Source organism: Vicia villosa, linkage group LG2, assembly GCF_029867415.1.
Source record: "Vicia villosa cultivar HV-30 ecotype Madison, WI linkage group LG2, Vvil1.0, whole genome shotgun sequence".
Lineage (NCBI taxonomy): Eukaryota > Viridiplantae > Streptophyta > Magnoliopsida > Fabales > Fabaceae > Vicia > Vicia villosa.
In genome coordinates, this window is record NC_081181.1 from 180604811 (window position 1) to 180665758 (window position 60948).

General features: G+C 34.2%; 4 protein-coding genes across 6 annotated transcripts in view; all 4 read right to left on the reverse strand.

Annotated features, from left to right (window-relative positions):
* LOC131653152 (protein IQ-DOMAIN 23-like) overlaps positions 1–912 on the reverse strand; it is a 3030-nt gene extending 2118 nt beyond the window's left edge. Inside the window, exon 1 of the mRNA XM_058923231.1 lies at positions 280–912. Within this exon, the coding sequence (XP_058779214.1) occupies positions 280–684 (405 nt within the window). The 5' untranslated portion in view covers positions 685–912. The remainder of the gene's footprint in view (positions 1–279) is intronic.
* A 17449-nt stretch (positions 913–18361) lies between these two features.
* LOC131653153 (probable methyltransferase PMT16) lies at positions 18362–27008 on the reverse strand. Its single transcript, XM_058923232.1, has 6 exons — positions 26096–27008; positions 20914–21124; positions 20497–20779; positions 19924–20316; positions 19764–19841; positions 18362–18747 (listed from the first exon to the last, which is right to left on the reverse strand). Exons 1-6 carry the CDS (start codon positions 26810–26812, stop codon positions 18516–18518), a joined length of 1914 nt encoding a protein of 637 aa, XP_058779215.1. The 5' UTR covers positions 26813–27008; the 3' UTR covers positions 18362–18515.
* Positions 27009–34300: 7292 nt separating this feature from the next.
* On the reverse strand, positions 34301–37567 carry LOC131653154 (disease resistance protein Roq1-like). 3 transcript variants are annotated; one of them, XM_058923235.1, is made up of 4 exons: positions 36970–37567; positions 35776–36880; positions 35430–35660; positions 34301–34966 (listed from the first exon to the last, which is right to left on the reverse strand). In XM_058923235.1, exons 1-4 carry the CDS (start codon positions 37443–37445, stop codon positions 34391–34393), a joined length of 2388 nt encoding a protein of 795 aa, XP_058779218.1. In that variant the 5' UTR covers positions 37446–37567; the 3' UTR covers positions 34301–34390. The 3 variants fall into 3 exon arrangements, with proteins under 3 accessions (XP_058779218.1, XP_058779216.1, XP_058779217.1); XM_058923233.1 differs by having other exon boundaries at positions 34861–34996; positions 35371–35660; XM_058923234.1 differs by having other exon boundaries at positions 34867–35003; positions 35371–35660.
* Positions 37568–38105: 538 nt separating this feature from the next.
* Positions 38106–60541, reverse strand: LOC131653155 (uncharacterized). Its single transcript, XM_058923236.1, has 4 exons — positions 59704–60541; positions 58039–58067; positions 57803–57960; positions 38106–38463 (listed from the first exon to the last, which is right to left on the reverse strand). The coding sequence occupies exons 1-4, from the start codon at positions 60539–60541 to the stop codon at positions 38106–38108; spliced, it is 1383 nt and encodes a 460-aa protein (XP_058779219.1).
* Positions 60542–60948: the final 407 nt, after the last annotated feature.

Here is a 60948-nt window from a genome sequence, read left to right on the forward strand (position 1 = left end):
TTTTTGTGTTGTTTTTTTTGGTACAAATAGACATAACTCTCTGGTCCCGGAAAGGAAACTATCATAATTCACCAAACACGTGAACCATTATATTTTTACACAAAATTAAATTACCCGTTTTCACGTTCTTTAATATTTTTGGTACTTTTCGATATTATACTTTCTTTTTTTTTGACTATTTTACAATATTATAAATTTATATTTAAATATTTTTTTAGATTAATATATAATTATAAACAAATTTTAAAATGAAAATATAATAAAAATTGTTTTACTTACCAAGTAACCTCGGAACGCCGACTGTAACTTCACGGCGGCATCAACTTCCGCCGGCGAGCGTCTCCGGCCAGTCTTCGGAGTTTTTGGTGTAACCGCAGAATGTTCGGAATCGGTGTTACTCGTCAGTCTGACAACCTCGGCGGCAGCATGAGCGGCGGCGAGTGCAGCTTCGGCTACGGCGGCGGTAGCGGCGGCTACAGCAATTGCATGTTTATTGGCATCATAGTTTTCGGAAAGAGAAGCGGAAGAGTCAGTATTTTTGTGGTTATTCAACGAGAGTGAGTTGGTTTTGTCTCTTCTGGAGTTTTTGGCTAAGGTCCAGGTTTTCTTGTCTTTTTTTGCGGTGGTTTCCGGCGGAGGATTGTGGTGTTTTTTGCCGCCGAAAAGTCGCCGGAGGAAACCCATTGTGATGTTCAAATCATTGGGAGAGAGAAGGGTGGAAAAAAGAATGGAATGGAAGATTGAAGAAGTTTGAAACACTTAAATTGAGGAGTTTGGAGTTTGTGAGTAATTCCTTGGAATATGTTCCTTTATTATTTATTGTCACGATGCACTATTCAATGTCTCTCTTCACCACTCGCTCTTGCTAAAATAAATAGAATGAATGAGTAGCTAAAGTTTTCATTTTCTCAATAAATTTTATTACGATTTCCGTTTTAAAATCATAATAAACAAAGCTTAGATTAGGTTATATAAGGTCCGGGTGTAGCTTATGATAAACTTGAAAGACATGCGGCCTATAATAGATTCTTTTTTTTTTTGTCTGGCCTGACATTTTTAAAAGTATGGCCAGACCTAAAAGTCTATTTAAAAATCGATTTTTCGTTATGGTTTTCAATTAATCTATATTATTAATAAACCTTATAAGTCGTCCTATATATGTATATATATGCCGACCTATTTAACATTTGTTCTAATATATATGCGTATATATAGGCTTGTTTATTAAGCCTTTTTCCTAATATACATGTAAATATAGGCCGATTTATTTAGCCTATATTTAATATACATGAAAATATAGGCCGACCTATAAGATTTCATATATTTTTTTTAATAACTTAAGTCTGATCTATTTTATTAAATAGACTTTTAAAAAAACCTAAGTCTGACCTTTTTGTTAAATAAGTCTGATCTGGCCTAACCTTATATAGGCTAGGCCATTGGCCTCTGTAGGTCGGCTTGGCCTATTCTCACCCCTAATCATAATGGATCATTTCATACTAATTAAGTGATTATAAAAATAAAATTCATAAAAGAAAGAGTATAATATTTTTACTAAATTATTTTGATTTATTATTAATGTATTTAAGTTATCATAAATTTAAAATGATTTTTATTTTACGTTCTAATTTTTATTTAGCATGTTTTGATAAACCAATTTAAATACTTTATAATTTTTTGATAAACCAATGAGATTAATCTATAATGATTTATTATGTCATCGAATTACATCAAAATTAATGTTATATAAAAGTCTATTTTGACGTTAATCTTTGTGTATCTTGATGACATAGTAAATTATTATAGACTAATTTCAAACTTTATACGTATGATCTCTATGATAATATGTTTCAATTCAACGGTTGATTTTAGAAAAGAATTATCCGATGTGAAGTTATTGAACGAGTGTAACTCATGGTGTAAATCTTTGATGAGAGATTAATTTCAAACTTTATACGTATGATATGTATATAATGTATGTGTGTGTATGAGAAATTAATGTTGTAAGTTTGACAAAAACAAAACATTGCTAAGTTACAAGAAGCATTCTTTTTGCGACTTAGAAATGTTACGTTCTTGTAACAATAACAACACAACAACATGACAATATAACAACAACATAACAACAATAACAACATAACAACATACGGCAAAAACACAACAATAACAACGACATACAATATGTATGAATATTTATGAAAAAAATATCAACATATGTGTATACAAGGCGGATGAAGATTACACAATAGCTTTATACTTCTTGTACGGTTTCTCCTTAGCAACATAGTATACATTTTGGAAGAATAAACCGCAAGTAAAAACATAAAAGATAATCAGATTCGAAAACAACAACTTTAACATGTGGAAGAGAGAAAAACCCTAAGATTTAGTTTGAATAAAATACAGAAACAATTTTCATAATGTAAAAATCATTACCTTTTAATTTGAAGAAGCATTTGAGGACGAGTTACCCATAAGCTTGAATAAGAATGGAATAACGTACAACAAATGATTACGAATTCGCTCCAAGTGGAACAAAAGATGTTAGGGTTTCTATTTGAGAGTGAGGACTCTGAAGCTTGATGACTTCACTTTTATATAAGTAAAACCTATCATTACAATTTCTAAGACAAACCGTTAACATATCTTTTTAAATTTTTTTTAAAAAATTAAACTTAATAAATATGTCACGACAGTTGAGTAAACCAACTGTAGTGCTATCCAATTTACTTTTTATTTAAAAGTAAATAAAAAAGAAAAAGGTGCGCCTAAACCTTAAAAAAATAAAATATTTGAAGGCCCTGAGGTTCTAACCAATGAAAGGGTGATTATATTATTAGGGTTTTGTTTTTCAAACGTGATTATATTCAAGCAATTTTTATTTAAAAAATAAAAACAAAATGTCAACGCCTAAGTTTAGTGATCTTACCACGGTACTTTGAACGATCGTGGTGACTTTGGCATTGTTGCATTCACGTTTTGTAGTGGTGAATCTTAATCAAGATGATAAAATTATATGGCCTTTATCTCTTACTAGTGACCTGTCTCTTAAGGAGGCTTAGATTTTTAAAACCATTTCTGTCTCAATTTTGGGCCAAGTCAATATGGACCAAAGACATTCCTCCTTCCAAGTCTTTGGTAACCTGGAAGCTTGTGATGGTTAAAATGCCTATTGACGAGAAGTTGAAGCTTATGTGCTTGATTTACCCTTCCACGTGTAGCCTTGCAAAAATCAGGAAGAAACCACCACACACTTATTTTTTTAGTGTCAATTTATATATTCATCCATCCTACATCTCTATATGACTGGTGGACTTTCTGCTCCTTTAACAGGTCCGCTCAATGTACATTGGTACTTAGATTTATCATCATCTACATCATATACTTTCTTCGGAAAGCTAGAAATTGAGCAAGATTTAAGAACCATGAACCTAATACAGTTTTCACCATCAACAAAATCAAAAGTCATGTCTACCTTACATGAAATAACATAACTACACTCTCTTCTTCTTCTTCTTCTTCTTCTTCTTCTTCTTCTTCTTCTTCTTCTTCTTCTTCTTCTTCTTCTTCTTCTTCCATATATGAGTTCCAGATCCTTAAAGTTTTCAACATCAAAGTCTACCCCCTAATGCACCTCAAATTCTTGAATTCTTTTGGTAACTTGATCCTCTCAGGTGGGTGAAATGTAATTGTGATGGGGCTTTCATCAAGAGCTCCATTATAACTGGTTGTGGTGGGATTTTTTTTACAGGATATCATGGAAATTTGTTGTTGGCTTTTGCTACTCCAGTTCAGCGGCGATCGTCTACTCTTGCAGAATTCGAAGCAGTTATTTTGGCCATGGAAATCACAATGCAAAGAGGTTGGGAATACTTATGGATTGAATATGATTCAAAGCTCGTTATTCAAGCCTACACCAAGCATTCTCTTGTTCCATGACAAGTAAGGAGCTGATGGAACATTGGTATCAATTTTGTTGCTCTTAAGCATCATTATTTTTCTCACATCTTCAAGGAAGAGAATACTTATGCATACACTTTGGCTAATCTAGGTTTAAATGTGACATCTCTAACCATTTTTGAATCCACGCGTCTAATTTTGAGAAAAGATTTTGTAAATAATAGAACGGATTTATCTTGTTTCAGATTCATTTTCTACTTATGGCTTGGGGTTTACTTACGGTTTGGGGTCTGTCCATCTATCATTTTTACGGTTTGGGGTCTGTCCATCTATATTTTTTGAAAATTTGATTCCTATCTTATATTGGTTTTCTTTTTATTATATGGGCTTTTATTATAAAAAAAAAAAAAACATTTTTCGCACATATAAAAAACAAGGTCTTTTTATTGAAGCAAATGATTTTTTTTTTTTTTTGACAAAGATTGAAACAAATGAATTAAAATACTGCCAATATAAGAAAAAGAGCTGCCACACATAGGTGGGCATTCAATGCAAACTAATAGACGGAAATTAAAATCGGTTACCATATTTAAAATACTTTTATAATTTGTGATTTATGAAGTAAAAATGTTATTTTTATGTAGCTTTTTTGTTTTTTCTAACTTTACATTTACTGAACTGAAATTCTAGGCCATTTCGTAAATAAATTTGAGAAATACAAAAATTTCAAATTTCCTTCAAAAAATTTCTCAAAACCCACCAAAATAAAGGAGGTTATTACAAATAAAATAAACATAGTTAATGCTTATGGTTTTTTAGTTAGGATTTTTTTTAGCACCATTATTAAAAACAAAATAAACATAGTTAATGTTCATGGTTTTTTATTCAATAACGTACTATACTATAATTCTTCAATATTTTATATTGGACAATATAATTTTATGACAATTTTACATACAGCACATTTATTTATATTTAAAGAAATTTTATATTTTAATTTGCATATTTATTTTTATTAATTATTGTTCAAAAATCCTTTTTTTTAAAACAAAAGTTGTGTACATTAATCATTAATATGGTAGTTATTAGGGCCGGTCTTAGGCCGGGACAAACAAGTCCATAACCCAGAGTTTCATAAAAATTAGGCCTCATATTTTTGAATTGGACTTTCAAAGTTATAAAATAAATTTGACAATTTCTTTATCCACCCCAACCTTCTTAGAGACCCGCGCGAAATTCCTAAAATGCCCCTATATTTAGGAGATGCATCTCCGAAGTCATAAAAAAAGGGTGATTTCGGAGATGCATCTCCGAAATTATTTTTTTTAGTAAAAAAACGTGTTTTCGGAGATGCAATTCCAAAAACGTGATTTCGGAGATGCATCTCCGAAAACACATGTGTTTTACAGTTTAAACAAAACATCCTCCCCCATTTTCATTTTACCCTAAAAACTCAAAAAGTTTCAAAAATCTCCTCATTTCTAGTTCCTACTACACAAACTTGACTCTCTAAAGTTGCTCTACAACCTTCAAAGACTACTCAAAGGCTACATTCAAAGCTTCCAATTTGTAAGTTCTCACAAACTTAAATTGTAGCATTGAAATTCATATTAGGGTTGTTAGAAATTAAGAAAATGATATAGGGTTAAGATATTATTAGTCTCTGAGGTTGTTTAGATAGGAAAAATCTGATTTTGAAGCATTTAGGGGAAGAAATGGAGTTTCTGCAAAAATGGAGACGCATGTGTTTTCGGAAGTGCATTTGCAAAAACACCTCTCAGACCAGTTTCGGAAATGTACTTCCGAACTGGACTTATAATTGTTTTTTTTTATTTTCTTGATTGTTTCGCCTTCTAACCTGTTTCAATTTTATTAAGAAAATGTCAGGAAATTCCGCACGACTCCGATAGGGTAGGGACACCCAGACCGCATCGCCTCGACGCGAGCGGGCCTCACAGTTGGCATCAACAAGGGGACGGGGTCGAGTACCCGTCCAGATGGATGAGGCTGGTTCCTCATCTGGATCGAGGAGTCGGCTGGCTCGGGTGTCTTTTTTCCATCAAGAGGATGTACAGGAGGATGAGGAGGAGGTGAGACACGAGGATGAGGAGATACCTGATGCTGACCCTCCGCATGGGAGGAGGAGGGCTACCCGGGAGGGCCTAGGGACACTTCCTTGCTGATTTATTACCACAACCACGTCGCTCGACGTGTCTGGGAGGGAGAGGTATTTTTCTTAATTACACTTTATAATTTAACCGTATTTTATTTAGTTTTTTATTCCACTTTCTCCTAACGGTCTAACTAACAACCTTTTTTGTTTTTGTTTTTGTTGTTACAAGAAAGACCGACGATAAAATCCGTGAACCACACGCAGAATATTTTTGATCTGTTTAAACCAGAGGCCTAGTGGTTTAATGATGTGGTAGCTGGTTCAGGGCTCGGCGGGTTGTGCATGACCGGATATACCACTATCAGCCACCACATGCAGGGGGCTTTCATGGAGCGGTGGCACAAGGAGACGTCTCCTTTCCACTTTCTTGTTAGGGAGTTGACGATCATCTTGCACGATGTCCAGTGTCTGCTCCACCTGCTGATCAGAGGGAGGCTGCTGCACCATTCCCGGATACAGAGGGTTGAGGCGATTGAGTGGATGATCGACTTTCTGGGTATGACCCAAACATGGCTGATTATGAGTGCGAGACGACGAGTGAGGCCCATATCCAGTTCTCCAGCTTGAGAGAGTTGTATGATAACCACTTGGTGGCGGCGGCGGAGTCCGAGCAGGAGGGTGACAGGCTTTTTACAGAGTATCACCGTGCCTGAGGAGTATCGGCGTATGCAGGCCACCCAGGAGTGGCATTGTGTAGAGGGGTACGTGACATGGTTCTATCGGGTGTCACATCCTCTGACGACACCCGACGCTCCCGGAGATCCACCTAGGCCAGCACACGAGGAGATCTTAGAGAACCAGCAGGCCGAGGATGACCATGCCACTGATCTCCTGCCGATATGCCAGCGGATAGAGATGCTTGGGCGGGACGCATTGGACCGAGGTATCATCGAGCACGGCGGTCCAGAGGCAGTTGCCATCATGGAGAGGATCGTCGGTGACGCGTCCGGTGCGGCGGCATATACGAGGCAGAGGAGGTCCCAGGGAGTTACGGTTAGACATACTCAGTAGCAGTTACTTATTTATTTTTCATTGTTGACTTTTTTATATTCGGGTTGTATTCTTTGACATTTACATAAATTATTAATTGTATATATAATGTTAGTATTTTATTCCAATTTGCGTGTTATATTTAGTTTATATCAAGCACTATTTAATGCAAGCATTGTCGTTTAATTTAAAATACGAGACTAACTATTGTTTAGAAAACAAAAAAAATATCTTGCTGCATATTTCGGAGATTCATCTCCGAAATCACCCAAAAATATGAAAATCGTATTTTCGGAGATGCATCTCCGAAAACACCCCGTAAATTAATGTTTTCGGAGATGTTTCTCCGAAATCTGAAAAAATCGAAAGAAACAAGTGACGCATCGGTGTTAGCTGTAAGTTGAACTAGTATGTTATGTGTTTGAGCCCATAACTAACGTATGTATTTTTTTTCAAAGCTGTCATATTTTATAATATTAATAGTAAACCATGGATTTAAACAACCATGGAATGGATAGTGTTACTTTATAATTATATTAAAATTTTATTAATATTAATATTGTTTTTAACTAAATTATTATGATTAAATATATATAACTAAATTAATAGATTTAAAATATTTTTGAACAAAAATTAAACTAAAAAATTTAATAAATATATATTATTAAACACGTACTTTTAAAATTAGAATACAGTTTCAAATTATTTGAGACGATCCTGCTACCGAATATTGGTGATTGTATACACAATATATATATATATATATATATATATATATATATATATATATATATATATATATATATATATATATATATATATATATATATATATATATATATATATATAAAGTAGGTTGGTTACTGATTAGATGGGAAAAAAATTGAAGATGGTTTCAACTGCTTAATTAATATTACACAATAGTATTGTAATTATTATAATTCTCTAATTAAATTAAAACTAAAAACAAAGGCATAAAAAATGCCAAATACATCAGGTGAATTCCACAATACATCTTACATGACACTACAATCCCCCACTCTAACAATTCACTTGCCAATGCCATAAGACATATAACTAAAACTGATATAAAATTGGACTTTGCAGAAGCTTCAAAATAGAAAAGAATATATCGCAAACCCAAAAAGATACATCGATTAACAACAACCTCGAACACCTTATTAACTCCAGACCATGGTATCGCCCGACTGCAGCCTAGGAATCTTAATACTGCAATACTTCCACGCCTAATCTAAGTCGATAAAACAAATAAAACTTAAGGAAATGAGTAACAATCCTAAGAATCAAATCATTTACAATCCACACCACTAGCTAACTCAATTCGATCACCAAACACAACCATAACCTGTTCAAGAAATGCCTAAACAAACAGCACAAAAACTCATCAGACACCGATAATCTCAATTCTCAAAATTTTCAAGCACGCCTTAGGATTCTTGCACCATATGACTATATCAACCTCACAAGACCAAAGAAAATAGATAAGCGGCCCCCTTTACAACAAAACACCTAGGACAACAACAAAACCACAACTTACTCAATTATTTGACACTATCAGCCAAAATTATGTCTAGGCATTAAGCCTCCATTACTACAATATCCAACTCCAATGCTATTGGCATCCGAATTAACACTTGGGACTAACAAATTACGATCTGACAAGGAGAAATCCTCCACTGGTGCAATATCAAAATATCAAAATAGTTCAAATCAAAATTATCATTAAACCAAACTGATCCACCATCCGAAAACTTTAATAGGTATTTTGTGGTCCAAGAAGTTTCTGATTTGAAAGAGACAAAAGATACAAATTTAACCAAAAAATAAGAGGTGAAAGAATCATATAATAGCAATACAAATAATTTAACTTGACACCAGAATAAATTTGACACAACTATCACTACAATTCAAAGTTAGGCACAAATTTAATCCTACACAAAAGGCTTCATTAATATCATACAAATAAATTTCTAAAACATCCAACATAGCATTGGAAATAGCTTTAGGAATGGGAAAGCTTGGTACTGTTGGAAATAAGTTTGTTTATAAACATCAATCTCTAACATAAGAGCATCAGCATAACAGTAAAAATGTCCATGATTAATTACTTGGAATTATCTAATAAAAACTTACACTATAACATAGCTTTTTTTCCTTTTTTTATTACTCTTAGTCCTATATATATATATATATATATATATATATATATATATATATATATATATATATATATATATATATATATATATATATATATATATATATAAAAGTTTGAAAGTACTGGAGCAGCATCAGCATATCCCCTGATTTTCACAATAACTTTTAGACCAAGATTCAATGTTATCTCTCCACTCACTAAAACTAATGCAGTAGCACTGTCACAATATAAAATAAGAATCTTCAATCTTTTTCTAGACTTTACCCTTGAAATAGCCCCATAGAATTAACCATGAGTGAATACAAGGCGTTGTAAATACAAACCGACTTGAGAAAGAGATTGAACTTGGCTCTTATTTATGGTCATTGCAAAACACATGGCAATTGGAAATTGTCAACAGTCACTCTCTTGAATTTCCTTCTAAATGTGCAGGATCAAAAGAAACAGACCTTAATTTATGTATCCAATCTTCATCTAATTCAATAACCTTTACACCTATCTGAAGTACACCTTTTTTTCTGTTGTTCAATAAAATCTGAAAGTGGTGCAATGCTTCTTGTTGAGTTTTATTATGATCAAAGGTAGCCAAGGCTTTAAAAAAATTTTCCCCTTAAAAGTGAATTAGAATGGTCTTCTCTGGATATAGAATGCCAACATTATCATCTGAACTGACAATAACTACGCCATTTTCATGCAAGAGAAGCAACTGACATTATGGTGAACCATTTGAGTGAATAATGTAACACCCTTACTCTACAAAATACATGAGAAGGTTGACAAAATATTGTTTCAATTAATTCACTGAACCTCAAAACAGCATCAAAGGCGATATTCATAACGTCGTAACAAACCTGTCATTAAAAAAAAATTACGATAGTATCACTATAGATAAATGTTGATGTTATTAGAGAAAGTATAGTCGAGAATATTTATAATACTTACTCCGATTAGTCTAGATACTATGTACCTAAATATATGTAAATAATACTATAAAGAAGTACATAAAATCAACTGCTCTCTGTTATAGCAATAAGTGGTTATACCCACCATTTTTAATGAGATGTAGAGTTCAATTTGTTAAAAGGGAGAAGCAGTCGCGTCACTACACCATCATTAGCAATTGATATGCACTTGAAAATATGATTTGTACAAATGAAATTACATGCTAAACCAAATGGTATAAAAGTTAAACTACAATAGAGCCTTGAATATGAGAGCAATCCCAGGACAAAAACTACTACGATATTAGTAATATTCACAATAAGCTTCAATTACAATGAATCTAATTTAATAATTGAAATTTAATTACAGTATTTTTCGGTGCTTAATTCTAAATAACTCCTCTATCAGTGTCGGACACAAATGCCGAAACTTGGCATTATATTTTGTTTATCCATTTTTTCAAAATATTACTGGTGTCGATGTTTTAGTGTCGTGTCAATTATTATTGGTGTCAACATGTCAATGTCGTGGTGTCCATGTTTGTTTCTATATATGCGCTTCAAAGCATTTGATTTCTTATTATTCCGAAAGGTTTAATAGCTTGACATGCATAAAAGCTTTACCTTAATCTAAAAAGGCAACCGTCATTCTAGTTACAAATCATGAAATATACGCATACCAATGAGTATTAAAATTCAGTTATGACTGGAAATGCTTTTACCAAACACGTAAGCAAAGTCGTTGTTGACTTGAAGATGACGAAGAACCAATCATTCTCCTCATTTCCTTAAATCTCACTACGTACACCAAAATTCCAACGTCAACAGGAAATTCAAAAGCATGACGCCGAAACTAAGTATTATAACAACATCGCAATTAATCAATAATGATACCTTGTCTTAGAAATCTACAGCGAAGTACGTCATTGAATTTGGCGAAAGATTTATTTCTTTCAGATCTTTTCTAACCCGTAGAATCTCTTGCTTCCTCTACTTAGTCTGAGATACAAAACACAAAATACGAAGATCTTCTGAAAAACGATTTGAATTTTAGAAGAAAAGAAGGGAGCATGGTTTTGAACCTTTCATTTCCAACAAAGAATATTTTCTGATCGAGAGGTAGAAAAAGGTGTTTCCTTTCTGATTGAAGAGCTCCTTGTGTCATATGAAAAAGTGCAGGCAAGGAATAGGGATGCCTCATCTATTTACACAGTGGATAAAATTGCAGCTACTAATGTGTCTTACGAATTTAATGTCAATGGTCACACTTCAGATATCATGCAGGCAAGGAGAGGTCTTGACAAGGGGATCCAATCTCCCCCTTGCTATTTGTGCTCACAATGGAATATTTGGATAGGCTAATGAAATAGATGCAAGTGATCCGCTGTCGCGCGCGGATCAAAAACGAATGTTTTGTAAAAACTGTAGTAACGATAACGACAACTCGAATATCGTCTCTCAAGGATTCTTATTCTTATTAACTAATTACTGAAATGATTAATGGGGGTTTTTGTTTAGGATCAATTTAATAATAACAGAGTGAAAAAGTGATTAAAATAAGTGATTACGTAAATAAGCTAAAACGACAATTCTACTGATTCGGTTACCGACTTATCACTGGTTCAATTAACTTCAATCCCCTAAGCGGAATCTATTCCCCTACCGATTACAATACCAATTAACAAGCGAAATTGATATTATGAGATTTCATTCCTATTTTTCGAATAAACAAACGGATTAAGCACAATCACGAATTAAGCAAACGTGATTCTAACATACACACTTTAACGATTAAGCAACGATAAAGTACGATAAAAGTCAAGGAACATAAATCAATCGGTATAAATCAATAATATTCTATACAACTCGAATTAAGCAAACAAGACATATAGATTAATATCAAAAGGGAAAAGAAATTGAATTAAAGATTAAAAACCTCAAAGTATTGGAAACCGTAACCAGCAGAAATTGCCTTCGGGGATTAGTTCCTCATCATTCGTACAAAGCTTTCAAAATTATTTGGTGAAAAGTAAAAAGTGATATTAAACACGACGGCCAGACCTAGGTACTAGAGAGAAGCAAGAATTCGGGTCATAACCCAACTGGGTCAAACAGACATAACCCAGACCCAAAACTAACGATCCAAAACTAAATAAAAAACTATTGCTGCAACTTCAAACACAATTCTGGAAAATATGAGTTCCGAATCTGACTTCGACTCCAGCACGAGAATTGTAGATCTTTCTCTTAACTTTCCTACGATTATTAGAACGCGTTGATCTGATTCCTGGATCTCCAGTTATGATCATTTTAGTGCAGACTGCTAATGCTGAAAATAAAGTGCGAAAATCAAATAAAGGCACAAATAAACTAAATTATAAAAACATCATAAAATATAAAAATAAACAAAACAAACCATGGAAATGCCTAAGTAAAAACATAGAGGAATGTGCATCAAAATGCACTGATCAAATTCCCCCACACTTGAACTTTTGCACTCTGAGCAAAAAAATTTAAAAAGATAAAATAAAATCAAAACAAAGAAACACACAACAACATCTACTTATTCTAGGCTACAAACTTTCCTTCGGTTAAGGTTGCATCAATAGGTACTAATCTCGCACACTAAGGATATCGTAAGAACACTAATCCACAATTGTGCAGACATAAGTCTCCTAAATACACAAACCAATTCAAATCATATTATTATACCACAGCCTAACTTACTCATCCTTTTTGCTCTTTTTCATTCAAGCGCAATCACATTAAGCCCGTTATCTCCACACAATTATAGCAAGACGACCGATTAGTGACTCTGATCCTTTTCTGCATGGGGTTCTGGTACTTACGTGGCATAACCCATTGTTTACTCAGTACTAGTTGTGGGGGATCGGACCGTAATCCTCCCTACCAAGTTCAGCACCAGAAACCGTTGAACCAACTAACAAAGAGTCTTATTTTCAACTTTTGAAGGTTCCACAACCGTTGGGTTAAGTGACCGGGTGAGGGTCACCAAACTTAGAAGGTGCATTCCTTTTTTCTTTTTCTATTTTTTTTTTGAACACTCACTTATATTCATCGGCTTCCTTGCGTAAAGTGTGTGAGAAATGGTGCCGACTGCTGAAATAAATTACTCAAGAGCTGTCAGAGAATGAGAATTTAAGGCTAAAACATAATAAAAAATTCAAATCAATTTCCATATGCAGGAGACTTGCAGTGTTAGAATGATACCGATCTTGTGAATTTTTCCCAAGTGTCCGCAAACCAACCTCAAATTAATCTATAGTCTAAAACTTTCAACAAAAATGCAATTTTTTTTGAATGAAAACAAAACAAAGAACAAAAAGAAATAAAATAAATGATTCCCTCCCCCACACTTAAACTAAGCATTGCCCTCAATTAAAGGACATAAATATAAAATAAGAGTGAGAGAAAGGAAAGAACACGCCCGAGGGGTTAAAGTGGAATGTAGCTTTCATGTCTGGTGGTTTTGGTGGAGGCCTTTCTGCACTACGAACACATGAAATAGGAAAAAGTAAATAGCAAGTGAACTTGGATGTTAGTAAAAAATCTGGTGGCTTAGGAGGAATAGTCTGCACATATGGTAAACCTGCAATAACAAAAGTATGAAAAATAGAAAATCTACATTTAGCTTGTGAGTCAGATAAAATAGGTGGAAGAGATGCACAAATGGTGAAAGATAACTCCATGTTGTTTGGCTTAATTAGAGTTTCCACCAAAAAAAATTCTGCTATGGACAATGATTGCTTATGACAAAAATCCACATTTTTTTTGTCAAATTCAAGAGTTGTTGAATTTGCTAGAATTTCTGCACAAGTGGTTGTCAGCACCAAACTATCTTCACCTAAAATGGCTGCACTAATCTCAAGACAAACATTACAAACACCACATTCACAAGCAAAAATTTCAAGAGAGTTATCCACTTCAAGAGAAGTATATAATTCATCCAAATCAGATTTCAAGAAATTTTGTGGCATAATCTCTTTCATGCATTCACTTGAATTTTTGTTTCTTACTATGAGTTCATCATATGAAACAAACACGGTTTTAATGGGCTCACCTGGAAATTCATAAAGGCTGGTATCACATCGTGTTAACTCTAATGATGCAACAGGTTGTACATCATCATGAAACATCACGTTCTCTTGAATTTGATGGACACTTGAGATTATTTGTTCACCTTGGACTTTTTTAACTGGAAACATAGATTGCATATGTTGTTGAAATTGCAAATTATTTTCAGTCATTCGCTTATTATTTTCAGCCATTTGCTTGATAATTTCTTCCAAATATGATTGTGTGTCAGCTTTCAATGATGCATTTTGTTGAAATTGTTGATATGGCCAAATAGGGTGCTCTTCAATGTATGAGTATTGTCCTTGAAGATCACCTACCATTTGGGCCTCACCATAAAAATTAGTATCTAACAACATAGGACATGCATCATTACCATGAAAATTTAAAGAACAAATATTGCAAATCGCAAGTGGAATATGATTTTGATAGCACGATTGATGTTCTCTTGCTTCCATCAAATTAATAAGATAAGCCAACTGATCCAATGAGTCTCCCATTTTTTTTTGACACGAAAAAACAAATATGATTAAAATAAATTCAAAAAAATACAAAAGCACGAAATTTAATCTAATGAAGACAAATAAAAATTTTGAGAATTTTTTTGGAATTTTTCGACACTATGAAAACAGTAAATAATTCATAAAAAATAGAAAAACAACGAATTTGCGATTTTGAGGGTCAAATTCCTTTAGAATTTTATTCTAAAAGAGTACTCTTCATTGATTTATTTCTGGATTTGTGGAAAATATTCGGAACGATTCGAAATAGTAGCTTTCAAACTTACCTGATAGGCTGGAAAACTTATCACTGTACACCAACCAGAATTGCAACCCTGAAAATCAACAAACACAACACAAAAAAAATCCCTAGCAACAACACTATGCCTAATATTAGTTAATAACAACAAGAATCCCCGGCAACGGCGCCAATTTGATCCGCTGTCGCGCGCGGATCAAAAACGAGTGTTTTGTAAAAACTGTAGTAACGGTAACGACAACTCGGATATCGTCTCTCAAGGATTCTTATTCTTATTAACTAATTACTGAAACGATTAATGGGGGTTTTGGTTTAGGATCAATTTAATAATAACAGAGTGAAAAGTGATTAAAACAAGTGATTACGTAAATAAGCTAAAACGACAATTCTACTGATTCGGTTACCGACTTATCACTGGTTCAATTAACTTCAATCCCCTAAGCGGAATCTATTCCCCTACCGATTACAATACCAATTAACAAGCGAAATTGATATTATGAGATTTCATTCCTATTTTTCGAATAAAGCAAACGGATTAAGCACAATCACGAATTAAGCAAATGTGATTCTAACATACACACTTTAACGATTAAGCAACGATAAAGTACGATAAAAGTCAAGGAACATAAATCAATCGGTATAAATCAATAATATTCTATACAACTCGAATTAAGCAAACAAGACATATAGATTAATATCAAAAGGGAAAAGAAATTGAATTAAAGATTAAAAACCTCAAAGTATTGGAAACCGTAACCAGCAGAAATTGCCTTCGGGGATTAGTTCCTCATCATTCGTACAAAGCTTTCAAAATTATTTGGTGAAAAGTAAAAAGTGATATCGAACACTACGGCCAGACCTAGGTACTAGAGAGGAACAAGAATTCGGGTCATAACCCAACTGGGTCAAACAGACATAACCCAGACCCAAAACTAACGATCCAAAACTAAATAAAAAACTATTGCTGCAACTTCAAACACAATTCTAGAAAATATGAGTTCCGAATCTGACTTCGACTCCAACACGAGAATTGTAGCTCTTTCTCTTAGCTTTCCGACGATTATTAGAACGCGTTGATCTGATTTCTGGATCTCCAGTTATGATCATTTTAGTGCAGACTGCTAATGCTGAAAATAAAGTGCGAAAATCAAATAAAGGCACAAATAAACTAAATTATAAAAACATCATAAAATATAAAAATAAACAAAACAAACCATGGAAATGCCTAAGTAAAAACATAGAGGAATGTGCATCAAAATGCACTGATCAGCAAGCTAACCCTGATTTTAACTATCACTCAAAGTGTGAGAAAGGTGGTATAACCAACCTCACCTTTGCAGATGATATTATTTTATTTTGCAGAGGAGACACCATATCAGTGCAAATGATGCTCAAGACTGTGCAGGTTTTCTCTAAGTCAACAGGTCTGGTGATTAATCCAAATAAATGTAAAGTCTTCTGTGCAGGAATGGATAGAGAGACAAAAGATCTTATGATTCAGACTACTGGATTTGCAGAGGGTCAGCTACCTATGAAATATCTAGGGGTGCCAATCACAAGTAAGAGATTAAGTATTAATCATTATCTGCCTTTGATAGATAGGATTATGCATAGGATAACTCACTGGCCTACAAGATTACTCAGCTACTCAAGAAGGATCTTGCTAGTAAAGAGTGTTGTAATGGCAATCACCCAATACTGGATGCAATACCTTCCACTGCCTCAGTTTGTTATTAGTAAAATTGATAGTATGTGCAGAATGTTTGTGTAGACAGGAAATATTGAAGCAAGTAGGAAGAGCCCTGTGGCTTGGAGAACTGTGTGCAGACCTAAGGCACAGGGAGGTCAAGGAGTGATTAATCTCACCATGTGGAATAAAATCACAATGATAAAGTGCTTGTGGAACCTCTGCGGAAAATCAGATAACATGTGGGTCAAGTGGATCCATATGTATTACTTGAAAGGGCAATGTGATGGAGGCAAGAGTTACTCAAAGTAGCTCTTGGATGATGAAAAGAATTATGGACCTAAGGGAAGAAGTGCAACAGTATCAGCTGACTTGGGACAGATTGCTGAATCAGAATAAGTTCAAAATGAAAATGCTATATGAGGCTATGAATGAGGAGGGTAATCTAGTGGATTGGAGGAGAATATTCAAGAGAAATGCTGCCAGGCCTCGTGCACAATTCATAACATGGTTGTTCTTCCATGGGAAGCTTGCAACTAAGACTAGACTAAAAAGATTCAAAATGATCATTGATGGTGTTTGTAGCATATGCCATAATGCTGAAGAGAGTATTCCTCATCTGTTTTTTGAATGCAGGGATAATGCTGATGTGTGGAGACAATTCTGAAATGGCTTGATAGAGCTCATCAACCTCTTCCTTGGGGTGAAGAAATGGTATGGTTGATTCAGGAAGTATCAAGGAAAGGCTGGAAAGCGTGTATATTGAAGATGGCTTTCACTGAAACAGCGTATGGCATTTGGAACAGGAGAAATAGCATAGTGTTTACACATAGTACAAAAAGAAATATAGTGCAGAACATTATAGATACCATTGTCTATAGGGGATGGCATTATAGGAGAACTAGGAAATACATAGCCCAATTGATGTTATAGTCTGTCTTTTATGATTAGTTGGATCTAAGGATCACCTATTGTATAAACTATTTTTTGAGAGTAATATATTCTTATTTGCTTCGGAAAAAAAGGAATGGTTAAAATTGGGTTAATAAATAAAAACTGTATTATATAAAAAAAATCGTGTATATCCCAAATCCCATATAACATGATTAATAATTAACAATTAAAAATGGAGTAATTAGGAATTAACAAATTAAATAATTAAAAAATAATTAGAGATAGTTATAGAAATATTACTATTAATAGTCATTTTTAAAATAGTAAGCATTCTAATAAGATGGCAAATGACAAACTTGTTAAAGAACTCATCTTGCTTTAATATATTCTATGATTCTTTCAAATCATCATAATATTTTAAAATTAATTGTAAGACATGATTAATTGATGAATTTATCGTGTAAGTGCACTATCTTTAATCTTAGAAACATTTTTTAATTTCAAAATATTAAAAAAATACACTTTCAATAAAGCTACTTTCCCTATAAAAGGTTATAAAATTGAAAAAATTATTAATGACACTTGTGAGCAAATCATTTCGGAGATAAGCCCTTAGAATTCTGCATTGATGTCTACACAAATAAACTGAATTTCCATTCAATAAAGTTTGCTTCCATAATCCCCAAAAGGCAACAATTTTACAATTTAACAAAAACAAAGATAAGAAAAGAAAACTAATGAAATAAAAATGAATAAGGAACAAAATAAACTATAAAAAAATTCTCAATCTCCAACATGAGTTCAGATATACACACATCTGAAAAAATACAAATTTTATAATGTCTAAAAATATATTTTCAAACAACTTATGTCATTCAAAAATACAATTCTCACTTCTTAACTAGAATCATCATTAGAGACAGAAGAGGTCCAATACTTTTTGACAGCAAATAAAAGTTTCTCCCTTTCAAGAGGTCCATCTTCATGATCCACAATTTGACTCTCCCAATCTAAGCCATTGATTATGCTTTTTACTTTGACCAATATATCAACATCATCTCTAATTATTATACTTCCTTCTGGTCTAAGAATCCTATCCATCTCTAACAATATGTCTTCCAATTCACATCTAATAACCAGAAAGATAAATCATTACTCGGGTCAAAAGATTTTTTTCCAAAAGTTTTGAAAGTGTACAAGACAGGCTATGATACAGGTTTCAAAATTTATTAGAGTTTTTTTTAATAGGTAAAATTTATTAGAGTTAAACCGTATTTAAATAGGCATCATAAAATATTTGTTAATACACTGATAGTGTAAAATTTTTTATACTGTCAATTAATCACCACCATGTATCTAATTAAAACACAATTTTATTTTTAAAATAGTGAAATGACATGATAGATATTAGAATTTTGATTGATTGTATGTAATATTCATTTATACTGACAGTACACTACCATTACAATATATATATATATATATATATATATATATATATATATATATATATATATATATATATATATATATATATATATATATACACCCTCCGGTCACATTTATAAGCAAAAAAAATGGTTTTCACGATTATTAAGAAATTCAATAAAGTGTAGTTAACTTTTTAGATTTTGGAGAAAACATTGATTAAATTTACTATAATATCCTCTTTATTAAATTTAATGAAGTATTGGAAAATGAAATATAGGGGTATCTTAGGAATTACAGCATTAAATGATTTAGTAATAATTGATTTTTGCTTATAATAGTGACCAAGAATTAGACCATTAATTTTGCTTATAATAGTGACCGGAGGGTGTATATATATATATATATATATATATATATATATATATATATATATATATATATATATATATATATATATATATATATATATATATATATATATATATATATATATATATATATATATATATATATATATATATATATATATTATATATATATATATATATATATATATATATATATATATATATATATATATATATATATTATAGTTGTTCAATATATTCTTCTATTAGTCAATAATATAATATATATGATCTATATATAAACTATAGATGACTTATTCATTATATTTGAAAAATAAATCATATAAATAAATAAATAAATGCATACCTGTTATTATAAAGGCTAAACACAGAATCAGCATGAATTAAGTCATAAGTTCTAGGATAAGTAGACATAGCTTCACACCTGCAAATAAACAATTAACTTTCAATCTCTTTTAAAAATCCAAAAAAAAACATTAATTTAAAAAAACAAACACTTCACTAACCAATTATGATACAATCCAATCAACCCTCTTTCATAAACTGCTCCAAGAGTATCAACTTTAGCTTGAATTGGAACAACATTCATAACCCAAACTGGATATTTAACCAGTGAAGCTGCAAATCCACCCAAATAAGCATTCATGTCTAATAAATTGCGGTATCTACCAGGTTTTCCAAGTTGATTGTTAACTTTTTTGTAATATGATACTCTTTTGTTCCATAGTTGGTTGTCTTTTGAGAATGTTTGTGGTGTGACACTTTTTATGGTCCCTTTTGAAATCCTTGGTGGAGTTGATTTTAATCTTTGAGGCCAATTGTTTAATGCTCCACCTGATGTTTCTTCTTTGTTGGACACTTCAGGGAGTGGATTCAAACATGTTTGCATGTTTGTGTACCTAAAAAAACGCAATAAAAAAATAAATATTTTTCTCTGCAGATAGACGAAGTGATAATAACAATTAGAAAATAACAATCCTAAGTAACAGGATTCGAACCCTAATGATGATGTTCGAATTAACAATATCGTGGTGAATAAAATTTAAACACAAGATATGATAGAAAAATGAGGCACATACCAAGCTTTATCAGGGTTATTATCCTCTTGGCAAAAAGGCCTATTTTGTGTGCAATCAAAATGGTTTTTGGGCTTTTGCCAAATAGCAATATCATCTTTTTCAACTATTTTGTTCCAACAAAGGCTTTTAGCAACGTTCTCAATTTTGGTCTGTTCATCATTCAAATCTTCTTTTGTTCTTTCCCATCCTTTCCAATATTTCTTCCATCGAATTGGTGGTCCGGATAAAATCCAATACCCACCAGGGCGTAGGATTCTATCAATTTCATTTAGATAAAGTCCATCTGAAAAAATCAACACAAATTTGGTTCTGAATAAATTAAAATAATTCGATTCATTTCAAGTATTTTTTACTATAGTTCGATTCAATTCAGTTCCGTTATGCCTCAATCAGGAGAGTTGAGTGAGAGTAGCAAACCATATTCAGGCCATGGAATGAGGCATCTAGAACAATGTGCCATGTCAAAAGCTCTAGAAGGAAAAGGCAATCTCTTTGAGGCTAAGACACCAATAATAGCAGGAACACCTCTTTCAAGAGCAAACTGAACTTGAGCTTCATGAGTATCTCTTGGTGCAATTGAAACTGTTAATATGTCACGTGATAAAAGATATGCACCCCAACTAGCAACCTGAAATACATATTATTATTATTATTATTAAACTCAAATCTTATTATCAATAAATAATAATTATCTTAATAGTTATGTTTAGTTACATGTAGTTTTTGGTTAATGCTTTGTAATAAATTAGTTAAGATTGATTAAGTAATCATAATCTTATATAAAGTAGTAGGAGTATATATTTATTTTTGGGTTTTTCTAGGTTGAATTACAAAATAATTCAATCATGTTTTATTTTATTTTTCTCTATCTCATCATTATTTTTCTCCTTATTAATGACAAAGAATAAAGCTTATAACATGAACATCATTGTAGGGATGGATCGAATCTTTTATGGAACCCTTTAATCATATGACCAGCACGTGCATTTAATACAATTTTTTTTATAATTCATGAAATGTAATTTATGGACATCGAGACACTAAAATGTCTAAAGTTTTTTTTATCGATTTATATATAAGTATATCATAAGTTTAGAAAATGACCTAGATGTATAGTCAATGATCTAGATGCCCATATTTCCTGGAAAAACAGCTACCTAGCCCCGGTCCATTCCTATTGTAGTCACTTGCACGAGACAGGATTTTTTTATTTTAGTGATATTCTTGTCATTAAACTTAACATTAATTGTGGGGTTAAATTATGATACTAGGTATAGGAATAATGTTAAATTTATCATAGCGAATCTCTAGGCATTGCTGAAATGCAAAAATAGTGTCAGAAATCTTCCATTTTTATATCCTTTCATGAATGGCCCAATCTGATCAGCAAAGGGTAGGGGTGGCAAAGCGGGCGGCCCGCCCCGTTTAGGCCCACCCCATTTAAGCCCGTCCAAAAGTGGGGTGGGGCGGGGCGGGCCTACTTAGGTGACCGAGCTCAAAAGTCATGCCCGCCCCGTTTACTAACGAGTTGGCGGGTTGGCGGGCCGGCCCGCCAATTTTTATATATTTTTCTGTTTTACAATTTGATTTACCACATAATTTACAAAAAAAAATAATTATAACCAAAAAGGTCGATATATTTTTTTAGAAAACGCACAATATAACTTCAACATATCTTAAGTCCAAACAGTTCAAAAAAAATAAAACAAATAAAGATCAATTATAACAAAAAAAATGAAATAAACTCAACCACAATAAAAAAGCGTATCAAAATAAATAAATAAATAAATAAATAATACATATCACTTAATCCTATTTAAAAACTAACTACTAAAAAACCAAATTAAGAATTTACATAAAACAGACAGTGATAACAATTACACCGCATAATACATCACGGTGCATAAAATATCAACACCTAACTTTCTCACTAATGAGTAATTACTTCATATAAACTTTTATATTAAGCGATTCCTTAATAGTTAAATCCAAAATTTGTCACACTTATAGACTCATCAAATCCCTCTTTTTCTTAAAATCAACATCGATTTCTAAAGAAAACATGTGAGCTAATGTATTACCAACTTAATAATTATGCATGTTATACAACTGTTCTTTTATTTCAAGCTTTTCCAATCAACACATGTATTAGAAAGTTATAGAAAGAACGTTACAATTATAATTCAATTTGTATGTATAATAATTTAGAATACAATTCAATCAATATAATTCTAAGAGAAGAGTGATATTTTTATAGTTAAACTTATTTTAATTCTAAATAAAAAAATATTTTTTTTAACAAAAAGCCCGCGGGCAAAACCCGCCCCGCCCCGCCTCGGCCCGGTTTTTTAGGCGGGGCGGGCCAACTTAAGGTACCGAGCCGAAAACCTCAGCCCAGCCCGCCCAAAATGGCGGGTCAAACGGGCCGACCCGGCGGGCCTGACCCGTTTTGCCACCCCTAGCAAAGGGCACATACAGATACCATTATGCAAATGTATTGACTATTTTTATATCACAAAATAGTAATAATGTAACAAACAAACAAAAAAAAATCAACAATTTATAGCTTACATATAAGTCATCTAATATCAATTTTTTAAGGCTTAAATGCACCTTTGGTCCTTGTAAGTTAGCGAGTTTTTACTTTTCGTCCTGTAAGTTTTTTTTGTTGGTATGAGTCCTTATATCTTACTTTTTTGCTTGTGGTTTAGTCCCTAAAGCCAAAATCCGCAGGAAAATCTGCAGGTTTTCCTGCGGATTTTGATTTTAGGGACTAAAACAAACGCGAAAGTGACATATAGGGACTCATACCCAAAAAAAAACTTACAGAGACGAAAATCAAAAACTCGCTAACTTACAGGAACCAAGGGTGCATTTAAGCAATTTTTTAAACAATACTTTTACATGTAAATCATTCATCCCAGGAAATTTATTAAAGGATCGTGTTAACATGTGTATTAAGAATACTAATTATAAATTTCTTTAAAAGAATACTAAATGCAAAATCAGAAAAATATACAAAAAAAATATTACTCTATTATACTGAATTCTACCTATAAAATTATTGGTTTAGAGTGTGATAAAGAAAAATGATGAAATGGGATAATATCTATTTTAAAATAATATTAAATTAGAAATGATCTAAAAAATATTAGGTAAAAATATAATTGAAAAAAGTAATTAATATTATATTGAGAATAGTCAATCATTTTAAAATATTTTTATTAATTCAGATAGCTTTTTATAGTAAAAAACATTATTTTTTATTAATATATTACTTTTAACACTGTAAAATCAATATTTTTAATTTTACATGTATATAATTATAAAGAGAAAATGGATAGTGCACTGCCAATGTAAATGATTTTTACACTGTTAATTAATGAAAATTATGTATTACGTCAAGTCAGACAGTAAATTTTAAAATACTTATATAATTTAACATTTTAAAATATTTTAATTACATATCTGTGCAAAACTTCTTCACACTGAAAATACACTACCATTAAACTTAATTATAAATACAAAATACATTATGAAATAATTTATTGACAATAGAGTAAATAAAAAAGCAAATGAGTAATGAAAAAAAAAGTAAGACAGTGATTTACACTTATTTTGGGCCCATTGATTAAAAGCATGAATTGACTAGAAAATTGTTTGAGAGAAAAGAACAAATTACTACATACCCCATGACAATAATATCCCAAAAGCCTACCCCATACAAAGACAAAACACCCTATCAATTTCCATTTTTGGAACCTTACGCCAGCCATATGCCATGTTCATATTCCCTATTTCATAGGAAAGGAGATACTATATCATTCCTTAAGTTCATACTATAAACAAAATAAACCCTACTTTGGTTCATATAAAAAAAAAAACTTCCTTGGGTTCATATCAACCAAAAAAACCTTCCTCAGTTAGTACTACTACTAAAAATGTAAGGCTACTATTTACACACAAAAAATACTACTCGTTGTGGCTTTATTTATAAGTAAAAAAAATTTTTAGGTTTATTAAATAATAAATATATCTGATTTATTATATAAATCAGATACATTCATTACTCAATGAATATTAAAAATAAATCTTTACTTATAAATACGGCCGGAGGAAGTATTCTTTAAAAATCTTTTTTAAATGTAGATATAATAGAAAAACATTCATAATATGTGCAAAATTTTGTTATAAATGCAAAAATCATCTTTTTAGTCCTAGAAGTATGTGAAAGCGAATTGAAAGTTGTGGCTAAAAATAATATGAACAGATCATTCTTATCCTAAAAGTAAAATGTAGGGGTGTAATCGGATCGGTTTGGACCGGTTTTTGGTCGAAAAAAGGTCCAAACCGATGATATCTTCATTGGTTTGGTTTGGTCGGTTTTTAACAATTTTTAAATATAGAACCAAACCAAACTAACCGGTTTGGTTCGGTTTGGTTTGATTTGGTTGATCGGTTTACATTGTTTTTAAAAATTATATTCATCAGTGTATTCTCTACTATCATGTTTTTCAATGTATTTTATGCTATTTTTTTAAAATAATATATTTCATGCAATTTATTTTATGCTCTATTTTTCAAACAAATGACAAGTTTCTCTTAATTCATATGAAACAATGTTATGATTTGCGTTGCATCAATAAGTTCAATATCAATTGTTGAAATTGAAATTTGACAGCTTAACAAATAGAACACAATAAAACACATATCAATTAACATGTTTCACAACTCAAACACACATCAAAACTATTTTATCACAACGAACAAGACTAGAAGGAATTTTATTGAAGAGGAAACAAAAGGTAAATAAAATTATGTATGAAAATTAATGAAGATAACTTTAACACGAAAAAAGGCGACCATAACATATAAGAAAAACCGTAGAGAGCAGCAGTTGTGGCAGCCAGCGAGAGCAGCAATTTAGTGAAAAAAAGTTTTTGTGATTTATAGTGTCTACTTTCTATGTTTTGGAGTTTGGTTCTAGATTTGTGTTTTTTTGAAAGGAAATGTAAACAAAGATGGCGAATGATTGAACCGATACAAAATTTGGGCTTAATTATGGGTGGAATTAAAGATTAAAGCGTAATTATATTCATTGGTTCGGTTCATCGGTTTGGCGGTTCCTATAAACTAAAACTGAGAACCGAACCAAACTACATCAGTTTTCATTGGTTTGGTTCGGTTTTAGAACCGAACCAGAAGATTTCGGTTTTATTTCGGTTTGGTTTGGTTTGGATTGTCGGTTTAATTGGTTTTTTCCGATCCGCTTACACCCCTAAATGTACCACTAGATTAAAATCTTACGAAAAAAATATAAAGACAACGACAAAAGAAATAGATACGTTAACCTTCAAGACAAAAATGTCAACTTTCACTCCAATTTTGTTACTTAATAAAGTACTAGTTTCTTTCATCTAAAATACAAAAACAACACTATTGAACGTACTTATAATTAGCAGTAAAAATAAATTAATTTTAAATTAAATTAATTCTGATTAAAAATGAATTAAAGATAAATTAATTTATAATTGAATATGTATTTTTACAAAAATAAATTTAAAAATAAATGAAGGTTGAAAAAAAAGAAAATGCTTACCCCACAGCCAGTATCAACAGCGGTTCGAACAGAACCATCTTTAAGATTGATAAGCTTTCCAATATCATCGATATACTTATCAGCACCATCTGGGAACATGGTACCACCACCAGGAAAACGGAATCTGTCACCGTCAAAACGGATCCAGTTTTGAACTGCTTTCTCCACCGTTAAATGACGGTAAGGTACATTTGCATACCATGCCATGTCTCTACTTGTGGGCCATGGGAATGGGTTTTTGTAACCCTTGGGTGCTGGAACACGACATTTTAGTATTTCGTTTTTCTTTGGACAGTGTCGTTCGCGGTAAATCATTCTGTCGCGCGTGTGTTTTAGGGAGCGTGCGCGGTCTTCGCAGGGGGTGTAGTCTGTTAGGGAGGGGGTGCAGGATGGGTAATGGTTGGAGGAGGTGGAGGATGTGGTGGAGGAGGATATTGGGTCTGATAGGTTGTGGTGTGGGAAGAAATCTAGGTTGGTTGTTTTTTGGTTTTGGTTTTGGTTTTGGTTTGTTGTTGGGTTGTTTTGGAGACATTGAGGTTTGGTGATTTTTGTGGTTGTTGTTGTTGTGGTGGTGTTGTTTTGGTATGAACCTAAAAGGTAGGAAATGATGCAAAGAAGAGCTAGGAGAGAATAGAGATTTGTTTTTTTGCAGTTGAAAAAGGAGGTGGATTTGTTGGGTTTGAAGGGTTTGGGGGAGGTGCTGTTAGCACTTGGCATGGTGGAGTTTGAGGAAGTGCTTGTGGGAGTTTGAGGAAGATGAGTTTTGAGGAGTTTTATGATGATTATGTTATGTGTTTAAGGAAATGGTTGTGGGAGGAGAATCTAAGAAAGGATGGGATGGGACCTGATTTTGGGAGAAAGGGAAATGTGAGTGTTTCCCTAATGGGCCAATGAGTTTGCTTGTTACTATGGTATTGAATAATTTTAGTGTTGGTAGTATTTTATTGGCATGATAGAGTACATTGAAGAGGGGTAAAAACAGAGGGGAACTAGTAATTGCTTATTTACGTATTGTCTACCCTTTCCATACATTCTTCTTGTTTGGATATAAAGATGATAAGATGTTGGTTGTTTGTTGGTTGATATTTATTCAACCACAAAATTGCATTTACCAGTGCACTTCAAATAATTTGAGTACTTAAGTTAGTTTTAGATTAGGTCAATTTTAGATAAACAATTTAGAGTGTATTTGGTTTTATGATTATGAAATCGATTTTGAATGAATCTATTTTGCAAAAATTATTCGGATTAAAAGTGAGTTTAAAATAAAGTGATTTATGTTTTAATGTTTTTATATAAAAACGAGTTGAGCAATAAATCTAAGTTTAAGAATTACTTTAAAATCTAAAGCTTTAAATTTTAATGTGAAGTGAAATCAATTCTAGAGATGAAAGAAATGTATTTATATATAGAGTTATGGCAACAAAAAAAAAAAGTCTCTTCATCTCATAAAAATGTTGTAATTAGATTATGTACGATTCTTATTTCATACAACATCAAAGAAAGCGTGAGATGTAGAAAATAAACACCAGTAATCCTCACATGCTTATGATAGGAAGTGATGTGCTTAGGGCACTCGAATGCCGTCATAGAATTGTGGCTTCATCCTGACCTTTGGTTGTGACTTTTGATTTTCCATTGAATCCCCGTCGTTGATCTTGATGCCCTTATGCATATAAATAGGAAATTTAAAGATGGTTTTCACTTTTCTAACATTTTTTTGTCTTTGAGATTGATTCCCTTCTTCTACTTGTGATTCTCGTGATCATTGTTTAGACTTTTTGGATTTCAAGTTCTTTATTTTTACTCACCTTGATCCTCATATCTTCAAAACTTGTATTAAAACATAAGATACTTGCCTCTTAACCTTTTCTTTTCTCTGATTCACATTAGCTCTTATGTTATGGTCAACTTAGGAAACCCATAAACCCTTTTTATCGACCTTAGCAGTGATTTATAAATTAGTGATGTTTCTTCCCGAATTGAGACCAAGGTGATAAATCTATAAGTGATGGAACCAGATACGTCAAACCCAAGGGTGTTTATCTTATAAAATAGAGAGCTCTCTCATACTAAGCTACATATGAAGGAGGTTGACTTTGATGATTCTTTTAATTTTGACACAAAAGAGCTCGCATTATGTTGTTGTATGAGGTTGAATAAGCTCATCATGAGCCTTTTGGAGCCTATTATTCCTAGGCTTGGAGTTGTTGAATATTGTGTGACAATTTTAGTCTGGAGGGATAAATCGATGGTAGAAGAGAAAGTTAATAGTGATATGACGATGAAAAAAACTGACGTTGGAACAAAATAATCTGAAGAAAAGTTAGGATATGAGTTATGTTGCGATTGATTGAATGATTCTAGTTAAAACATGTGGATTTTAGTGCCAATGAGGTTCTTCAATTATTAGTGAGAATTCGATTTGTGTTGTCTTGAAGCATTTGAATTATTGACCGAACATCAGGAGCAGGAAAGATGTTTCAGTGAGCAGCTGATCAAGTTACCTTAGATCTTACAATTAGATAAGATAGTGGAAAGAGGATGCGAGAAGATTAACAGTCTTTAAAACGGTTAATTGTAACAATTATGGTGATCAGAGCTGTTAATAAAAACGGTTGCGGCAGCACAGCTAGGAATATAAGAGAAAATTGATGGAAAAAAAATCGTGAAATCAGAAAACAGTGCCTACAGTTGGCGCCGTTATTTTGTATTAGAATATATAATGTTTGAGATGTAGAAGATGACCATAATGGAAATGCTTATGGTTGGTGGTTGAGGTATTTAATGATCAAAAGGGAAGAATATATGTAAAGTTATCACTCCAATGTTCAAGTCAATGTTTATATGACGTTAAACTAAGCAATATGAATGAGAATAATACTCGAGGATAACTTAAATTTACGCTTATATAATGGCGATGGCTAAAATCGGCATGGTTAATCCAACTTGAATTGCTGAGGGTCGTTAGATATAATAAGTGGTAAAGATGAGGATGGTGGTGTGCTCTAATATTGTGCTTTAAAGTGGAAATACAAATGTTCATTAGTCAACGTAGTGTTGTGTAATTGATCAAATTTTATTGGGCAATTGATCAGACGAAACAATTCTTATATATATATATATATATATATATATATATATATATATATATATATATATATATATATATATGAGGAGGGATCAAATTACACCCGAAGAGTTACACCATGAGTTACACTCGTTCAATAACTACATCTCGAATTAATATTTTATAAATTCAACCGTTGGATTGAAACATAATATCATATAGATCATACCTATAAAGTTCTAATTAATTATAGTCAACGGAGTGGATAAGTAGAGAGAAAATAATAAATAAAAATATAATAATAAAAAATAAAAAATGTTGTATAAATATTTTAAATTGAAAATTATTTTAAAAAATAAGACACGGAAAAATCATGTTTTAGCGGGCGGATAGTTTGATAATTATCTACAAATATTTCTATTATTCATTAAGAGTATTGTTTGAAAATTTTATGGAAATAAGCTCAAACTAACTAATATTTACCGATAATTCTCAATATAACCATGTTTTATAAAATCAAGTAAAGTGGAGGTGCCAATTTTTTTAGTAACATGTGAATTTTTCTACAAATTTGAATTTACTTGTGAATAGATTTTTAAGTTTTTTGTATATAGATAATTTCGAAAATAATTCGCAAATAAATCTACATGTCCTATCAAATTTGCAAGTAATTGGAAAAAATATTGGAGGCGTCAATCTATTTTTTTATTAAAAAAACATGATTCTATTAAAAATTATGAAAACATATTGGTTAGTGTCATATTAAAACTTAGAAATTTGATTATTTGCATAAAATTTCCGAATTGCTATATTAAGAGTGTATCCCCTACATACTATACTATTAATGACATTCTTTTTCGTTACATATCACATCACACTTGCTATTCAAGTGTGTGTTTTTTTTTCTAACTTTCTTCATTCTATAAAGGAAAAATAAACCATTAGCATCAAGTTTCAAAAGTCTGATTCTCTCTATCCAAATGCATCTTCTCGGACCCATGATTTCCCCAAAATTGAACACACAAGGGATGGTCACTTTGACCCATCTCCATTCATACCAAATGAAGTTGTCGTTTTAAAAGGTGGAGGCCAGTATTATTAGGTTGAGGAGCTGGAACATCTTGCTATAAGGTCGGCAAGGCAGGAAGAAAACAAATAGAGTTTCTCATAATAGATTAATGATTAAAAAGGTGATTTGATGCATACATACATTAATAATTTACACAAATTATAGATTTTTTCGTGGAATATGATTTGATTGTATTTAGTTTCTATATAATGAGTAAAAATAGTAGTTGAAAAATTAGCATAAGTTGTTCAAATTATTGCCATACAAACACAATTAATAGCAATTTGGGTGTTAGTCAAAGGGGGTGAAGATAGCTACTTGTATATTATTGCATCATTTATAAAATATTTAGGTTTATTGCACTTTTTGTCATTCCATTTTAATTTTTTTATGTTTTAGTTCTTCTATTTTAAAACTTAATTTTTTGGTTTTCTATTTTAGAATTTTGCATTTTTTTTAGTCATTCCAACTGACGTTTTTATTTAATACGTGGCACTACTAATGTAAACAAAAATTGGCATGTCACAAAATTAAAATGAATAATTGGTTTTAAAATTAAATTTTATGAAACATAAGCATTTTTTTCATTATTGTGGTGTGAATCACACCTCTCAAAATTCAAAAGTGCTCTTAGAAATTTTCAGATATTCTTCTCTAAACACATCATAAATTATTTTTGCCAAAATTTGGTTCGAAGATGCATTTGCAAATATTTTTGAGGTGTATTTGAAGATGCATCTTTGAAAATATCTTTAATCCATTTTCCAAGCGTTTTTCAATGAGAATTATCATTTATTCATTCAGTGAAATTTTTGAAAACGCATCTACGAAAATGGTAAGTCTGAAATTAGATATATCACCACCTTGAATGATCATCTCTCACATACTTCGTTCATCCTCCATAACCCAAAATCCTTAAAAAAACTTTCATTCTCAATCAACTTTTCGACTCAATATCTTCATTCTTGTGTTTTTTTTCACATCAAATAGAGCAAAAGACGTTGCAATTTAAAGTAAACTTCACTCATTTCATCCCTCATTGTTTGCATTAATATTGTTTTTTAGCAGAAAAAATTTACATTGAATCCGGAGATGCATCTTTGAATTCACCTATTATACGTTTCGGAGATGCATCTCCAAATTTGTATGTTCCTGTAATTTTTTCAACCGTTTTTCTGTTTTGGTTCGAATTAGATATGGTACACCCGAATATGTTTCCTAAAGTTGTTGTAAGTGATGATGCAATACCTGATGAAGTGAAGGACGGTGTTAAATCAGATGAGGTGAAGGACAGTGTTAGACCAGTTGAAGTCGAGATAGATGTTGGTCAATAATTTACAAATGAAAAATTATTTATTTTTCGTGAACATATGCTTGAATGGTTCTGCATGATGGCCGGAAAATTGGGGTTTGGCATTGTAATCAGAAGGTCTGACAATGGTTCTAGCCGAAGAAAAACATTTGCAATCATGTTAGAACACAAATTCAAAGATAACACCCTCTATTCACAGTTGGTTGACAACATATCTCGGGCGGGATTTAATTTCAATTTTCATGAAGCGAAGCGAGCTGCGAAGATGAGTTCAGATAGTTCTAAATGTGGATGTACTCTTAGGAAGACTTACAATCTTCCATGTGCTTGTATCATTTAAAAAAATGAAGCTTGATTCCCGATACGTATGGATGAAATCTACAGTCACCGGAAAAAGCTCTGGTTTGATAAGGATGGTGTGACGAATGGGGGTAAAGCAGGTATAACTATCATGACCGATTGGGAAATAATCTAAAATAGATTTTCTAAAGCAGATGACACCATGAAATTGCACATCAAAGAGTAGTTGAGGAAGATTGTCTATTCAGAAATCACAAATTTGAAACCTCATTCGAAACCGGTTAAAACCAAAGGTGTCCTTAAAAAGGTTAAACCCACACAAGATGACAATTCAACGAAGCGATCTCCTTCATACTTTGAACATGTTGATTCACATTTCTTGGATTCTCCAACTCCAAAATCGCAAACCACCTCCTTCCTTCACCGCAGAAGCCAAAAATAATCTTTATTGAAGAAATGTCGTTGTTTATGCCCAAACACATTGAGCAGATTGTAAATGTTAAGGAGGATGGTACATCGTTGGAGTGGACGACACATTCAACAAAAGAAGCAGAAACTCGGGCAATCAATTTATGAAAGGATGGAAGAGTTCACCAAATTGAGCGAGCGTGAAAGAGAATCTAATAAGAAAAAGTCAAAGGCGGAATCAGTCGTAGATTTATGCGCTGATGCATTTTAGATTGTAATTATCACACTTTTTTGAATGTATTGTTGTCAACGATGTAATCTTGATACGATTTAATACCTAAGTAATATATATTCATAACTATGGTGTAAATGTCTACCGTTTTTGTTTACACATTTATGGTTTACAACTTCTATTTATATTTTCTAAGTTTCAAGATTAGTTTTGGTTCAGGGTTTATTCCGGATATGCATATTCGAATAAACCCCATTATAATTTTTTTTTAAAAAAATATAGGAAACTTTTCGGATGTGCATATCTGAATAAATCCTTTTTTTATAAAATAATAAGGTTTATCCGAATATGCATCTCCGAAAAATGCTCTGATGACATGATAAGGTTTCTAAGGTCCAATGCGATTCAATCCCTGTATAAATAGGGTGTCTCTCATCCCATTTTTTCTACAAAACACCTAATATCATAAAATAAAAGATATCCTCACCTTGCGTTTGTGTATTTCAATGGTGAGAAGCCGTCACTTCAATTTCGGGTTTGCGAGGAAATTGACTCGTTGTCAAGCTCAAGTATCTTTCACCCTCATTTGACAGTAACGAGAAGTTACAGTTCACCAACTTCGAACTGAAGACAGATGCAAATTTAGAGGTTATGTGAAGTATTTTTCGCCGATATGAAACAAAAGGTCCAATTAAAGTGGATGCGAAGATTGTAAGATCCGTCGAAGATATTATCAACATGTTGCAACGTCCAAAACTACCAGTTTATAACGATGTGCAATGTTAATTTTCCGATTATCAACTATCTATGTAATATTTGTTTTAGTTTAATGTCAAGTTGTTATGATTATCAATTATAAATTTTCCCTATTGTTTTTGTTTTTCATTTGAAGTATCAAACATATGTTCGGATAGACATCTCCGAAGCATATCAGAAATAAACTCAAAAATGCATCTCCGGTCTAAAATTAAGTAAAATGAAAAATGAATGCGTTCGAAAATGCATATCTGAACTCTAGTGACATTTGAGTTTTTTCACCAAAGGTTTGTGAAAATGCGAAAAGGTGGGAAAAGAAATTTCCATTACTAAACAAGATTCAACGGAAATTGGACTACTGCAATGCATAAGTTAAACAAGATTCAGCAAGTGTTGAACTATCGAAAGACGAAAAAGAGATGACTGAACTTGAAGCTAATCTTAAGGGTTTCTTGAAATTTATAAGGAAGAGAAGCTTTTGTCCATTAAATTGTGGTGGTTGATGGAAGAGATGAGTAAGCTTAAGGATGATCAAGAGAAAATCAATGACATAAAAACTGAGATTGAGACTTTGAAAGCTAGAAGAGCACGTGTTGTTAAGAGAAAGATGGAATTGTTTAACAAAGGAAAACTGGTGAAAGCTGAAAGGGATGATTTAAGGATGTGTGCCGATGTTGAAAGCTGATATGAAATGATCTAAGATAACAAGAGGGAGCATTGAATCAGAGTGAGGTAACATAGTCGTAGCAATTAAGGAATCGAAGGATCTTGTGACGATGAAGAGGAGCTACAAAGGTTGCTATGATATGAATACTGTGGCAGCCACGAATTTGAAAACAGAGTAACGAATCGGAATGTTTAATTACAATATAGTCTTACCAAAATAAAATAGCAAAAAAATGAAAATAAAATCACACACAGACTTCCTAGAAGCTTGTCTATGATCATATGGCCATAATATTTAATAAATAAAAACAGACAGGTTAATTACTGTTTTACTAAATACCTCTGCCATCATTCCACAGGTTATATATATCTGAAAAACAGAAAAACAAAAGGAAATTAATAGAACCGATTTATTGGTAGATTAACACGGTAACTATTATCAGAAACAGATCGAAATGGAGTATAATTCGAATAATTCAAACTCATAGAGGAACTCCAGTAGCTACCTCTGGTCGGGAATTCATAAAGGAATGCATAACAAAAAGCGGGCAGCCAAAGAATATTGCAACAAAAATCAACATCCAGTTGATGGTTAACAGTTGAACTGCAAAGCAACCTAAGAAATAAGAGAACATACCAATCTCAACCCCAAACTTAATCAGTTTGTGCAAGCTTAATGACACCAAAGCAAACGCAGCGTTTGAAACTATACTCAGTGTTTCAGGTTTTCCATCCACAGCTTTGTCGTAGAAGAATGAGTATACTGAGATGATCATCAAAACCGCAAAGCTCGTGTAAGATTTGAGTTGAAAATGTCTTGTGGAAAGTGATGAATGCTTTGCAAACAATATGCTTGTCAAAATAGCCAAGGACAAGAGCCCATAAAGAAAGAACTTGAAAGGTTTCCACCTTCCAATTAATCGATCGAAAGAAGGGCTTAGAGCATAACATGACAGGCCAACTACACTCGACATAAGGCCAACTAGTCTCCATGCCGTCTCGGTTTGAAAATCCCCATGTGAAATCTGCAACATAACTGTAGCAATTTTGTCTAAAGTCTGTGAAACATCAGGAACACCATGCGAAATCTGCAAGCTATCAAGAGCTTTTAACTTCAGTCAGGTTTAGAATTTGAATGATTTAACTAATTGTATTTGTGTAGAAGATGCTTTCAGAAGATTCCATAAAAAAGAGAAGAAAAGAAAAATGAAAATAAACTTCTACAGCATGTCTGCATCTAGAAAAGTGCTGAGAACACTTGAAACTAGTAATGTTTGTTCCAATTCATACATCAAACAATGCAAATTTAGAAGACCAAAATTTGGGACATCAGACACATCATGTCTGTAATAAACTGACTAGTCAAAATTTAAAGCTCTCAAACATATGAATTGAAAGAAATAAACAATAATCAAATGAATAATCTTGAACATAAAAAACTAAGGGAAAAATCTATACTTGCCTGTAAAAACTCAGTTAGATCGGATGACATGAAGCCATGTTTGGTAGCTTGCATATAACAAGTTTCTTTGAATCAAAATCAGATGGTAACTCCTCAGAAGGATATCTCCACCATTCCAATACCTTTAAACTGTTTGGAAGATACTTGGGAGCTTTGGAGAAATGACATTTTCTAATAATAAGTATTCTGAGGTTTGGCATCTCCTCAAAGGCCTCTCCATCCCATTCTATTGCTTCTTCATTTTCAATTAAGAGGGAATCTAGATGTATGATTTCAATATTACTAGTTCCCTACAGTACACATATATGTGTAAGACTTCAACAATTGTAACATGAGAATACATAAGAGTGAATAGAGATCAATAAAGGTTAGACATAAAACATGAACCACCTTTGACAGTCTTACCTTATTATTTTTTAGGACTTGAACTATATCTTCTCGGAACCATAATCTACTACGTCTCCCAGGATCGCTTGGTGATTCGTCATGGACAATTTCTTTACCTGTTCTCTCTATCAAGGGATGTGGTGTCACCTTACCATCCAAACTGATACGTATGAGAGACTTGTCAATCAACGCTTCAATATGATATTTCATGTCTTGACCATAACGAGCATGGAGAATATCTTCAACATCTGTCAATTCATATCCTTTGAAGCAACAAGTGATATCTAGAAAAACGTTCTTCTCCTCTTGATCCAAATCATCAAAGCTTATTCTAAGAATATTACGGATTTCGTTGGGAGGATTTCGTTCAAACCGATCTAATGTATGTTTCCATTGGTCAACACTTTTTCCAAACAAGTTGGAACCTATTACTTCCAAAGCCAATGGAATCCCGGAAGCGTAAGTTACTACTCGGCTTAAAAGTTCTGTGTAATTGGGATCAACGACGCCTTGTTTAAAAACCCTGTGGCTAAGCAACTCAAGAGCGTCTACATCATTCAACTCTTGTACCTCATATATTCTTTCAAACCCGTGAAATGCTAGCAAATGTTTGTCCCGTGTTGTAATGATAACTCTGCTACCAGGACCAAACCAATCAAGTCCTCCAACCAAGGTCTCTAGTTGCTCAAGTGTGTCAACATCATCAAGGATAAGAAGAACTTTTTTTCGACGGAGCCTATACTTTACTACTGAAACTCCTTTACTAGCACTTCCTGACTGAATATCATTCAATCCAACCATTTCTGAAAGAAGCCTATTCTGGAGGTGCACTAGTCCATGCAAATTTGAATTCTCACTAACATTGGCAAGAAAACATAAAGCTTCAAATTGGTCTCCGATCTTATTATAAACAGCTCGAGCAAGTACTGTTTTACCTATTCCGCCAACCCCATAGATCCCCACTGTAAGGACTTGTTTTGATCCCAACTCTAAAAGTGAACACACTTCTTCCAATTGAGACTCCAATCCGACCGTGTAATTAGCAATATGTACAGGAACAAGATCAAACTTACTGGAGACTTCTTCCACAATCCTCTCAATAAACTCAAATTCATATCCATCCCTGCTAAATCAAAGATATTAGGTCAAACTAAATGCAATTATAAGCTATGAAGCACAGACTCTAACACAGACGCCGGGAAAGTTACCTACCCATGTTTGAAATGAAATCCAGACAAGTTAGCTACTTGATATAAAGCTCTCCTCCATTTCTTAACTTTCTCTTTGTTATCTTTCAATTTCTTCTCATGCTTTGAAAAAGCTTCACCATAAGTTCCACTTTGATACCTTACAACAGCAGGATCGACATCGTAAAAAACAGGGAAAATAAACCGATGATTCAAGAGAAAACTGTCAAGGATATAGACAAGAAGTTCCAAGCAAAAGGATGAAAAAGCATAATTGTTAGAAAACACAATAATGGCAGTTCTTGACTCATTGATCACATTCAAAAGTGTTGATTCGATCCCATTTCCTTTGGAAAGGTCCTCTTCATGGTCATCGATGAATGTGTGGATTCCTCTGTTACTGAGAGATTTCCAGAGATTGCCGGCGAAACCGTAACGAGTATCGTCGCCGGAGAAGGTTATGAAAACGTCGTAGCTGAAGGAAGATCGTTGATTTGTCATGATATGTCGTCGTCGGGTGTAGTGGATTCATTCTTTTTATGGTTGAGTCAAGTCAAGCAACAAGTGAAAACGCGGTGAAGTGTTTCAGTCAGGACTTTGAATCGAAGTTTCTTATCGCAATACTAAACTGGTTTAGCTGATTTTTTATTCTCAATTTTCTCGTACTTACTATAATATTTTTTTTAGGGAAAATACTTTTTCCCTTTTACTTAGACCATTTACAATGGTTGAAAAACTCAACACCAACTTTTTCAACTCCCAACACTTCACATCATTTTCTCTTTCTTCCACCTAATAACTTAACACCCATTCAACTTTTACCCTCTCCAATGGTTTTTCATTCAACACCCTACCCCACCACTTTTTATTTTCATATTCTTATTTAAATTTTATTTTTATGATTACATAAAATTACAATTATCGATTAAAATTAAATTAAAATAATAAATACTTAATAATTTATTTTTTAATTTTTTGTAATAAAAACAAAATTTATTTAAATAATTGGATACGATACAAATCATCTTAAATTAATTTAAAATACAACACACAATTAACGTAATTAGTACGTTACAAATAATTTAAAATGCAATACAACACACAAGTAACGTAATTAGTACGATACAAATAATTTAAAATGCAATACAACACACAAATAATTCAATCACGGAACATTCCAAACTTTGTCCATATGTGCTTCACTAGATCGGCTTGCAATTCTTGATGAACATTTGGATCACGGAACTCTGATCTAGCACGCACATGATTTGCAAAAGCGGGTAACACCTCGGTCGAGTATGGTTGTGGTGCAGTAGATCCACTTTCCCCAGATTGCTCAAAATCGGTCCAACGTTGAGAATATGAATCTCGTTCATCCTCAACAATCATATTATGTAATATGATGCATGACCTCATGATGATACCCAAATCAGCTATGTCCCACAAGCGAGCTGGTTCACGGATGATTTTAAATCGAGCTTGGAGCATTCCAAATGCACGTTCGATGTCCTTCCTGTAAGTATCAGATATGCCTAAGAGGGGGGTGAATTAGGCACTTTATAACTTTTTCGGTTTTATGGTGTAAAGTGATTATTTTTCTGGTTTATGATGATGTTACTAAAAGATGTAAAGTGCAGAAAAATAAATGACACAAGGATATATCCTGGTTCCCCTCACAAACCGAGAGTACTCCAGTCCCCTTACGCAGTAAGAGATTTTAATATAGATGGTATCTTGTACAAGCCTAACCAAACACCAAGAACAATCCTCTTGGACCAAGAACAATCCTCTTGGATTTTCAACTAAGACCACTTATGAGAACAATCCTCTCAAAGTGTCTAACTTGTTTCCAACAATCCTGGATAACAAGAATACAACAAATATTTGATTTTGTATAAGAATTTGGATAGTAGAACAATGTATCAATCACTTGATTGATCTTCCCTTTCAAGCAATTATCAATGATAGTATAGTGCTCAATGTTTATGATCAATGATATGAATTTTTTCTGGACATGTATGAAACACTAATGCAAAAAAAAAAAAATATCAATGTGAAAGTTTGAATATTAAAGAGCACTTGGTGTGAAATTTGAGAGCATAAAAGTGTATAATTGCAAAGTGAAAGAGGTGAGTATGATATCTGAAAATGAGAGAATATATAGTGCCTTAAACACCTTTAAGAAAGGGTAAGATTATGTGAAAAGATGCAATGTTTGAATGAACAAAAATCTGATTCGTATGCACTGAAAAAGAATGAACAAATGCTACTGTTTCAGCCGTAACGGGTTACGAGAATGGTCGTAACCGGTTACGCTGTACCGTTATAAAGAAAAAATTTGAAAAAGCGTTTTCGTAACCGGTTACACCAAGAACCGTAACCGGTTACGCTGGAAAGAAAAACAAAACCAGTAGCAAAGGAAGTCTGGCTGCGTGACCGTAACCGGTTACGCCTATAACCGTAACCGGTTACACTGAAAGAAGATATAAAAAATTGTTTCTTAACACTTCTAAAATGTAACATTTTTCTAGAAAAAGACCTTAGTGATTTTATGCAATATTGTATGTATTTTGAGCACTATTTTATCAAGATAATAACATGTTTATACCTTAACTTCACAAGTCTTCGTTTTAACAATCTTGATGCTATATTGAGACTTGGATTTAATGCTCTTTGAATCTTTTTCTCATCCTTTCTTGATAATTAGATATCCATGTTGTCTTCATCAAAACCATTTGATTGAGAGGCTTGTGTTTACATTCTCCCCCTTTTTGATGATGACAACCAAGCTTTGTATGTTGTTTTTTGTTTGATCTTTGTTAAGTAATATGTAAGGCTCCCCCTATGTTGATGACTCCCCCTAAGTCCATGATTCTCTTGAAAATTGGGATTGAATCTATTTGTCATTTAACAAGGGCCTGCAAATTTTGAACAAACAACATACAACATACAAATCTCTTCTCCCCCTTTATTATTATCAAAAAGGATGGGGAAAAAGAGAGGTGAATTTTATACCATAGTAAATCATACACATATAAAGAATTACCAAGACATAGATGATTATCATTAAAAAATGACGAAGTAATAGATATTGTTAAACATTATAAGGAAACCAACGATTTTTGTCTAAAGAAGCAAAATACAACCAACAAAGAGACCACATTAAGCATAAAAAACATAGAAGGCTAAAGACTTAAAATAAGAACTAAGAAATAGCATAGATAAAACAAATATAGATCAAACATTTTGGTCATCATCTAGCATCTCCTCATCTCCTTCATCATCATCTTCTTCTTCTTCATTTTGGTTGGCATTGGAGATAGCGGCAAGAATTTCATCACGATGATTGTCAAGGCGTGTGTTGTAGCGAGCTTCCATTGCCACCATATAGTTGTAAAGGAACTCATTAGTGTAACCTTCGGGTGGAGGTGGAGTTGGGTTTGAAGGTGGAATTGGATTTGTAGATGGAATTGGGTTAGTAGGTGGAGGTGTGGCTTCATCAAGGTGTTTGTAGAGGCCATCACTATCTCGGAAAATTCCCATATTCTTGTCACAAATGGAGGATGTTATCATATGTTTCCTACCCATAGGTTTGACCGGTTCTCTCCCGATACGCATGGTGCAAGTTTCCAAAATTTTTGAAATGAGTCGAGCATATGGAAGGCCAGATGTGAGTTTCCTTTGATAATCCATATGATAAAGAAAGACATATGCCCAATTTACCTTGAGTCGGTTTTTGATTGCGAACATCAGTTGCATCTCAGTGTCACCAATTTGTGATTGATTGGAACTCTTTGGAACAAGCACGTATGCAAGAAAATAGTGAAGCATACGGTCACTGACAGAAAGTTGTTTGCTTGGTAGGATTATTCTTTGAGATGAACTGTACTGAGCACGACGAGCATAAAATTCTTCCTGTGAGATACGAGCTATACTGAAAAAATAATCCATTTTGGCATAATTTTCAAAAGCCTGAGAACCTGGAACAAAGCCTGGTAAAATTCTTTCACCAGTAGAAGGAACATTCAGAACGGTTCCTAATTCTTCTAATGTCAGCCTAAGAGTAGTGTCATGAACCTTAGATGTCAGGACACAACCAGGTTCAATATGAAAATTAGCATAAAATTCTTTCACTGCGTCCGGGTAAAATGGACCGGAATCAGCTATAAGTTCAGCAAGCCCCTGATATTGAAGAAGTTCTGGAAAATTAAAACTTGGAGGTTTAAAGGTTGAGAGATTACCACATTTTGGTTCAATAAGAGGACGCTGTCGGAACTTTGCGAGCAACCTGCGTTGTTTCAGTGAAGGATCTTTAGGAGCTGGAGGTTCCTCGGAGATTTCAACAACCTTTTCTTTTCCTCTAGCTCTCTTGGAAGATGCCATTGATGAAGCTTTGAGAAGTTAGGGTTTAAGGATGGTATTTTCGGATTTGGGTGTGTTGGTACCAAATAAGTGATTTTGGAGGAAGTGCTTATTTGGGTTTTGTAATATATAGAAGATATAGGATAGTGATTTTTTAATGAGATTTTGTTGGTAAATGGAAGAATTTAATTGGGTGGTCAAAGATAAGAATGAATTTTAAGAAGAATGAATGGAGGTAGGTGGATACAATGAATCATTTGACCAAAATAAACACAAAACATAGTATAAATAAAGCATTAAAAAAATATAAAGAATTAAAAATCTGAACAGTGTAACCGGTTACGTATAGGGGCGTAACCGGTTACGCATACGAAACAGAGACACACAGAAAAGCTGGAAGGCCAAAACACGAAACCGTAACCGGTTACGTATATAACCGTAACCGGTTACACTGAGTGAAAAATCAAAAAATATTTAAAGGAAGGTACATAAATCAAATATTATTTAGATATATTTCCAATATTGAAAGGAATATAAAAAAAAATGAACTATTTAAAGTAGAAGAAATGGATAGCATGCACCTTAAATGATGAACTTGATTTGAGTTGTTTTTAGTTTGTCATATATCATATTCATCCAAAATACCGAGTTCTCTTCGAATTTTGAAGAACGGTTCTTTGGCCAGCGGCTTTGTAAAAATATCTGCTAGTTGGTTGTGTGTGTCAACAAAAGTTACTTCGACATCTCCTTGAAGAACATGGTCTCGGAGAAAATGATGTCGAATGTCTATGTGTTTGGTTCTTGAGTGCATGACCGTATTTTTTGTGATATTAATTGCACTTGTGTTATCGCATCGAAGAGGAATGCATCCGAGATCAAGTCCGTAGTCACGAAGTTGTTGCTTAAGCCAAAGAATTTGTGCACAACAACTACCTGCTGCTATGTATTCTGCTTCGGCCGTGCTAAGAGCAACACATGCTTGCTTTTTACAAGCCCATGATACTAATGCATTTCCAAGAATGTGACAAGTGCCACTTGTGCTTTTACGATCAGTTTTACATCCTGCATAATCCGCGTCAGAATAACCAATTAAATTGCAAACACTACCCTTAGGATACCATAAGCCAACATTGGTCGTTCCTTTGAGATACTTCATGATCCTTTTAACCGCCATAAGATGTGATTCCTTTGGATTTGCTTGAAAGCGAGCACAAAGACAAACACTAAACATTATGTCAGGACGGCTTGCCGTCAAATATAATAAAGAACCAATCATACCTCGATACTTAGTAATATCAATTGGAGTACCGGATTCATCTTGATCAACATATGTACCGGAGCCCATTGGAGTATTCATTGCTTTGCAATTATCCATATCAAACTTCTTCAAAAGTTCTTTACAATATTTGGATTGATTGATAAAGATTCCATCTTTGAGTTGCTTAATTTGTAGTCCAAGAAAGTAGTTCATCTTTCCCATCATAGACATCTCGAATTCTCCTTGCATCATCAATGAGAATTCCTCACACATTTCTTTGTTAGTCGATCCAAAAATGATATCATCAACATAGACTTGAACCAATAAAGTGTTACTCTTGATTTTCTTAATGAACAAAGTTTTATCAACCTTACCCTTTTCGAAACCTTTTTCACACAAAAAATTGCTAAGTCTATCATACCATGCTCTAGGTGCTTGCTTTAATCCATAAAGAGCCTTTCTCAACTTAAAGACATGTGAAGGATTCTTGAAGTCTTCAAATCCGGGGGGTTGTTTGACATAGACTTCTTCATTGATGTAGCCATTCAAGAATGCGCTCTTGACGTCCATTTGATAAAGCTGAAAATTTAAAGAACATGCATAAGCAAGTAAAAGACGAATAGCTTCTAACCTTGCAACCGGAGCAAATGTTTCTTCAAAGTCGATTCCTTCTTCTTGATTGTAACCTTGGGCCACCAATCTTGCTTTGTTTCGAACAATTATACCATTCTCATCAAGTTTGTTCTTAAACACCCATCGAGTACCTATGATATGTTTATTACTTGGTCTAGGAACAAGTTCCCAAACTTGATTTCTCTCGAATTGATTTAATTCTTCTTGCATTGCATTTATCCATTGATCGTCTCCTAAGGCTTCATTAACTTTGGAAGGTTCAATTTGAGAAACAAAAGCCATGTGTAAGCAAGCATCTTTGAGATTTAATCTTGTTGCAACTCCTTGACTAATATCACCAATAACTTTATCAATAGGATGATCTCTATGAGTTCTCCATTCTTTTGGTAGATCATTGGTGTTTGATTCTTGTTGTACACTTTCTTGTTGAACACTTTCTTGTTGTACTTCCGGTGCCTTCACAATTATATCATTTGAAGGTTTTTCCGGTGCCTTCACAATTGTATCATTTGAAGGTTCTTCCGAGGGTAAATCTAAAGGATCATCATCATCACAAACAACTATTTCCTCCTTGGAGGTGTTAGTCTCATCAAACGATACATGCATAGATTCTTCAATAGTTAAAGTTCTTTTATTATAAATTCTATATGCTTTACTAGAAAGAGAATAACCAAGAAATATACCTTCGTCGGATTTCTCATCAAACTTACCAAGATTGTCTTTGTCATTGTTGAGAACAAAGCACTTGCATCCAAAAATGTGAAAGTGAGCAATGTTTGGCTTTCTTCCTTTGAAGAGTTCATATGGAGTCTTCTTTAAGATAGGTCTAATGATTACTCGATTTCCAACATAACATGCCGTACTAACCGCATCCGCCCAAAAATATTTAGGAAGATTTGCATCACTAAGCATTGTTCTTGCAAGTTCTACTAGAAACCTATTTTTCCTTTCAACTACTCCATTTTGTTGTGGAGTTCTTGGTGCTGAAAAATTATGAGAGATACCATGTTCTTCACAAAATTCTTCAAATGATGCATTTTGAAACTCTCCACCATGATCACTTCTTATGGATACAATCTTTAATGATTTTTCATTTTGGATTTGTTTTGCATACTTCTTAAAGGCTTTAAAAGCATCACTTTTCTGCACAAGAAACAAAGTCCAAGAATATCTAGAATAATCATCAACAATAACTAAAGCGTATACATTACCTCCGAAGCTTCTTGTCCTTGATGGACCAAATAGATCCATATGCAACAATTGAAGTGGTCTTGTTGTAGTCACCACATTCTTTGGTTTGAAAGATGATTTGGTTTGCTTTCCCTTTTGACATGCATCACATAATTTATCTTTGACAAACTTTATCTTAGGTAGGCCAATAACAAGATCATGTTTGGTTAATTTATTTAAATGGTCCATATGAATATGGGCTGCTCTTTTATGCCATAACCATGATTCATTATTGTTTACTAAAAGACATTTTACTTTCAAAGATAAATCATTTAAAGAAATCATAAAAATGTTATTAATTCTTGTACCTTTGAGTTTTACCTCATTGGTGACTTCATCGATGATCAAACATTCTTCCTTAGTGAATTTGATCTTGAAGCCTTTGTCACAAAGTTGGCTAATGCTTAGAAGATTATGCTTTAGTCCTTCAACATAAAGAACATCTTCAATGGATGTGAAAGGTGGTGCACCAACTTTGCCTTTGCCAAGAATTCTTCCCTTATTGTTGTCTCCATAAGTGACAAAACCCTTGGCCTTTAACCTTAGATCTGAAAATTGGTTTAGGTCTCCCGTCATATGCTTTGAACAACCACTATCTAGATACCATAGGTTTGAAGTGGTCTTCAAGCAAGCCTGCAAAACAAATTAAGTTTTGTTAGGTACCCAAGTGGCTTTGGGTCCATCGTAGTTAGTTCCTTTCTTTACCCATACATAATGTCCACTAGGTACACTAAAGTTTCTTACATAACAAGCATTGGGTGTGTGACCAATAATACCACAATAAAAACAAGTAGGTTCAAAGTTACTTCTATATCTAGGAGGATAAGATTTCTTCTTAACAAAGTTCTTCCTTTTAGGATAATGTTGAACTACTTTAGGCTTGTTCACTTTCTCTTGAATTGGTTGGTCACTAGCCTTGACAAATATAGTTTTATTGGAACTTGGTTGATCAAATTTTGAAAAGCCAAGTCCACTTTTATCATTTGAGTATCTTTGTGTTCTTAGAACATTTTCTAATCCAATTTGTCCCTTTTCATATCTTTCTAGAACTCTTTTTAATTGAACAATTTGGAAGGAAAGTGATTCACAATTCTTGCATGCAACATTCTCTTCTTGAACACTAATCATTTTTTCTTTGTCATCTTTATGTTCTTCTTCAATTATCTTAACCTTCTCTTCTAAAGATGATATTATCTTCTTTTGAGATGAGATAGTTTTATAGAGAATTTTACACTCATTTAACAATTCATTTATTGCATCTTGTGCACCATTATTAAAAAGAGAATCATCGTAACTAACCTCGCCTTCTTCATCATCGGAGTGGTGTGATGCCATCAATGCTAGATTTGCACTTTCGTCACTATCGGAGTCCGATGAAGAACTTACTTCATTATCTTCCCATGCTATGTAGGCCCTTTTCTTTTTGAATTCCTTCTTGCCTTTGAATCCATTCTTCTTAGAAAGTTTTGGACACTCCGGCTTTATGTGTCCTTGTTTCCCACATTCATAGTGAAGGATAGAAAAACACTTAGAAAGGGGGGGGATTGAATAAGTGTGACTTAAAATCTTGAGTGATAAAAATAAAATGCACAATTATTTTTATCCTGGTTCGCTGTTAACGAAGCTACTCCAGTCCACCCCCGCAGAGATGATTTACCTCAACTGAGGATTTAATCCACTAATCGCACGGATTACAATGGTTTTCCACTTAGCCGCAACTAAGTCTTCCAGAGTCTTCTGATCACAACCTGATCACTCCAGGAACAACTGCTTAGTTCACTCCTAAGACTTTTCTAGAGTCTACTGATCAACACGATCACTCTAGGCTTAGTTCACTCCTAAGACTTTCTGCTCAGCCAACTGCCAAGACTTCCTGCTCAGCCAACTGCCAAGACTTCCTGCTCAGCTAACTGCTAAGACTTCCTAGAGTATACTGATCAACTGATCACTCTAGTTCCTTACAACTTAATGTAATCTATTCAAGAGTTTACAAATGCTTCTTAAAAGCGATAATCACAACTGTGATATTTCTCTTACAATTTAAGCTTAATCTCACTAAGATATTACAACAGCAATGTAGTGAGCTTTGATGAAGATGAAGATTCTGAGTTTAGATTTGAACAGAGTTTCAGCAAGTTAATTTGAATTGTATTGGTGCGAAATCGTTAACCTTGCTTCTCATCAGAACTTCATATTTATAGGCGTTTAGAAGATGACCGTTGAATGCATTTAATGCTTTGCGTGTTCCGTACAGCTTTGCATTTAATGTTATACGCTTTTGTCAACTACCTCGAGCCTTGTTCACGATGTGTCTACTGACGTAGCCTTTAGTAGCTTTAACGTTCCTTTTGTCAGTCAGCGTAGTCTGCCACGTGTACTTCCTTCTGATCTGATGTTTGTGAATACGACGTTTGAATATCATCAGAGTCAAACAGCTTGGTGCACAGCATCTTCTGATCTTCTGACCTTGAAGTGCTTCTGAGCGTGATACCATCTTCTGATCTTCAGTGCTTCTGATCTCATGTTCTTCTGATGCTTCCATAGACCCATGTTCTGATTCTGCTTCGACCATCTTCTGATGTCTTGCCAGACCATGTTCTGATGTTGCATGCTGAACCATTCGAGACACATCTTCTGAGCGCTGAATTATGCGTACTCTTTATATATTTCCTGAAAGGGAAATTGCATTGGATTAGAGTACCATATTATCTTAAGCAAAATTCATATTATTGTTATCATCAAAACTAAGATAATTGATAAGAACAAATCTTGTTCTAACAATCTCCCCCTTTTTGATGATGACAAAAACATATATAAATGATATGAATTTGCGATCAGAAAGAGTAGACGGCAAAAGACAAATTACACAGCTATAGCATAAGCATATGAATATGTCTCCCCCTGAGATTAACAATCTCCCCCTGAGATAAATAATCTCCCCCTGAAATAAATACTCGAAGAACTTTGATAAAAGACTTCCCTGATTATTTCGGTAGAGACGATCATATGAGCTTCTGTCTTCAGAGAATTCATAGCTTCTGACTTCTGCTTCCATTGGACAGCTTCAGAATTTGAATTTCTTTAGATCCTTAGAACACTCACAGCTTCTGACTTCTGCTTCCATTCAGGACAGCTTCAGAACTTGAGTTTCTTTGATCTTCAGAACATTCACAGCTTCTGATTTCTGCTTCCATTCAGGACAGCTTCAGAACTTGAATTTCTGGATCTTTTGGAGCATTCACATCTTCTGATTTCTGCTTCCCTCGGATAGCTTCAGAACTTTGAATGTCTACCAACATCACTTCATGCTAGATTTGTATCAGAACATTGTTGAATGTACCAGAGCATTATCTGAGCATCTCTACATCCTGAAATGTTACAGAACAAAAAACTAAACGACAAAAGTCAGCATGAACGAGTTAGAACATAGAATGTATATTCAAATACATGATATGTATCAGAGCCAAATGTATCAGAGCATTTAGGCTAAAAACATGTATCAGAGCAAATAGAATTTTGTCATAACAGGATAGACAATGATATTCAAATTCTATTATCAGTGCTTCTGATTCATTCTTCTTTCTTGCTTCTGATCTCTGAAGCTTGACAGCACTCAGCTTGCTTCAGTTTCCATGGTTTTGCTTCTAGTGTTTGCTTTGAAGATTCACTTCACTTCTCTGTACCTGCAAAACACTTAAACCATATAGAACTTGCAGTTCTTGTTAGTGAATGTGTGGGAGCCTTTACCCAGCAACTGATAGATTTAATCAAATCATTTATCATTTATCTTCTCCCCCTTTTTGTCATAACATCAAAAAGAATATATAAAAAGATTCAGATGTATAAAACGACAAAAGATAACATTTACTGGAATGTAAAACACAAAGGAACTTTTTCAATGATAATCAAAAGAGGATTACAAGAAGTTATGCAACAAAGAAAAAGAAAACTACTAAGACCAAATCCTAGGACCCTAGCTAAGACCACGTCTGTGCCAGCATGCCATGAAGGAGTGAAACGCCTCATTGACTGCTTCTAGGGCTTTCAGGCGAGGGATCAGGGAGACTTGGTCCTGCAGCAGATCTTCCACCACCTTTACCAGAGACAACATCCTCAGCGGGTGAAGATGAAGAGATGTCTTCAGAAGAGATTAAAGGAGAGGAAAAATCAGAGGAAGCTGAGTCTTGAAGGTCGAAAGATGAGGAAGAAGATGGAGATGATGGAGGGCTTTCACCAGGAGGATGAAACACACGTCTAGAATAGTTTCCAGACAACATTGCTTCGAAAGGATTCACCTTGAGAGGATCATAGGTGATTTTGATCTTTTTGGGTTTGGAAGGAGATGTTTCAACAGCTTTTCGTTTATTGTTTTTATCACTCTCATTATTTCCTGGGGTTGATGAAGAGTTCATGATGAGTTTGCAAGAAAAAAAATGAACAGGTAGGGTTTGATAAGGAAGAGAGGGAGAGAGAGAAAACTTTTAAGAGGAAACCAAAAAGATAGGAAACCGAAAACCATTTTGAAGAGTATTTAAAGGAAAATAAAATGAAACGAATGATGAAAAGCATTTAATGTTACGTGACGAGAGGAGAGATAATAAAGACAAATGAAGTGACTGGCACAGTTACCTATGGTCGGCGTCCCTTCAACTGCACGCGCGCTTATCCATGAATAGTAACGACAGGTTTACCATCCCGAGATAAAGCGTAACAGCTGTTTTGCTTTAAAAGAGGTTCTGAATCAACTTAGACAATGAAACGTTAGTAATAACCGAATCATAATTTCTAAAAGAATTCAATCAGAACTTCTGATTAAAAAAATGTTCCACATTCATTTCAGAAGATACTCATACATGAGAACTTCTCATCTTCTCATTCTGGGCATAAATCCATACTGATGTTCTTCAGAATGAACTTAAACCTATCTTCAGCCAGGGGTTTCGTAAAGATATCAGCCCATTGATGGTCTGTATCAACAAAGTTTAAAGAAATAACACCCTTCTGAACATAGTCCCTTATGAAATAATGTTTTATCTCAATATGTTTAGCTTTTGAATGAAGAATAGGATTCTTAGATAAACATATAGCAGAAGTATTATCACAGAATATAGGAATGTTACTCTCAAATATCTGATAATCTTCTAACTGACTTTTCATCCAGAGCATCTGTGTGCTACAACCAGCAGCTGCGACATATTCTGCTTCTGTGGTTGATAGAGCAATGGTTGCTTGCTTCTTGCTGTACCAGGAGATTAAGTGACTTCCAAGAAATTGGCAACTTCCTGAAGTACTTTTTCTTTCAATTCTGTCTTCAGCATAATCAGCATCGCAGAATCCTACTAAGTTGTATTCTTTAGATTTTCTGTAAACTAAACCAACATTAGTAGTACCTTTCAGATACCTTAGAATCCTCTTAACAGCAGTTAAATGAGATTCTCTAGGATCTGATTGGAATCTAGCACACAAACAAACACTGAACAGAATGTCAGGTCTAGAAGCAGTCAGATATAGAAGAGATCCAATCATACCTCTGTATAGCTTCTGATCTACCTTCTTACTTACCTCATCCTTACCTAGGATGCATGTTGGATGCATAGGAGTTTTGGCTTCTTTGCAGTCTAGAAGATTAAACTTCTTCAGAAGTTCCTTCACATACTTGGTTTGGTGAACATACGTTCCTTCTGATGTTTGATTTATTTGTATTCCAAGGAAATACTTGAGTTCTCCCATCATGCTCATTTCAAACTCAGCCTGCATAGACTTAGCAAACTCCTTTCCAAGTGTAGCATTAGATGTTCCAAAAATAATATCATCTACATATATTTGACAAATTAAAATATCCTTTTCAGAGGTTTTACAAAAGAGAGTAGTGTCCACTTTTCCTCTAGTGAAACCATTATCTAGAAGGAAAGAACTTAAGCGTTCATACCAAGCTCTGGGAGCCTGTTTCAATCCATACAATGATTTCTTAAGTTTAAAAACATGATTAGGAGACATAGAGTCTTCAAAACCAGGAGGTTGATGGACATAAACTTCTTCATCTATATAACCATTTAAGAAGGCACTCTTAACATCCATCTGATAGAGAGTGATGTTATGTTGAGTGGCAAAAGAAATTAATAGACGAATAGACTCTAACCTGGCCACTGGTGCAAAGGTTTCTGTGTAGTCAATCCCTTCTTGCTGACTATAACCCTGAGCCACCAGTCTGGCTTTGTTCCTTACCACTTCGCCTTTCTCACTGAGCTTGTTTCTGAAGACCCATTTTGTACCAATTATATTGAATCCATCTGGTCTAGGAACAAGATCCCAAACATCATTCCTTGTGAACTGATTTAGTTCTTCTTGCATAGCAATTATCCAGTCTGGATCTTCTAGAGCATGATCAACAGAAGTTGGCTCGATCAAAGATACAAGACCTAATTGACAGTCTGCATTGTTCCTAAGGAATGCTCTTGTTCTGATTGGATCATCCTTCTTTCCAAGAATGACATCTTCTGAATGACCAGAGATGAGTCTGGATGATCTTCTGACAGATGGTTCTTCAGAAATACTTAGATCCTCCAGAGAAGCTGATACTTGATCTTCAGATTCTTTGCTTCTGAGAAGCTCTGCTTCTGATGCGTTGCTTCTTGGCTCAACAACTTCTGATATGTCAATATCACAACCTGCAAAATTATCAACTTGCTTTGGTTTTTCAGAACCAAGCTTATCATCAAACCTGATATTGATTGATTCTTCCACAACCAATGTTTCAGTATTGTATACTCTGTAGCCTTTTGAGCGTTCAGAATATCCAAGAAGGAAACACTTTTGAGCTTTGGAATCAAACTTACCAAGATGATCTTTAGTGTTCAGAATAAAGCATACACATCCAAAAGGATGGAAATATGAAATGTTAGGCTTTCTATTCTTCCACAATTCATAGGGAGTCTTATTAAGAATAGGTCTGATAGAGATTCTATTCTGAATATAACATGCAGTGTTTATTGCTTCTGCCCAGAAATGCTTAGCCATATTGGTTTCATTGATCATGGTTCTGGCCATTCCTTGAAGAATCCTATTCTTTCGTTCTACAACCCCATTTTGCTGTGGAGTTCTAGGACAAGAGAAATCATGGGCAATACCATTTTCTTTGAAGAATTCTTCAAAGGATCTGTTCTCAAATTCACCACCATGATCACTTCTGACCTTTATGATTTTACACTCTTTTTCAGATTGAATCTGAATGCAGAAATCAAAGAACACTGAATGAGTCTCATCCTTGTGTTTCAAGAATTTTACCCATGTCCAGCGGCTATAATCATCTACGATGACTAATCCATATTTCTTTCCTCTGACAGATGCTGTTTTGACTGGGCCAAACAGATCAATGTGCAAGAGTTCTAATGGCCTTGAGGTAGAAACAACATTCTTAGACTTGAATGCAGGTTTGGAGAACTTGCCCTTCTGACATGCTTCACAAAGAGCATCTGATTGGAATTTCAGATTAGGGAGTCCTCTGACGAGATTCAGTTTGTTAATCTGAGAGATCTTTCTCAAACTAGCATGACCTAATCTTCTGTGCCAGACCCACTGCTCTTCAGAAACAGACATAAGACAAGTCACCTTCTGACTCATAAGATCTTGCAGATCTGTCTTATAAATGTTGTTCTTCCTCTTGCCTGTAAATAGGATTGAGCCATCCTTCTGATTTACAGCCTTGCAAGACTTTTGATCAAAGATTATATCATAACCATTGTCACTTAATTGACTGATAGATAAGAGGTTATGAGTTAATCCTTCTACAAGAAGTACATTAGAAATGGAAGGAGAGTTACCAGACTTTATAGTTCCAGAGCCAATTATCTTGCCCTTCTGATCTCCTCCGAACTTGACTTCTCCTCCAGACTTAAGTACCAGGTCTTGGAACATAGACCTTCTTCCTGTCATGTGTCGCGAGCATCCAGAGTCCAGGTACCATGACATGTTGTGCTTTGTCCTTCTTGCAGCCAAGGATATCTGCAATAGGAATAATCTTATCCTTAGGTACCCACATCTTTTTGGGTCCTTTCTTGTTAGATTTTCTCAAGTTCTGATTGAACTTGGGTTTAACATTGTAAGCAATAGGAGGAACAGCATGATAATTTTTAATGTGAGTTTCATGATATTTCCTAGGTTGTGTCACATGCTTCTTAGTGTGTGTTATGTGAAAACTTTGTGCATGTGAGGTGTGCCTAATATCATGAGAGTGGCCATACTTGAACTGATCATACAATGGCTTGTATGTAATTTTCATTTCATCAACAGGTTCAAGTTTGTATGGAGTTTCACCCTCATAACCAATGCCAACTCTTTTGTTTCCAGACACAGCATATATCATAGAAGCTAGCTGACTTCTGCCAATACTTCTAGATAAGAACTTTCTGAAACTTAAATCATATTCTTTCAGAATATGGTTCAGACTAGGAGTGGATTTTTCTGAATCAGAAGGAGATCCAACATTATTGGATAATTTTAAAAGTTTTTCTTTTAATTCAGAATTCTCCAACTCAAGCTTCTTTGTTTCAAATTCAAATTGCTTTTTCAGCTTTTTGTATTTGAGACTAATCTGAGACTTGAGTTCCAGAAGTTCAGTTAGACCGGAAACTAACTCATCTCTAGTAAGTTCAGAAAATACCTCTTCAGAATCTGATTCTGATGTAGATTCTGATCCGTCATCTTCTGTCGCCATCAGCGCACAGTTGGCCTGCTCATCTTCTGAATCATCTTCTGACTCATCCCAGGTTGCCATAAGACCTTTCTTCTTATGAAACCTTTTCTTGGGACTTTCCTTCTGAAGATTTGGACATTCATTCTTGTAGTGTCCAGGCTCATTGCATTCATAGCACATGACCTTCTTTTTGTCAAATCTTCTTTCATCAGAAGATTCTCCACGTTCAAATTTCCTTGAACTTCTGAAGCCTCTGAACTTCCTTTGCTTGGTCTTCCAGAGTTGATTTAACCTTCTGGAAATCATGGACAGTTCATCTTCTTCTTCAGATTCTGATTCTTCAGGATCTTCTTCTCTAGCCTGAAAAGCGTTAGAGCATTTCTTGATATTAGATTTTAATGCAATAGACTTACCTTTCTTTTGAGGCTCATTTGCGTCCAGCTCAATCTCATGGCTTCTCAAGGCACTGATAAGCTCTTCCAGAGAAACTTCATTCAGATTCTTCGCAATCTTGAATGCAGTCACCATCGGACCCCATCTTCTGGGTAAGCTTCTGATGATCTTCTTTACATGATCAGCCTTGGTGTATCCTTTGTCAAGAACTCTCAATCCAGCAGTAAGAGTTTGAAATCTCGAAAACATCTTTTCAATGTCTTCATCATCCTCCATCTTGAAGGCTTCATACTTCTGGATTAAGGCAAGAGCTTTTGTCTCCTTGACTTGAGCATTTCCTTCATGAGTCATTTTCAAGGACTCATATATGTCATAGGCCGTTTCCCTGTTAGATATCTTCTCATACTCAGCATGAGAGATAGCATTCAGCAAAACAGTTCTACATTTATGATGATTCCTGAAAAGCTTCTTTTGATCATCATTCATTTCTTGCCTTGACAGCTTTACGCCTCTGGCATTTACAGGATGTTTGTAACCATCCATCAGAAGATCCCATAGATCACCATCTAGACCCAGAAAGTAACTTTCCAGTTTATCTTTCCAGTATTCAAAGTTTTCACCATCAAATACCGGCGGTCTAGTATAACCATTGTTACCATTGTATTGCTCAGCAGAGCCAGATGTAGATGCAGGTGTAGGTATAGTCCTTTCACTTTCATCAACCATCTTTTAAATGAAGCGTTTTTCTCTTCCTGAATCTTTTCTAAACACGGTTAAGAGCTTGCACCTTAGAACCGGCGCTCTGATGCCAATTGAAGGATAGAAAAACACTTAGAAAGGGGGGGGATTGAATAAGTGTGACTTAAAATCTTGAGTGATAAAAATAAAATGCACAATTATTTTTATCCTGGTTCGCTGTTAACGAAGCTACTCCAGTCCACCCCCGCAGAGATGATTTACCTCAACTGAGGATTTAATCCACTAATCGCACGGATTACAATGGTTTTCCACTTAGCCGCAACTAAGTCTTCCAGAGTCTTCTGATCACAACCTGATCACTCCAGGAACAACTGCTTAGTTCACTCCTAAGACTTTTCTAGAGTCTACTGATCAACACGATCACTCTAGGCTTAGTTCACTCCTAAGACTTTCTGCTCAGCCAACTGCCAAGACTTCCTGCTCAGCCAACTGCCAAGACTTCCTGCTCAGCTAACTGCTAAGACTTCCTAGAGTATACTGATCAACTGATCACTCTAGTTCCTTACAACTTAATGTAATCTATTCAAGAGTTTACAAATGCTTCTTAAAAGCGATAATCACAACTGTGATATTTCTCTTACAATTTAAGCTTAATCTCACTAAGATATTACAACAGCAATGTAGTGAGCTTTGATGAAGATGAAGATTCTGAGTTTAGATTTGAACAGAGTTTCAGCAAGTTAATTTGAATTGTATTGGTGCGAAATCGTTAACCTTGCTTCTCATCAGAACTTCATATTTATAGGCGTTGAGAAGATGACCGTTGAATGCATTTAATGCTTTGCGTGTTCCGTACAGCTTTGCATTTAATGTTATACGCTTTTGTCAACTACCTCGAGCCTTGTTCACGCTGTGTCTACTGACGTAGCCTTTAGTAGCTTTAACGTTCCTTTTGTCAGTCAGCGTAGTCTGCCACGTGTACTTCCTTCTGATCTGATGTTTGTGAATACGACGTTTGAATATCATCAGAGTCAAACAGCTTGGTGCACAGCATCTTCTGATCTTCTGACCTTGAAGTGCTTCTGAGCGTGATACCATCTTCTGATCTTCAGTGCTTCTGATCTCATGTTCTTCTGATGCTTCCATAGACCCATGTTCTGATTCTGCTTCGACCATCTTCTGATGTCTTGCCAGACCATGTTCTGATGTTGCATGCTGAACCATTCGAGACACATCTTCTGAGCGCTGAATTATGCGTACTCTTTATATATTTCCTGAAAGGGAAATTGCATTGGATTAGAGTACCATATTATCTTAAGCAAAATTCATATTATTGTTATCATCAAAACTAAGATAATTGATAAGAACAAATCTTGTTCTAACACATAGCATGTTACTTCTTGTGATGAAGTGGATGCTTCTTTATCCTTATGCTTTGAGAATTTCTTCCTTTTGACAAAGTTAGCATTATCAATATTATTTTTATTACCAAAAAATTTGCCTAACCTTTTTACAAGAAGCAAGAAGTTTTCATCTTCATCCGATGCATCTTTCATTTTGCTTTCTTTTGAATCTACTTTTAATGCAATGCCTTTGGATTTCTTCTCTAAGTTCTCATGCTTTTCCAATCTTCCAAGTTCTGTCTCATATTCTTGAAGTTTTCCAAATAGTGTTGCGGAAGTAAGTTTTGATAAATTCTTCTTTTCGGATATCGCCGTCACTTTTGGTTGCCACTCCCTTGTCAAGGATCTGAGCACTTTAAGATTAAGTTCTTCGGTAGTAAGAGTCTTACCAAGTGCCTTCAAGTGATTTGTCAAATGTACGAATCGTTTTTGCAAATCGAGAATAGTTTCTCCAGGCTTCATTCTAAACAGTTCGTACTCTTGACTTAAAGTATTCAATCTTGATCTTTTAACTTCAGCGGTACCTTCATGAGTTTCTACAAGAGTATCCCAAATTTCCTTTGATGTTGTACATGTTGATATTTGGAAAAATTCATCCATACTAAGAGCACCATGAAGAAGACTGATCGCCTTTTTGTCAGCAAGAACCCTTTTTCTATCATTATCATCCCATGACGCTTTAGGTTTCTCCCATCCAACACCATTAACGACCGTTGTAGGAACATGAGGACCTTGTAGGACAGCCTCCCAAACTTCTTCTCCTTGTGCTTCTAGATGAGCCTTCATTTGGATTTTCCAAAAGTCAAAATATTCACCACAAAACAATGGAGGCTTGTTGTTAGAACCACCATCTTTGAAAACCGGTCTTTGATTTGCGAAAGCCATTCTGGATCTTTTAGGAACAAGTTACCTATAACTTGCTCTGATGCCAAATGTAAGTATCAGATATGCCTAAGAGGGGGGGTGAATTAGGCACTTTATAACTTTTTCGGTTTTATGGTGTAAAGTGATTATTTTTCTGGTTTATGATGATGTTACTAAAAGATGTAAAGTGCAGAAAAATAAATGACACAAGGATATATCCTGGTTCCCCTCACAAACCGAGAGTACTCCAGTCCCCTTACGCAGTAAGAGATTTTAATATAGATGGTATCTTGTACAAGCCTAACCAAACACCAAGAACAATCCTCTTGGACCAAGAACAATCCTCTTGGATTTTCAACTAAGACCACTTATGAGAACAATCCTCTCAAAGTGTCTAACTTGTTTCCAACAATCCTGGATAACAAGAATACAACAAATATTTGATTTTGTATAAGAATTTGGATAGTAGAACAATGTATCAATCACTTGATTGATCTTCCCTTTCAAGCAATTATCAATGATAGTATAGTGCTCAATGTTTATGATCAATGATATGAATTTTTTCTGGACATGTATGAAACACTAATGCAAAAAAAAAAAATATCAATGTGAAAGTTTGAATATTAAAGAGCACTTGGTGTGAAATTTGAGAGCATAAAAGTGTATAATTGCAAAGTGAAAGAGGTGAGTATGATATCTGAAAATGAGAGAATATATAGTGCCTTAAACACCTTTAAGAAAGGGTAAGATTATGTGAAAAGATGCAATGTTTGAATGAACAAAAATCTGATTCGTATGCACTGAAAAAGAATGAACAAATGCTACTGTTTCAGCCGTAACGGGTTACGAGAATGGCCGTAACCGGTTACGCTGTACCGTTATAAAGAAAAAATTTGAAAAAGCGTTTTCGTAACCGGTTACACCAAGAACCGTAACCGGTTACGCTGGAAAGAAAAACAAAACCAGTAGCAAAGGAAGTCTGGCTGCGTGACCGTAACCGGTTACGCCTATAACCGTAACCGGTTACACTGAAAGAAGATATAAAAAATTGTTTCTTAACACTTCTAAAATGTAACATTTTTCTAGAAAAAGACCTTAGTGATTTTATGCAATATTGTATGTATTTTGAGCACTATTTTATCAAGATAATAACATGTTTATACCTTAACTTCACAAGTCTTCGTTTTAACAATCTTGATGCTATATTGAGACTTGGATTTAATGCTCTTTGAATCTTTTTCTCATCCTTTCTTGATAATTAGATATCCATGTTGTCTTCATCAAAACCATTTGATTGAGAGGCTTGTGTTTACACTTCCGATATCCCTCCTGAAATTTTGCAAATAATTTATCGGGTTCACTTTGAGGAAGTCTAATCGATTTGACGAAAGTTGGATAAGAAGGGTAGATACCATCAGCTAGATAGTATGCCATATTATATGGACGTTGATTCACAAAGAAATTCACACTTGGAACCTTTCCCTGTTCCACGTCATCAAACACTGGTGACCGGTCTAGAACGTTTATATCGTTCAACGTTCCCGGACATCCAAAAAAGGCATGCCAGATCCATAGGTCATGAGATGCAACTGTTTCAAGAATAACTGTGGTGGTTCCCTTATCCCCTCTAGTAAATTGTCCTTCCCATGCTTTAGGACAATATTTCCACTCCCAATGCATGCAGTCAATACTCCCAATCATCCCTGGGAACCCCCGCATTTCACTAACATGCAGTATTCTTTGCAGGTCATCTTGGGTTGGTGCTCTCAGATACACTTGCTCGTACAAGCGTATGATTCCTTTACAGAATCTACGTAAGCACTCCAATGCTGTAGTACCTCCTATTTTGATGTACTCATCGACCGCATCTGCTGCAACACCATATGCTAACATTCGCATTGCTGTGGTACATTTTGCTAAGGGTGATATACCTTCTTTATTGGCTGCATCAACTCGCTGGGTGAAGTAGTTATCACTACTTGAAAGGTCCCCAACGATTCGAAGGAAAACATTTTTTTTCATCCGGTACCGACGACGAAACATTGCATCGCCATATGTAGGCTCATTGGCAAAGTAGTCGTCAATTAGTCTTTGGTTTGCCGCTGCATGATCTCTATTGAGATATTTTCTACTACGAGGTGCATTATCTTCCGATATTTTGTTTCTACGCTCTCTAAATCGATTGACTATATAATTTTCTTCAATTTCACGATTTTGATTGTAGGCTGCGATATCAAAATGATATTGTGATGGATCCATTTTTTTGTGATATTGGAGGTAGATTGGATGGGATTTGGGATATTGGTACATAAATGGATGTATGAGTCCCTATATATAAATGGATGTGGGTGGTGGACCACTGACGGATTTGAAATAATTTATTGTATAGAGTTAATTATCAGATAAGGAATATATTGGATGTGGGTGGTGGACCACTGACGGATTTGAAATAATTTATTGTATAGAGTTAATTATCAGATAAGGAATATATTGGATGTGGGTGGTGGACCACTGACGGATTTGAAATAATTTATTGTATAGAGTTAATTATCAGATAAGGAATATATTGGATGTGGGTGGTGGACCACTGACGGATTTGAAATAATTTATTGTAGAGTTAATTATCAGATAAGGAATATATTCGAATAGATTCGACAATAATTAAAGCAAACACTACACTGGCATATTGAAACAACAATAATTAAAGCAAACACTACACTGACATATAGATTCGACAATAATTAAAGCAAACACTACACTGACATATTGAAACAACAATAATTAAAGCAAACACTACACTGACATATTGAAACAACAATAATTAAAGCAAACACTACACTGACATATTGAAACAACAATAATTAAAGCAAACACTACACTGACAAATACTTCATTGAAATTAATTATCAAACAGTTCTGCCTCCAACTTTTTCAACAGCTGGTTCTTCCGGTCATCTAGATGCTCTTCGGAAGTTAGCTTTAGATACATCTTCATTTTCTTGGTTTTAGTCTTTTCCAAGGCTATATTGTTAGCCTGCTGTTGCATCAAGGCTATGTTGTCCAATCGTTCAAGCTCTTTCGTCTTGAATTCTTTGTATTCAGCCCATTCTTTGTCCACCACCTCCAAGGCATATTCCTTGCTTTTCTTTTTACCCTTTTTTTTAGCTGCCTCCCTTCCTATAGGACGAGCACTGGATTCTACAGTGTTTGAGCCACATGCATCACTCTCGCGAGATCTCTTAGATCCACTACTTCCTGAGCCAATATTTACTCCTACTTGACTAACATAATGTGGTTGATCACGGAGAGCGTGCCATTCTTCCATTAAAGTGAATCTAACATTCTTCCCACATGCATATAATTCCTGCGCTTTTGCCAAAACATCATTCTCCGACCAACCACTTCCTTGCATACGCTTAGCGCCATCATAAGCGCCAATCCATTTACCCAACACTTTGTTCATATAATTAAAACGGTTTCGGCATGCAGGTCCATCACGCGGAGGATCGAATGAGCAATGCTCATTACAATACTCAGCAGTTTTACCCCAATATGTTTCACCTTTCTGGTTTCTTCCGACAACACTGCTTGTTCCAAATTTAATCCACCCACTAATTAGCACCAAATTTTGTTCAGTGTTCCATGCTGGTTGCTGAGTTTTCCTGCTCTTAGGAGTTGAATCCTCTGAATTTGGAGCGACTTCATTAGAAACTATCATGCCACCAATAGTTAGTTGTGTTGAAAACTCGGGAAATTCAGGTACACCACCACTTGGAAAATTTGCATTCGCCATTGTCACATAACCATTAAACGGGGGTGTTTGAGATGGATTTCTCGGCATAGATCCATAATATGGTTGAAAGTTTGGAACAGAGGATGACTGGTTGAAATTTGGTGGAAAACCAAAACTAGGTATGTTTTGAGGATGTTGGTTGGAAAATTGATTTGGATTTTGATAATAGTTGGGATTTTGATAATTGTTGGGATTTTGAAAATTGTTGGGATTTTGGTTAAATGGAAAATTAGCAGAATTTTGAGTGTTAAAATGATTATTGGGATCCATTTCACTAAAAAAAGACACTTAACTTAAAAAAAACACTAATAGAAAGATAATAATAGAGAAATATAGTGAAAAACTTGGTTTTTTTTTCTGTGTCCAAATCAAATGAACCAAGTCTCTATTTATAGAGAAAAAAAATCATGAATTTTGGTATAAAAAAAATAAATTAATTTGCAGCGAAATAATTGAGTTCAAAGTATTAAATGGATAAAAATTTGGCCAGCCAATCAGAAACAGCCACGTGGCTGCACTTATCTCCTTTTCCATTCTCTCTCCGCGTGCAGAACTCTCCCACTCTCACTCCAGCGCGTGGCCCACACGCGCCTGCGTTGCTCCACTCACACGCTGCCACGTCAGCTTCTGGGACAGATTACTTGGTGTTGAGTTTTCTCAACATCTCTCTCCTCCAA

Bases quoted from the DNA above. Each gene is read 5' to 3' on its own strand.
- LOC131653155 (XM_058923236.1), bottom strand. From the start codon at position 60,541: ATGGATCCCAATAATCATTTTAACACTCAAAATTCTGCTAATTTTCCA. The intron at 57,961-58,038 runs GCCTTTTTTGGA...GACGTGGAACAG, and splicing joins ATGACCTATGGATCTGGCAT to GGAAAGGTTCCAAGTGTGAA. The intron at 38,464-57,802 runs ATATCGGAAGTG...CATATCTGATAC, and splicing joins TTTGCAAAATTTCAGGAGGG to TTACAGGAAGGACATCGAAC.
- LOC131653154 (XM_058923235.1), bottom strand. From the start codon at position 37,445: ATGACAAATCAACGATCTTCCTTCAGCTACGACGTTTTCATAACCTTC. The intron at 35,661-35,775 runs GTAAGACTGTCA...TGTGTACTGTAG, and splicing joins AAGTCCTAAAAAATAATAAG to GGAACTAGTAATATTGAAAT. The intron at 34,967-35,429 runs GTTATATGCAAG...GATGTTTCACAG, and splicing joins ATTTTGATTCAAAGAAACTT to ACTTTAGACAAAATTGCTAC.
- LOC131653153 (XM_058923232.1), bottom strand. From the start codon at position 26,812: ATGCCAAGTGCTAACAGCACCTCCCCCAAACCCTTCAAACCCAACAAA. The intron at 20,780-20,913 runs GTTTGCTACTCT...TGATTTTTTCAG, and splicing joins CATTCCATGGCCTGAATATG to ATGGACTTTATCTAAATGAA. The intron at 19,842-19,923 runs GTTAGTGAAGTG...GTTTATTTGCAG, and splicing joins ATTGGATTGTATCATAATTG to GTGTGAAGCTATGTCTACTT.